This window comes from Hibiscus syriacus, unplaced genomic scaffold, assembly GCF_006381635.1.
Source record: "Hibiscus syriacus cultivar Baekdansim isolate YM2019G1 unplaced genomic scaffold, ASM638163v2 tig00109978_pilon, whole genome shotgun sequence".
NCBI lineage: Eukaryota > Viridiplantae > Streptophyta > Magnoliopsida > Malvales > Malvaceae > Hibiscus > Hibiscus syriacus.
In genome coordinates, this window is record NW_024062545.1 from 571290 (window position 1) to 640948 (window position 69659).

Consider the following 69659-nt stretch of genomic DNA (forward strand, 5'->3'; position numbering starts at 1 on the left):
TATATAGTAATAACATAAAACTTTCAAATTCAATAAGCATAAATAAAATTTTAAAGTGGACATAATTAATAAAATAAAAAAAATAATATAAATAAATTTAAATTTTAGGATGGACATGTGTCTATCTTAATATATATATATGTCATTGCCTCGTACTATTTAAAATAATATATTTAATATTTTAATTATATATTTTCAATCATGATTGTTTTGTACTTTATAATTTCAACATCATTTAATTGAATGAATAGTATTGGTTATACATTAAAATTTTAAATATGATTATTTACAATTTAAAATACTATTAAATACTTAATTATATTAAAAGTAAAAATTAATAAATATCTAATTAATAAGAAAAGTTATATTCCTAATTACACCGTTAAAAAACTAAAAAATACCAACAATTAGTTGATCTAGTGGGATGAGACATTAGATTTTTTTTTATTTGTTACAAGAGAAGCCACTAGGATCTAGTGGACTGGTATATTTTCTGATGCAATATAATCAAAATTAAAAACGCTTAAAACAGCCGGTGGTGGTGCAGAAAAAACGAGAGAACCCAGGTTCCTTTTGTGCCCGAGTCCAGCCAGACTATTAGCAAGCTTATTAGCCTCTTAGTTGATCGTGGTTTTCCTTTGACGTCAGAGAACTCCTCTAATTCTCCTGATGTGCGAAAGCTCGTTAGTTGTGGATCCGAATTAAGGCATGTTGCAGCTTCCTGGTTGTCAAGCTCCATGTTTTGAACACGAACACCCATATTCCAAGCTATTTCAAGACCTTCCATAACAGTCCATAATTCAGCTTGGAAAGTTGTGCAACGGCTTAAGCTTCTGCTAAAATCAGCAACCCAAGCCCCAGTGTGGTCCCGGATAACTCCTCCACACACTACCTCCATAGTCCCAGTGTGCATAGCTTCATCTGTGTTGAGTTTAAAACAACCATGCATCAGTTTTTTCCACTTCGAGAGTCTGCAATTGCTTCGGCTGCAGTTGGTTGATGTATTATGATTCTTCTTGATATTTGTAGCCCAACCTTTTGCCGAATATACTCCAAACCGCCTATATTGAGTCATTGAAGACCACATTGTTTCGATATTTCCATATCCTCCAAATAAGGATTACAAAGAGATGCTTCCACTTGTACTCCATGTTATCCAACCCTGCACTACTAGTTAAATTCAAATGCATCGAATCCAAGAGAGGGTAAGAGAAAAATATCATAGCATGTTGTCATAGAATCAATTGAGACTAAATCATACGAGCATGAGAGCAATCTCTAAGAATATGGATTATTGTTTTTTTCTCCAGCGCTGCAAAGTGGGCATTTATCATCCGCCGTAATTCCATGGCATTTCTGCTCAGCATTAGTCATAAGACGCCTTCGAATGACTGTCCAAATAAAATTTCTTATTCTCTGCGGCCACTCATAGTTCCACGCTAACTGCCATTTGGAATCACTTGGGTCCCAGCTCTCCTTTTGAATAAGGAAGTAGGTCATTTTCACTGAACAAGAACCATAGTTATCCCATCGCCACATAGGTAAGTCTTCTCCCACGTCGTCACGAGAAGGAGGATCTGGTTAAGAAGACAGATATTTTACTGCCTATCATCCATGGTGAAGTCCCGAACCATCGCATTACGTCTAACGATTTGGTTATCATTGATATAATCCGCTAAAGGGTACCATCCGCTAATCCACGAATCAAACCAAAAACTGATGTTATGGCCATTACCCACTGACCAGCACACGTTGTCCTGAATGTAGTGTCATATCCAATTTAAAGACTTCTAAACAAAGGAACCATTATTCGTTTCGATATGCGTAGACACCACCTCTGTTACCTTGTACTCCGCTCTCACGATTTTAACCCAGAGAGCATCAGGTTTCATTAGCAAATTAAAACCCAGTTTAATCAGAAAAGCTTCATTTTGAGCATTGAGAGACCTTAACTCGAGCCCCCATTAGCCATAGGTTGGCAGCGGTCAGTCCACTTAACAATGGCCATTTTAGGTTTATCCTTTGTATCACCCCAAATGAAGCGTCTCACAATTTGTTCCAGTTGATAACAAACTCCTTTAGGGATCGCCACAGTCTACATAAAATAGTTGGAGACCACCAATAAAGTGGATTAAGTAATTCGACATGCGAGAGAGAGATTAGAAGCAGCCCATCCACTTAGCTTATTTTGCACTTTCTCGATGAGGAACTGAAAGTGCTATTCGTTACCTATTTTTGGAAGAGAGGCATTCCGAGATACTTGCCAAGGTTACTCGACAGTTGGAACCCAAGCAAATTGCATAAGTTATCTGCCAAATCCTACTCTACATTGGCCAAGAAGAAAACTCTAGTTTTGTTTGAGTTAACTCTATGTCCTGAGAAGCGACTGAACTGGACCAGAATCGATTTTAAAAGGGCAGCTTGATCCTGATTAACTCTGCAGAATAGGACTAAGTCATCAGCAAAGAAGATATGAGATAGAGAGGGACCACCACAAGAGAGTATCATAGGCTCCCAGAGCCCTATGTCCATGGCGTACTTAATGCTCTGGCCTAGTCATTCCATACAAAGGATGAAAAGGTACGGGACAAAGGGTACCCTTGGCGAATGCCTCTGGAAGGTCTAAATTCTTCCGTAAGGGAGCCATTCCAGAGGATTTGCATTGAGGACGACCTGACCGCTTCCGTTATGATACAACGAGTATTGCCAGGCATCCCATATCTTCAAGCGAGTCTGGAAAGAAGTCCCAACCAAAACGATCATAGGCCTTCTCAAGGTCAACTTTGATCGCCATCCACTTAGTTTTACCTCTTTTATGTCTCATAGAGTGGATCACTTCTTGAGCCACCATGATATTATTCGTGATATTTCTTCCTGCAATAAAACTCGCTTGATTCGGAGCGATAATCTTAGGAAAGATTATCCTAATCTATTAGCAATAATCTGCACAATCAATTTATAGAGGACAATGCATAAGCTAATTAGTCGAAAATCAGCAAAAGATTCAAGATTATCAATTTTAGGGATAAGCACAAGAATAGTCTGATTAAGCTCAGTGTCTATGGGATTACCATTGAAAATTCCTTTAACCCACTCGCAAACAGAACGAACTACAGTGTCCACTGGCTCTGAAAGAACATGGCATGGAAGACATCTTACCTTTAGCTTTGAGAGGGCTCATATCGAAAAGAGCTTGCTTAATTTCTAAATCTGTAACAGTGGCATCCAACTTCTGGATATCAACAATTGAGAGCTTGGGAAAGGAGTTCTAGATGGGAAATTTACCCGACAGCTGGCCTTCATCCTTGTAAGTTTAGCAAAAATGACATCGCTCATCAAAGCACCAATCTCCATTCATGAGCTTAAGAGCCTGAATACGGTTGTACTTCCTTCAAATAAGAGCCCGACTCTAACAAGCAAATTAAGCAAACTGTGTTGGGAAGATTGCTCCGGTAATGAGCTTTTACAAAATTTAATCTAGATTAGTGATTAATAAATTTAATACTGATGATTATTAAACTTATTAAATTTTAATTTTTACCATTAAAAAAAATTAAATACATTATTATATAAAAAATTTATATATCACATTATAAGTAAATACTAAAATAAGTAAAAATATATATTTACTTTTTTCCTTGAAATATTTCTCATAGAAAAAAAGAAACTTTCAGTTTGCTTGTTTGGTTTGATTGCTGAGCTGGACCGTGGACGTTCAGAATGGAGCCAGAGGCATCCAATCATTGATGATTTGCCCCATAGTTGAATCAAACAGTCACAAGTCTAAGTTTGAGATCAAAATCAATAATAACCCAATTTAATTATTTATTTAATGAACGGATTCAGTCAAACAACATCAAAAAATTACATGTTTATATCAAATCAAATTATCGTTTTAAAATTGAAATTAATCAATTTTAAATTTAAGTCTTGAATTCAACTCAAACTAAGGGTATGTTTGTTTGGGTATAATTGATTTTTTAGAATTTGAATTAATGGAATTTGAATTCTGGAAAATGATTATTCATAAAATGAATTATATTTTTCTGAAAAACATTTGGAAAACGTTTTACGATGTTTGAAGATGTTGTTTAAACATTTTTTCCACTAGTTGATGAGTTTTTTAAAAATTATTTATTACAAATATTAAATACAATAAATAATATTATTTATCATAAAACTTAATATTATTTTTTTTAAAAATATTAAAATAATTTATTTATTATTAAATATTATTTTTATAATTTTATTAATTAAAAATTAATATTGGTATATTTTTGAAATAAATATATTATAAATTATATTAATTATTTATTAAAGTAATAGTGTTATATTATATTTTAAAAATATTAATTAGTATAATTTAAATATATTATTAAAATATTATTATATTAATATTAAATATATAAATAATATTATTCATTATTAAATATATAAATAATTTATTATATATTATTAAAATAAAAATATAATATCTTATATTATATTATTATAATATAATTGATTATTTTATTATAATATTAAAAATATAATATCATATTATTAGATATATTAATAAATATATTTTAAATATTTTAATAATTAATATGATTAAAATGATATTAAAATGTTTTATTAATATGAAATTCATAAAATAAAATTATTTTGAGGATTTATTCTTTGAAGTGAAAAATTCGGAAAATGATTTACAGAAAATTAGACCGTAAGTCATTTTTCAGAAAACACAAAATGAAATTATGTTGACCAGGAAAATGTTTTATGTTAACTAACCAGTTTTCCTCCAACCAAACACTGAAAAACATTTTTCGAAAAACAAATTACGTGAAACAAACACATGAAAATATTTTCCAAAAAACAAATTATATGAAACAAACATAGAATTTTGAGGAAAATCAATTCTGTAATTCATTTTACGGCAAACAAACATACCCTAATGTTTTATTCAGAAGTCAGATAAGTGATTATACCTCTACACGTGATTATATAGGTGGACAAACATATATTTCAAGTATTTTAAACAACTGTATTGGCTAGTAAGTCTAAGTTAAGTGTACATATAGAGACGAGCATTCGATTTGAATTCGTTACAGTTTAATCTGATTAGACTTTATAATTAGAGATAAACATTCGATTAAGTCGAGTCGAGTCAAAACAATTTGAGTTATTTGAGTTGATGAGTCATATTTTTTCACTCGAACTTAACTTTAAATTTTTTTAAGTTGAGTCGAGTTTAAGAAATTCGAGTCGAGTTATTCGAGTTTCTATACAAATTATATTATAAAATATATTTATAATATTATATTTTAAAGAATATATTTTGAGGGTAAAATATTAATGGAAGTAAAAAAGAGTCAAAAAATTGATGGGAAGAAATAATTTGTAAACAATTGCAGTAAAAAGACCCAATTGAGTGAGATACAAGATTAATTGACTAAGCAAAAAGAGAATATATTTTTAGTAAAAAATAAGAATTGAAGTTACATATGTATTCTATAATGTTATAGGATCATGTGGTTCAAATATGATAAAAATGAACTTAAAATAAATTTTATATATATTTATGTCGAATTGAATGCGGTTTGAATTTTTTTCCCAAAATCGAATTAAAATTTAAATCTACTAAAATCTCCTTAAATCTTTATCAAATCTAATCCGATTGGACCAAAAATATAATCCGACCAGACCGATGATCACATCCTATCATCGATGATCTGCCCGAGAGTTGCATCACATCAGATGGTCCGGGTGTAGCCACCAGAATGTGTAATTTTGTAGGTTGCGTATCAAAATCAAGCCTTCCTACAATAGATAAGTAACATTTTGGCCGCTAAAAAAATCTGAGATTATTACAATTAATATCAAATCTGAAAAATAAATCCCTAAAACTTTTATTCGATACCAGTTGTTGTCGGATAGTCATCAACATTACAACAAATAATCCTGTAACCTTTAAATTTGTTTCAAAATTAAGTATCATTAATTGGCATTCCCCGTTACTAATGTTTCAGCTTGTAATCAACGACAACCCCACCAGTTAATTAAGTATATGTTTTGGTAATAATTTTTTATAGTACAATTTTCGACATGATTAAGAGAAGACAAAATGTTGTCATGGAGTAGAGCTAACGAGTGGTTAATTTTATCATTTAATTCAAGAACGAACCAAGATTAAACTTATGCGTCATATATATATATATATATATATTTGGGATGAATATAAGATAATACTCTTATTTAAATAATCTTAATTCTTTAAGAATGAAGGTTCATACACTTGCACACATGATACTTGAACTCGTGATCTCAAGAAATAACAATAAATCACTTAACCAATAAGGTCGCTTGATTCGTGTGGTCAAATATAATCTTGAAAGCAGGGTCGACTCAATACATGTGCCAGATGGGCGACGGCCCAGGGCAGCATGTAAGGTCGGGGCATCAGTTTTACTGTTTGGACCATTTCAAACAGGTTGGAGATGTACGATTATCATTTCTTTTGTATCATCTACCCTTCCCAATGCTCAATTTCTAACAACTGAGAATATGATTTGTTGACATTGATTTATAACACATAACATGTAAGGAGTTAATTGCTATGTGATTTCATTTTTTCAGGGTTGTTCGCATTGCACCCTTTTCTAACAGGTTGGCATATTCAGTTCCTTCAACCCTACAAAGGCTTAGATGCTTATCCAATTTTGAGGCACTGAGGTTTTCTGAACCTATTCGGTGCTTGCTGATAAAATGGTTCAGAGGATGCTCAAGAATAGCTCCCATAGTGGAGGAAATTATGTTTCAGTGCATCTTCGGTTTGAAATGGTCCAATGAATTTTAATGCCCTAGGCGAGATAATAATTTTAAGAAAATTCAGAATGGAAGATTGCAATGATTTGCTGCCACCTACAAGCTTTGATCATAAGTTGCTGCCACGTTTCAATTCTTTAATAATTGAGTTTGACTTCTAACACTCTCCCTCAAACTCGACTTTCCATTCCAAGCTTTTCTTAAATTTGTTAAAGTAATTATTTATTACTAAAATATTGAATTACTATAGTAATATTATAAATCCCGTTACATTTGCTTCCGCGGAAAAAAAGTTTTTTAAAATTGAAGCTCTGAAATCCTATCTTCGAAGCACGATGACTCATGATAGATTGAACGGATTATCAATTCTAAGCATCGAAAGTCAATTTTTACAAAGTGTTGATTATCGTAAAATAATAGAGGTTTTTGCTTAAAAAAATGCACGAAGACATTGTTTTAGGTGATATTTGAAGCCTTGTATGTTTTGATTTGTATTAGTATGATATTGTTTGACTATAATTTCTATTACATTTTTGTTTTAAAAAAATTATTTATGTTTTATCTATTATACGATACAAGTATAGGGGCAAAAAATTATTATCTCGCCCAGGACATTAAAACTCATTGGATCGGCCCTGTTTGAAAGTAAAACTAGCTAATAACAAATTAAGTTAGTATCTAATAGGTGGGTTTAGGGCCCCCAAAAGTAAAATTCTAAAATTTGGGGCCTCCCATGGTAAATATAACTCGATTTAATTTTAGATGGGTACAATTCAGATATTTTGACTTCAAGATGTTTCAAGTTAAGCTTGATTTTAATAGATATATGAATCTAAATTGGATTTATCCACACGATTCATTCATCTACTAAAATGTACAACTCTTATTGTTTACTGCGAATGCATCAAATACAAACTTCGAGCTAAATTTTAATATATTTTATTTTGAATTCATCAAATATAAACTCTTGACGTAAGTTTTAAATTAAGATTTTACTATTACATCAATCACAATTAACATAGCGACAATCCTTTCGAACCACCCCTTCATCTTCAGTAAGAGGGTTGTTCTCCGACAACAACAGTATAGCTTGCAAATTGGTCCTGGAAATATCCATTATCGGCAGCCATTTTCTCCACAAAAGGTGAAGTAGTTGGATAGGAAGCCAATTGCTGATCTACGAGGAGCAGTCCCTTATACTTCAACAAGTTCTTATAGTAATTATTGTCCAGAATCATTGGCGTTTGGAGGTCACTTCTTGAGTACAACACTGCCTTCGGATCAGGGTCGGGCGTCGGACACCGTCTTTTAAGGTACTTGGCATGGTCGGGGTCCAACGTCGGATCAACCGTGGTGTAAAGTCTGTGTACAAAGTTCACACAATGAACTCGACCCACCGAGTGAGCTCCTATACAGAAATAAAATGTTCGATCTTCGGTTTAGTTAACAATTTATATGAAGTAGAGATACATAATCTAACTTTCTAGTGTATTTATACCTAATAAAGCAACCGTTCCTTCGATATCGATACCAATGGATTGAAAGCGAGAAAGCACCAATTCCATGACATCATTGGGTTGGGGATTGTATTTTCTACCTCAGTCAAGTAACTTTGCTTGCTATCTTTCCGACCGGTTTTCATTTCATGCGTGGTCCTCCAAGCTGTAAATATCAAAATTATATGATAATTTGTTACATTTCAAGGGATCAATGACCTCTGTAACCCCCCAGTCCATCCATACTTACGATAAACATTTGTTTTATAATAATATTCTATAGGTTAATTTCACTACACTACCATAACAATGCCATCTCTAGCAGAAAGAGCGACTATATCAGCACAAGATACCGTCATGGGACATTCTTTCTCGAGAGCTTCTTTGATAGTATCGACGTACTTAAAATTTCTCATCCCAAAACTCCTATCGGATTGTTGCTCCGATTCGACTCCGTCCCTAGCAAGAGCGATGCATCACACGACTGCATCGACAAAAGCATCTCGGTTATAGAAAGGTATTTCAATAAATAAATAAAAACAATGAATTATATATATATATATATATATATATATATATATATATATCTTAACCGTGCAGTTATGGAAGAGATTTCTAAGCCAAGAGATTGCAGTATTTCCATGTTTGTTGTACAGTTTAATGACTTTTTGTTTGATAATCTCTTCAGAATTAGGGCAACTCTGAGCATAGTAGTTCAATTGGAGTTCACTTTTGACAGAATAAAAGTGCAGGAGTAATGATAAGAGGAGAAAGATGAAGGTTGAGCAACAATGGTGGGGCTTGTTGGGGGGAGTTTTGTCTCAAGAAAGACGGACTAATATATAACTAAGAAACGACGTAACCAAAAATTTAATAAGATAATTAACAAATTCGGTAAAGCGCTACTTGAAATGTTGACAAACTCATAATGTTGTAGGTAGAAAACATGAAAAACTATTAAAAAATTTGGTAACCAGTAAACTTTGGCTTTCGGTAAGTATAGATACATATATATATAAGGATTCATACTTAATTCACTGTGAAAAACATTAATTTAGGGTTATCTTTTGGATGAGTTTTAAGATATTAATTTAGTAATTATAAGTGTCTAATGACTTATTTTTATGTTACGGTATATATTATTAAATTAAAAATAATAAACATAGATATTTCATATTTATTATTATCTTTGGTTAAAATTGTTAAATTTAAATTCTTTTTTTGTGTAAATGAAATTATTAAATTAATGTTGTAGGTGGAAAATATGAAGAACTATTAAAAAAATTTGAAACATAAATTGCATAGCTTATGTATCTATACTTACTCTAAAAATATGGATATTTATAGAAATATTGTCTTGAAAAAGTATTCATACCTATATTGTATGTATCGATACTTATATTTAAAACTTAACCGGTTAAAATAAAATAGGAGCTACCTATTATGTTAAATTATCTACCGGTTTGTTTTAAGGTTACTAATAATGTAAACGGTAAAATAAAATAGGCTACCTATTAGGTTAAAATACCTACAGGTTTATTTAATGGTTACTAATAATGTAAAAGGTAAAATAAAATAAGTGTTATATATTATGTTAAACAGGCGCTACCTATTACGTTAAATAGGCGCTACCTATTATGTTAATTTATCTATCGGTTTGTTTAAAGGTTACTAATAATGTAAACGATAAAAATAAAATAGAATCTACATATTATATTAAAATATCTACCAATTTGTTTAAAGGTTACTAATAATATAAATGATAAAATAAAATAGACGCTACTTATTACGTTAAAATACCTACCGGTTTGTTTAAAGGTTACTAATAATGTAAACGGTAAAATAAAATAGGCGATACTTATTATGTTAAATAGGCGCTACTTATTATGTTAAATAGGCGCTACCTATTACGTTAAATAAGTTCTACCTATTATGTTAAACTACCTACCGGTTTGTTTGAAGGTTACTAATAATGTAAACGGTAAAATAAAATAGGCGCTACCTATTACGTTAAAATACATACTGGTTTGTTTAAAGGTTACTAATAATGTATACGGTAAAATAAAATAGGCACTACCTATTATGTTAAATAGGCGCTACCTTTTACATTAAATAAACGCTATATATTATGTTAAACTACCTACCGGTTTGTTTGAATGTTATTAATAATGTAAACGGTAAAATAAAGTTGATAATACTTATTACGTTAAAATACCTACCGGTTTGTTTAAAGGTTACTAATAATGTAAACGATAAAATAAAATAGGCGCTACCTATTTTGTTAAATAGGCGCTACATATTACGATAAATAAGTGCTACCTATTATGTTAAATTGCCTACCGATTTTTTTTAAGGTTATTAATAATGTAAACGGTAAAATAAAATAGGCGCTACCTATTACGTTAAAATATCTACCGGTTTGTTTAAAGGTTACTAATAATGAAAACGACAAAATAAAATTGACGTTACCTATTAACCGTTTGAAATATTTTTTTTAAATTCGAAAGTATGAATACTTATTCTAAAAGTATGAATATTCTAAAGGTTAATAATAATGTATCTATACTTACTCTAAAAGTATATACACTGTTTCGACATTAATGTAAATGGTAAAATATATACAACTTAACCGTTTGAAATAATTTTTTAAAATTTGAAAGTATGAATACTTACTCTAAAAGTATATATACTCTAAAGGTTAATAATAATGTATCCATAATAATAATGTATTCTTATTTAAATGTATTGATATTTGTTAAAATATCGATCATCAGATCATAGTAGTATCGATATTTATTTTACAAATAATTATCATCCAAAGATACATAATATATTAAATTCTACTAATATAATTAAACACAACTTTAATATTTCATATTGCAACCTACTTCATTATTCAAACTAATATTATTGGGTGCAACATAATATGTTATTATTTATTTATAGCAAAATAAAAAATTAACCTATTTTGTTGTCGTGAGATTTCGAAGGCTTCATCAGCTTAAATTTTGGTAATATTTTAAGTGCTACCTAATATGTTGATAATATTAATAACAAAATAAAAATTAACATATTTTGTTTTCATCGGATTTTTAAGTCCCATCAGCTTAAACTTTGATAATATTTTAGGCGTTACCTAATTTGTTGATAATATTGATAACAAATTAAGTAATTAACCTATTTTGTTATCGTCGGATTTCTAAGGCCTATCAGCTTTAAAAAGGCGCTACTTATTACATTAAATAAGCGCTACTTGTTATGTTATTATGGTTGATAATGTTTACAGTAATTAACCTATTTTGTTATCGTTGAATTTCTAAGGCTCCATCAGCTTAAACTTTGATAACATTTTAGGCGCTACCTAATATGTTGATAATATTGATAACAAATTAAGTAATTAACCTATTTTGTTATCGTTAGATTTCTAAGGTCCATCAGCTTTAAAATGTGCTACCTATTACGTTACATAAGCGCTACTTGTTATGTTATTATGGTTGATAATATTTTCAGTAATTAATCGGTTATATTAAATTCAATATTTTTGTGCTCATTTTACATACGACTATAATATTCCCAGTTATTACCATTATTATTACCAACACAAATAACATTTCCAGTAACGCTTTTATCCGGTCACCTATTTAACCAGTCACGTCATTTTTTAGTTGTATATTAGTACGCCTCAGAGCAAAACCTCCCTTGTTGGGATTTATGGTTTCAATTAATATATTATTTGCTCGAATTTAAGATTTAGAGTTTAAGGTTTACATAGATCGAAACTCAAAGACTGTCCAACGCCTTGTATAAGGTTCGAGGAGAGAGCACTAGTTCCAGTACGCCACTTTCATTGACCTTCCCTCCATTCCGGTATAATTTCATTATTGTGTCATATTTCAATTCAAACACATAATAATTAAGCATGATCAAATCAGTTTTTGCAATTTGTTTTCTTTTTTCTAATCTTTATCCATGTATCTATTTATCTATATAATAAAATTCGTCTCTATCTTTAATCTATATAGATAATATATATAATATTTTTTTATATGTCTATTAATCAACTAATTTGAAATGAATATTACAGATGTCTCCTAATATTACTTGAAGGATTTATTTATTATTATTTTACGAAAACTTTTTATGTGATGAAATACTTTTTATCATTCTAGATAAATTCAATTTGATATTTGTTTTAAAAAATCCATATGCTATTAACTTGTTAAAGAAAACATATCTCTATTTTGTCATTAGCATTCCTAAAGTCTAGGATTAGAGTTAAAAGGGTGAAAAATATTCTTAAGATATAATACAAAATAAATCAATATATATAAATAATGTATGATTATCAAAACTAAATCCATCATTTATTTTTAAAATATAAAATAGAATCCTCAAAATTTACCAACAATCAATTAGTTAGTGAAATAGGGCACTAGTGCTTCTGAATAATATTAGTGGTTTGAATCTTGATATTGTCAATAGAGCAAGTTGGATTCTCCCAGCCTTTATAATGAATCTCTACAATACTTGATTCGAATTAATCGGTCATCATATCAGATACCGATAATTAAATTTAAAAATATTCAACTGAAAACTTAGAGAATAATGGATTAGTGAGTGTAAAGCCCCGATCATGATCGGAAGTAGGTGACATATAGAACAATGTTAGCAGTGGTACTTCATTTATGTTCATAATTAATCATGTTGAAAATGAAATGTGAGTATCCATTGATAGTCATTTGGGAGTGTATTAACCTCACAATATGGAAGGCAATGTCACCCCTCGTTCACCTAATCTTAGTGGAAATTGTATTATTATTGGATGGAATGTAAAATCCCACTATTTATTCTTTTCTTTGGGAGATCAAAACCCACCCATTCTTCTCTCAAAAAGGGTAAACTACGTTATTGGTCATCAAACTATTAAATTTGTTATTTTGGTCATTAGACTATTTTTCTGCAAATTTAGACACTAACATTACATTTTTTCCAATTTTCATCATTAGTCATTAAAAAGTTTCATAAATGATGATGATGATGTCATGTATAATAACGATTTTAACCCCTAAAACTTATATGTTCCATCAATTTGATCCTAATTTAAAAATAATCAATAAATTTAACCTTCAATATTTACAAGTCTTATCAGTATGGTCCTTATTATAATTATAAAAAATTTAATAAATTTAACGCTCTAATAAGATGATAACACCTGTCGTCGTCTATCAGTGAAAAGTCAGGAAAACATGAAATGAGTTTAAAGAGATTTAGACTTTGGAACTTAGTAAAAAAGTTTTGCTTAACTGTTTGTTATATAGTTTGCAATAGTATTATTTAGTTAAATAACACTTAATCATCGCACCAAGCTCGTTATGTATTACATTGTTGACAAAAATAATATTTGATAAAAATTGCAATCGAAGCTAATTACATATTAAAAGAATTATATATTTTTTTATTTAATCACGAGTTTATCTTGAAATTATTTAAATATGTTTTTATAAGTACAAAATATATTGTATAAAGTCACAAAATTTTCAGATATCCAAAATTTCATATTGAATATCTAAGTGTCTATATCCGAATATAACTTTAATTTGACATCAAATTTATTATTTTGTGACTTTATACAATATATTTTGTATTTATAAAAACATATTTAAACAATTTCAAGATAAATTCTTGATAAATGGGATAATATATATTTATCAAAATATAATTGATCAAATATGGGAAATTAAAAAAATGTTAGAGGAAAGGAAAATTAAATTGCATATATTAAATTTTAAAATAAGTCTTGGAAATATAAATTTAAAACTTATCTTAGAAATATATTATAAATTACATCCTATGTGAATAAAACTTATCTTAGAAATATATTATAAAATACATGTTATGTAACAACCCGAAAAAATTTAGAGTAATATTAAATTGAAATTGGAGGTTAATTGTGAAAATTGGTAAATTTTGGGGACTAAATTGAAAGATTTTAAAACTTGGAGCTTGTTTTAGAGTTAAAAGAAATTCATGGACCAAACCCTAAATTTATCCTAAAAGTGTCGGCAGCTTTGGTGATTTAAGCGTGTTTCTGGTTTCAAATCAGAAACCATAAATGTTAAATTGCTTAAGTTTTTCTCCTCCCGTACCCTTACTTCCAAGTCCGATTCTGAAGTCGTTCGACCTCCAATCGTAAAATTGAAACCACTGTCGTGTTCATCTTCGACCCGTGAACAAAACCCAGTAAATCAATTATAGCGAAATGCTGCCAAACGACGTGAATTTCGAGTCAAAGTCTCGACGTTTATTTAGCACTACCGCCGAGAAAATCTTAAATTCATCTCCGATCGTTGATCGGTTTTCGACACCTCCTGCACCATCGTGTTCCTTGTGCCGTTTCAAGTCCGCCGGTGTCAACTTTGTTCGCCGTCGATGGCGGCGCGTGAGGAGGTGGAGCAGTCAAAGATTCGGCTGAGTTGAAATTCGAGCTCTCCGCCGTTCAAAAATTTGAACCGATCGTTGTAAGTATCTCGAAATCGCTCAAAATAATTTTTAGAAAATTTTCCGGAATTTTTAGGCCACCGGAGGAGTCCTCACGCGCCACACGCGCCGCCGCAAGGAGAGTGAGCTTCTGGAAAACCGGTTTGACCGGTTCCGACCGGTTCGAACCGGTTTGACCGGTCTGAACCAACTCGACCCTACTGACCTGGCCCGACCCGACCGTTGACCCGACCCGACCCGACCGTTGACCGTTAACCGTTGACCGTGGACCGTGGACCGTTGATTTCCTTTGACCAAAACTTAAAATGGCTTTGACCGAGCATTAAACGACCGTAAATCTTTTCCGAGTATACCTATCCTGATAGTGTTCGACGTGCCGAATCCGTTTCCACTGTCTGTTTTGTTAAATTCAAACCCGAAGGCCTCCAAATCAACGGTCAAAGTGATTGACTTTAACTTTGACCAAGAATTTGAATTTTCGAAAAGTCATACTTTATGTTTTTCGACGTCCTGATTCCGATTCCGCAATCCGTTTGGCCAAATTCAGACTCGAAATACCCCAAATTAATAGTCAAACCCAAAAAATGCTTATATACTTAAGAAGTTTAGCTTTGAACAATTAAATAGGATTTGGGACTGATAAATTATTATTGTTTGAAGGTATAAGAGACTCTCCGGATCGTTCGACAGCTCGACCCAGCTCTTCTAGATTAGTTAAACCACGTGTGCCAGTATTCACCCGTAAGACCCGTAAATTTTATGATTTTAGAGATCTATTTATATTACTCATAAGTAATATATTGTTATTGTAAAATAGGTTCGAAAACTGTAGCAGAGTGTGGTGAAACCAGCAATCAGTAGATTTGCTATTTGAACCTATTGTCGAGGTATGTTCCCTACTTATTACTGAACTGTTTTATTAGTTTTAATATGTGGTACACCGAATTCATTGGTTATTGTTTTATGGATGCACCAATTTAATGTGACAATTTATGGAATATAGCTGCTATCTAATTTTTGTTTTGAAATGGTATATGATTACCATGTTTTTGGATTTATGGAATTTATGTCACGGTGCAATTGAATTTTGGAATTGAATTACGATGGAATAGCTCTGATCAAGCTAAATGGGCCTAATGTGACTCTTGAGGGCCCCAAGATGTTTCATTAGGTCGGATTTCCTTTGTTGTGTGCTTAGGGTAAGCTATATGGACTTATTGACTTAGGCTTAAGGATACAAGCTTCATAGCCTATCCTTAAGTCGGCTTTATTTTTGCTATGTGCATAAAGTAAGCTATATGGAAAATAATTTTGGGAACTACTGATGGTGTACCAGAAAAGGGTTTAAACTATGATTTTCAAAAGTTAAACTCTTTTACGAATTTGTGAGATTTACTGGACTATGATTTGTACCTATTGTGATTTTATGGAAATGTTGGGACACACTGAGCCTAGCTCACCTTTCGAAAATATTTTCCCCCTTTCAGATACTATTGGTTAGATACATCGGTTCGAGCACTTGGAGGATCAATATATCTCTTGAAGTATATCTGATTGTAATGTTTTATCTTGCAAGTTGACTTTATTTTGGTGACATGGACCTTATTTTAAAGTATTGGATTTTATAGTGTTTACACTTTTGCGATTTATATTCGGTTTATTGTGGTTTTGATTTTTAAGACATGTTTTCAATTAATTTATTACTTATTGGTATTATATTTATGAGTTGGGTTTTTGATAGTATAATATCATGTCATTTATAATGTGATTTTACATAAATTGAATAACGGTTTCAGTAAATATCTTTAAGAATTATGTATGTGATCCACTAGACTTAGTCGAAACGCATAGGCCGGGTCTAGGGGGTTACATGTTACGTGATTACCTTGCGTTAATTTTATCTGACGTGACATGTTAAATCTGTTAACCCTTTTCTCTCTTCTTTTTCTTCTTCTTTTAACACATCCATCACTCCCAACACACAAATATCTTCTTTAACTCTTCAGTCTTTGGTTTTGGCCTCTCCTTTCTCTCGCTCTTTGCTCAACCAACCACTCTCTCTCTCAGGTATTTCTTTATTTTTCAACTCCTTTTATAATGAGGTTGCTTATGTATTATAATTTCAAGGGTTAATGAACCATTGGTTCCTTGCAACTTGTTTAGCCTCTCGGTTATAGATTTGGTATATTGGCCACCCAATTTTCTTGCACTGTGTTTATGAAGATTGAAGAGAGAACTCATTGTGAAAAATGACTAAAATTAGGCCATCTCAATTCACTAAGTGCTTTCTCTTGTTCAATATGTATTAGTTTATGTGTATCTTTAGATTTTGCTAATGAGTTGTATACTGATATTCTTAAACATGCTTATTAGCGGCTTTCTGGTTATAAGTTTATTATATTTAGATGAGCTTGTCTAATGTATTTTTTAATGTATTATAGGAATACCATCTTGGGTTGCTCATCGAAGCTCAGATTCACTTTTTAATGGCAATCTTTACAGGTGGCTCAGTCACTGTTATCGCCAACGACATGGAGCTCTAGGAAATGTGGACCTATAGCTAGTAATGATGGTGAAACCGAAAATTTAGTTTATTCAAGGAACTGATGAACAGACAATACAACATGTGAGGTTAACCAAGTCCAGAGATGGTACAAATGGTATGGCTATATTCAGATTCAATCAACCCTCCGTAATCGACTCGTCCGGTGAAGTCAGTGACATTACTGAATTTTACATGATTGATAAGGAAGGAGTTCTTCAGTCGGTTCATGTAAATGCCAAATTTGTGAACGGGAAGCCTGTAGGGATTGAAGCAAAGTACATAGTGCGAACCCGAGAATGGGATAGGTTCATGAGATTTATGGAGCCATATTCCAATGAAAATGGTTTGCAGTTCATCAAAAAGGAGGACATTATACTATTCTCTTGCACTACTCCAGTGTCATCAGCTTTCTTCCTTAGTGTTATAGCTTTATGGGTTTAATCTCAAGAAGAAGAAAATGAAGAAGAAGAAGAAGATTAAAAAGAAAAAGAAGAGTTAAAGGAGTTAACGTGCAACGTTAGATAAAACTAACGGAAGTACTGAAAATGAATTAAAAGTTCAGTGATTGTATTGTAAATTTTAAAAGTTGAGTGCCATAAAAGTTTAGGGGCTATTTACATTCTTTATCTAAAATTTAAATGCTCATTTTTTTATCAGATTTCAAATAATCTGAAATTAGAATTTATCCACTCATATATGTTGGTTTTTTGACAAATTTTGAATCCCACATTGGTTTTGTATAAAGAGGAGGGGAAATTCTTTTGTTATAAATAGAGCCCTCCTCTTCCTTAGTTGAGCATCCTACAAATATAAGTCTTCTTCTATATTAAAGGTTATTTGTATTCTTTCTCTTTCTTTGTAATATTTCTTCTATTAGTGAAATATTATTTTAGTAGTGTTCGAGGACGTAGGCATAATTTTGGCCTAACCTCGTTAAATTTTGGTGTTCTCTTTTATGTCTATTTAATAGCTATTATCGGGTATAGTTGTTGTTAATTATTGTCCTATTAAAATTAATTGTGTTGCTAGTTCTGTCTAAAGAGAGTGGGTTTTAAGAGGGACCATTGTGACCCCTCCACTCTTTCTTGGGAATCTACCTTGGGGTTATTTTTAGTACAATCGTTTTCACACTAGTCACCTAGATAATAGTTTTCAAGGTGAATTTGTTATTATTGGTGGAAATTAACCTGAATTCCACAACAATTGGCATCGGAGCTCTTGGTTTATTTTAGTATGCTATGTGATTGCGGCTTAGGCTGATCTTCCACATCAGAAAAAAATTTCCTTGGGCTAATTGGCATTCCGCATTGATAGCTATTAAATGGAATTTGTAGCATAAATGGCAGACGTCAACAGCTTCTTCATCTTCAATTTTGGCAAGAAATGCTATGACAAATGTTATATTTGCAGTGGAGATTTTTTATGGCACCGGTCATTTCGGCATGTGGCAAAGTGAGGTTCTAGATGCCCTATTTCAGCAGGGTCTAGACATTGCTATTGAATGAGAGAAACCATATGATGTTAAGGAGAAAGAATGTAAGAGGATCAATAGATTGGCATGTGGTACTATTCGATCATGTCTTTCTAGAGAGCAGAAGTATGCATTTTCTAAGGAAACTTCTGTAAGTAAATTGTGGAAGGAACTGGAGGAGAAATTTTTGAAGAAAAACGGTCAGAACAAGCTCTAGATGAAAAAGAGATTGTTCCGCTTCAACTATGTATCAGGTACCACTATGAATGATCACATTACTAGCTTTAATCAGCTGGTGACTGATCTGATAAATATGGACAAGAATTTTGAAGATGAAGATTTGGCTCTGATGTTGATGGGATCACTTCTTAATGAGTTTGAGTATCTTGAAACTACTCTAATTCATGGGAAGGTTGATGTGTATCTCAGTGAAGTAACAGCTGCCTCGTATAGTTATGAATTAATAAAGAAAGACAAAAAATAAAACACAAGTGTCGAAGAAGAAGCTCTTGTTGTTAGAGGCCGTTCGAAGAGTCAGAATAAATGAAGGAGAGGGAGATCGAAGTCAAAGTCCAGATTGAGCAAAGATAAATGTGCATTTTGTCGAGAAAAGGGGCACTGGAAGAAAGAATGTCCCAGACTAAAGAATAAAGGCAAACCTAAAAGAGGAAAGGATGTCTCAAAATCAAATGTGGTCGAGTATGATGATGCAGATTCAGATTTCGCATTCGCTGCTACGCCATCAACCAGCTATTCCAGTTCATGGCCGTTAGATTTAACTTGTAGCCACCATATGACCCCTACTAGAGAATGGTTCTTTGATTTTAAAGAACTAAAAGGTGGAATTGTCTACACAACAAATAATTCCCCTCTTGACACACTTGGGATTGGTTCAATTCGCTTGAGGAATCAGGATGGATCAATCAGAACCTTAACAAGTGTCCATTATGTTCCAGATTTAATGAGAAATCTCATCTCTGTGGGAACCTTAGAGTCAAAAGGTTTAGAAATGAGGGCAAAAGATGGGATTATGAGGATTATCTCTGGTGCACTGGTGATAATGAAGGGAATCCGAAAAAGAAACAATGTGTATTACTTTCTGGGTAGTATAATTGTTGAGACAGCAGTAGTGGCAGCTTCTACTGATGAACAGGAGTCAGAGGCAACTAGGTTATGGCATATGCGCTTGGGGCATGTTAGTGAAAAATCCTTAAAATTGCTGATAGATCAAGGATTATTGAATGGTGCTCGTGCTTGCAAATTAGTTTTTTGTGAGCATTGCATCAAAGGGAAGAAGATGAGGGTGAAATTTGGAACATCAATCCATGATACTAAAGGTATTTTAGATTATGTTCATTCAGATGTATGGGGGCCTTCCAAGACAACTTCATTGGGAGGAACACACTATTATGTCACCTTTGTTGATGATTTTTCCCGGAGAGTGGGTGTATACAATGAAGAAAAAGGATGAGGTGCTAGGATTTTTCCTTAAATGGAAAAAGATGGTGGAGACTCAAACAGGCAGAAAAATCAAACGTCTCCGTACAAACAATGGTGGAGAGTACAAAAATGATCAATTTCTGAAAGTCTGTGAAGAAGAAGGTATTGTCAGGCACTTCACTGTCAGATATACACCGCAACAAAATGAGGTGGCAGAGCGTATGAACCGGACATTAGTGGAGAAGGTTCGGTGTATGTTGTCTAATGCTAGGTTAGGCAAAGAATTTTGGGCTGAGGCTTTGGTCTATGCTTGTCACCTTGTCAACCGCTTACCATCGACTGCTATTGGTGGTAAAACACCATTAGAGAAATAGTTTGGAGAACCTGTTACAGATTATTATTCCTTACATGTGTTTGGTTCCACTACATACTACCATGTTAAGGAATCAAAGTTGGATCCAAGAGCAAAGAATACGATCTTTATGGGGATCACCTCTAGTGTGAAAGGCTATCGTCTTTGGTGTCCAGAAACAAAGAAAATAATCTTCAGCATGGATGTTACCTTTGATGAATCTACCATGTTGAGAAAGTTAGCTTTAGAAAAATTGGAGCAGACAGATGGAACTCCCAAACAGGTGGAGTTTGAAGGAAGCAGAATTGTCCCAGCCAGTAAGGAAACTGTTGTTGACTCTCCTATGGTAGAAGAAGAGTCAGATGAAGAAGAGTCATATGAAGAATAAGTTCAGACCCAAGAACCTCTACAGCAACATGAATCAATTGCACTCAGAAAGGGAAATATGACCATTAGACAACCTGCTCGTTATGCTGATATGGTCTCTTTTGCATCACCAATTGCAATTGATGGCGTTCCTACCACTTTTAATGAAGCAATCCAAAGTTCAGAACATAAAAAGTGGAGGATCTCCAAGAATGAAGAAATGCAATCCCTTCAAAAGAATCAGACATGGAAACTAGCTAGTTTTCCGAAGGGAAAGAAGAAAATTGAGTGCAAGTGGGTATATGCAAAGAAAGATGGATTTCCTGACAAGAATAACATCCGCTACAAAGCAAGATTGGTGGCTAAAGGCTACGCTCAAATGGAGGGAGTTGATTATAATGAAGTATTTTCTCCAACTGTAAAACATTCCTCCATCAGAATTTTGTTTGTTTTGGTAGCGCAATTGGATTTGGAACTAGTTTAGATGGATGTAAAAACTGCATTTTTATATGGAGACTTGGATGAGGAAATCTACATGACTCATCCAGATGGATTCAAAGTTGCTGAAAAAGAAGATATGGTGTGCAAATTAGAAAAATCGTTGTACAGATTGAAGCAATCTCCAAGGCAGTGGTACAAGCGATTTGACAAGTTTATGATATGGCAGAAGTACACAAGAAACAAATATGATCATTGTGTTTATTTATGCAAGCTACAAGACGGATCCTATATATATCTTATTCTTTATGTTGATGATATGTTGATAGCTTCTAGGAGTCAGACAGAAATTGTGAAACTAAAGACTCAATTGAACAGGGAGTTTGAGATAAAGGATCTTGGTGAAGCGAAGAAGATTCTAGGCATGGAGATATCAAGGGATAAGAAATTGGGGATGCTTTGTTTGTCTCAGAAAGAATATCTGAGGAAGGTACTAAAACGTCTTGGCATGAATAAGAAGTCAAAACCAGTTAGTACACCTCTCGCTCATCATTTCAAGCTCGGTGCATCCATGTCACCTAAGGATGATGCAGAACGGGAATACATGTCAAAGGTTCCATATGCAAGTGTTGTTGGTAGCTTGATGTATGCAATGGTGTGTACGAGACCCGATATTTCACAGCCAGTTGGGGTTGTGAGCATGTATATGTATGATCCTGGAAAGGAACATTGGCAAGCTGTGAAATAGATTATGCGGTATATTCTGAACACCGTAAATGTTGGTTTGGTCTTTCAGCATGACAAACAAGATGGCCAGTGTGTAGTTGGGTATTGTGATTCAGACTATGCAGGTGATTTGGACAAGCGCGGATCAACTATTGGTTATGTGTTTACATTTGCAAAAGCACCAGTTAGTTGGAATTCCACCTTACAGTCAACAGTGGCTTTGTCTACTACAGAGGCAGAGTATATGGAAACTACAGATGCAGAGTATATGGTAGTTATAGAGGCTGTGAAGGAGGCAATTTGGCTTCAAGGGTTGCTTGGTGAATTGGGAATGGAACAGAAGCACATCAAAGTGCACTGTGACAGTCAGAGTGTTATTCATTTAGCAAAGAACCAGGTTTACCATGCAAGGACGAAGCACATCGATGTTCGATATCACTTTGTACGAGAGATTCTAGAAGAAGGTGGAGTCCATAATCCAGAAGATTTGGACCACTGAGAATTCTGCTGATATGTTGACAAAAGTGGTAACTGCGGTCAAGTTTAAACATTGTTTAGACTTGGTCAATATTGTTACAAATTGAAATATGAATTTGCAGACACTACTAAAGATTGGATTTTTTAGAGATGTGTGAATTTGCCAAGGTGGAGATTTGTTGGTTTTTTGGCAAATTTTGAATCCCACATTGGTTTTGTATAAGGAGGAGGAGAAATTCTTTTGTTATAAATAGAGCCTTCCTCCTCCTTAGTTGAGCATCCCACAAATATAAGCCTTCTTCTATATTAAAGGCTATTTGTACTCTTTCTCTCTCTTTGTAATATTTCTTCTATTAGTGAAATATTATTTTAGTAATGTTCGAGGACGTAGGCATGATTTTGGCCTAACCTCGTTAAATTTTGGTGTTCTCTTTTATGTCTATTTAATAGCTATTGTCGGGTATAGTTGTTGTTAATTATTGTCCTATTAAAATTACTTTTCTTGGTAGTTATGTCTAAGGATAGTGGGTTTTAAGATGGACCATTGTGACCCCTTCACTTTTTCCTGAGAATCTACATTGGGGTGATTTTTAGTACAATCGTTTTCACACTAGTCACCTAGATAATAGTTTTCAAGGTGAATTTGTTATTATTGGTGAAAATTAACCCGAATTCCACAACAATATCTAATCTGAATATCTGATTTTTTATATCCGATCTAAATTATCTAAAAAATTAAAAAACATATAAGATACTCGAATTTTTGAATGAAATCAATTGGAGCGGATTTTTTTACACCCCTACTAACGATGATTCTGCCCCTTAACACCAATTACATTATTAATATCTACACTATTACATCAATTGATTTTCAATTCAATTAATTATTATTTTAGCATTATCTCGATTGAAGCTTAAACTCGAATTTTAAGTGTATGAAAACCTTATATTTTATTTTTTAAAGAAAAAATATAAATATTAGTATTATTAAATAATTTAATTTAATAATTAAAATTAAAAATATTATTTTTTGAGTTACTCAAAAGCTTTTCAAGTCAGATATTAAATATAAAATAGAATCCTCAAAATTTACCAACAATCAATTAGTTAGCAAAATAGGGTACTAGTGCTTATGAATAATATTAGTGGTTTGAATCTTGATATTGTCAATAGAGCAAGTTGGATTCTCCCAGCCTTTATAATGAATCTCTACAATACTTGATTCGAATTAATCGGTCATCATATTAGATACCGATAATTAAATTTAAAAATATCCAACTGAAAACTTAGAGAATAATGGATTAGTGAGTGTAAAGCCTCGATCACGATCGGAAGTAGGTGACATATAGAACAATGTTAGCAGTGGTACTTCATTAATGTTCATAATTAATCATGTTGAAAATGAAATGTGAGTATTTATTGATAGTCATTTGGGAGTGTATTAACCTCACAATATGGAAGGCAATGTCACCCCTCGTTCACCTAATCTTAGTGGAAATTGTATTATTATTGGATGGAATGTAAAATCCCACTATTTATTCTTTTCTTTGGGAGATCAAAACCCACCCATTCTTCTCTTTAAAAGGGTAAACTACGTTATTGGTCATCAAACTATTAAATTTGTTATTTTGGTCATTAGACTATTTTTCTACAAATTTAGACACTAACATTACATTTTTTTCCTATTTTCATCATTAGTCATTAAAAAGTTTCATAAATGATGATGATGATGTCATGTATAATAACGATTTTAACCCCTAAAACTTATATGTTCTATCAATTTGATCATAATTTAAAAATAATCAATCAATTTAACCTTCAATATTTACAAATCTTATCAGTTTGGTCCTTATTATAATTATAAATAATTTAATAAATATAACTCTCTAATAAGGTGATAACACATGTCATCGTTATATCAGTGAAAATTAAGGAAAGCCTGAAATGAGTTTAAAGAGATTTAGACTTGGGAACTTAGTAATAAAGTTTTGCTTAACTGTTTGTTATATAGTTTACAAAAGTAATATTTAGTTAAATAACACCTAATCATCGCACCAAGCTCGTTATGTATTACATTGTTGACAAAAAATATATTTGATAAAAATTGCAATCGAAGCTAATTACATATTAGAAGAATTATAATTTTTTTATTTAATCACAAGTTTATCTTGAAATTGTTTAAATATGTTTTTATAAGTACAAAATATATTGTATAAAGTCACAAAATTTTCAGATATCTTAAATTTTAGATTGAATATCCGAGTATCTGGATCCAAATATAACTTTAATTTGATAAAAAATTAAATTTAATATTTTGTGACTTTATACAATATATTTTGTACTTATAAAACATATTTAAACAATTTCAAGATAAATTCTTGATAAACGGGATAATATATATTTATCAAAATATAATTGATCAAATCTGGGAAATAAAAAAAATGTTAGAGGCGAATAAAATTACATATATTAAATTTTAAAATTAGTCTTGGAAATATATATATTTAAAACTTATCTTAGAAATATATTATAAAATACATGTTATGTGATTAGTACTTAGTAGACATCAATAAAACTTATCTTAAAAATATATTATAAAATATATATTTAAAACTTATCTTAGAAATATATTAAAAAATACATGTTATGTGATTAGTACTTAGTAGACATCCATCACTCCCAACACACAAAATTATTCTTTAACTCTTCAGTCTTTGGCTTTGGCCTCTCCTGTCTCTCGCTCTTTGCTCAACCAACCCGTCTCTCTCTCAGGTATTTCTTTATTTTTCAACTCCTTTTATAATGTGGTTGCTTATGTATTCTAATTTCAAGGGTTAATGAACCATTGGTTCCTTGCAACTTTTTAGCCTCTCGGTTATAGATTTGGTACATTGGCCACCCAATTTTCCCTATAAGCAGTTTAGTGAGAATGCAAAATAAAAGCGGAAAAATAATACCCAAAAAATTGATAACGGAGTTCAGCCAATTGTGCTTACGTCTCCGGACTGCTGCAGATCTTTTACTAAGAGAGAAAATTTACAGGTGTTTACAAAACACTCACTACTCACAAGAAATCTCTCTAGTATTGAAAGCAATAAATGATTTTTGGATGATTTTGAAGCTAAATGAGCTAGGGTATTTATAGTTGAAACTTAAGGGATAATCTTGTAAATACCCTAAAGTTCAATGACTCAATTTTGTAATTATCCCTATTACAAAATAATAATAAAAAACCAGCAGCCGGCTGCTTGACCTTTAGCAGCCCATGTGCTTTTATTATTTTTCAACAATCTCCCACTTGAAGACTGATTTTAATTTGTCTTCACACCTTGATCAATGCAGCAACATTTCTGGTCTTTTATTCTAGCATGCCAACTGAAGCTGAACACAACTTCAGTTTATCAGTAGTCACCGTCTTTGTCAACATGTCTGTCAGATTTTGAGCTCCACTAATCTTTTCAAGTTTCAAAATCCCATCTTCCAGAAGAGACCGGATAAAATGATATCGCAGTTGTATGTGCTTCATCCTGGAATGAAAAGACGGATTCTTTGCTAGATGGATAGCACTTTGATTGTCGCAATACAAGACATTGTTTTCTTGTTTCTTGCCTAACTCTTCCAAGAAACTTTGGAGCCAAACCATCTCATTGTTGGCTTCCGTAACAGCGACATATTCTGCTTCAGTTGTGGAGAGATCAACTATCTTCTGTAGTTGAGAAACCCAACTCACTGCAGTACCTCCTAGAGTATAGACATACCTTGTAGTGCTCCTTCTGATGTCAACATTTTCGGCTAAGTCAGCATCTACATAGCCTGTCAGTATCGTATCTCCACCTTTGAAACAAAGTGCTTTGTTTGTAGTGCCCCAAAGATATTTGAGGATCTATTTGACTGCTTCCTAGTGTATCTTTCTCGGATTATTCATGTACCTGCTAACAGCTCCCACTGCATGAGCAATATCTGGTCTGGTACAAACCATGGCATACATCAGACTTCCAATTGTTGAGGCATACGACACCTTCACCATGTGTGCACGTTCTTCCTCCGTCTTTGGTGATTGGTCTTTGGAGAGTCTGAAATGAACACCAAAAGGTGTACTTACTGGTTTAGCATCTTGCATGTTGAACCTGGAGAGTACTTTGTTGATGTACTCAGCCTGTGATAACATCAAAGTCCCCGACTTTGTGTCTCTCTTGATCCTCATCCCAAGAATCTGCTTTGCAACACCCATATCTTTCATTGCAAACTGCTTCGACAATTTTTGCTTCAAGTTTATGATCTCTTGCATGTTTGAGCCTGCAACGAGCATGTCATCAACGTACAACAATAAAATAATGAAGCTATTGTCGAACCTCTTGATGTAGCAACAATGATCTGCTTGGCATCTGGTAAAACCACTGCTACCCATGAAACTATCAAACTTTTTGTACCACTGTCTAGGAGCTTGTTTTAGACCATACAAGCTCTTCTTCAACCTGCATACCAGGTTTTTCTTGCCTGCCTCTATGAAGCCTTCTGGCTACCTCATATAGATTTCTTCCTGCAAATCACCATGAAGGAAAACTGTATTTACATCTAACTGCTCAAGATGTAAATTCTCTGCAGCTACAATTTTCAACACCAGTCTGATTGTAGACAGTTTTACAACTGGAGAGAAAATTTCATTGTAGTCAATACCTTCTTTTTGCTGAAAGCCTTTGACAACCAATCTTGCTTTGTAGCGTTTGCTCCCATCGTGCTCTTCTTTGATCCTGTAAATCCACTTGTTGTGGAGCACTTTCTTGCCTGGTGGTAATTCAGCTAATTCCCATGTCTGATTTGACATAAGCAAGTCCATCTTATCTTTCATGGAAGACTCCCACTTGACTGAATCCTCCACTTGCATTGCTTTATCATAGCACTCTGGTTCACCATTGTCAGTCAGCAACAAGTAGTGCAAAGAAGGAGAATACCGTTGGGTTGGTTTAGGAATTCTGGAGGAGCGTCTCAGTTCTGATGTGCCCGGTTCTTCTTGAAATGCTTCAGGATTGATATGAACATCATTTCTAGAAATCTCCTCGAACTCAACAAATTCTTTTGTTTCAGCTTCGGTATTAGAGCTACTTGATTCTATGGTTGCCCTGTATTTGTACATCACATTCTCATTGAAAATGATGTCTCTGCTTCTGATGATCTTCCGATTTTCGTAGTCCCAAAATCGGTAACCGAACTCATCACCGCCATAACCAACAAAGGCACATTTGTTGGACTTTGCATCAAGTTTACTTCTTTCAGTAGAGTCTATATGTACATAAGAAATACAACCAAACACTCTTAAGTGTGAAAGGTTTATTTCTTTCTTGCTCCAAGCTTCCTCTGGTATTCCACCATCCAAGGGAACTGAGGGCCCACGATTGATCAGGTAAGAAGAAGTGTTGATAGCTTCGGTCCATAGAAATTTGGACAATCCGACATGTATGCTCATGCTTCTGGTACGTTCATTCAGAGTTATGTTCATGCGCTCTGCTACACCATTTTGTTGTGGTGTCATGGGAACTGTTATCTCTATTTTGATCCTATTGCTTGCACAGAAATCTTTGAATCTGTTATTTTTGTACTCTCTTCCATTATCAGACCTCAACCGCTTGACTTTCAGGCCAATCTCATTTTCCACCATGACCTTCCATTTTCTGAAGGTATCAAAGACATCTGATTTCTTCTTCATAAAATAAACTCACACCTTCCTTGTAGAATCATCGATGAAGGTGACATAATATAGTGAGCCTGCAAGAGATGGAACTGGAGATGGTCCCCATACATCAGTATGAACCAGCTCTAACTTTTCTGCCTTGGGTGTCTTTCCAATCTTTGCAAAGCTGACTTTCTTTTGTTTGCCAAAGATGCAATCCTCGCATAGTCCGACATCTACATTCTTTAGATCCGACAGCTTCCCTTTTGACAAAAGCGTCTTCATCCCTTTCTCGCTCATATGGCCAAGCCTTTGGTGCCATAGGTTTGATTTTCCATCAGCATCTGCTACTACAATGATGTTCTCTAAATTTGAGGTTATATAGAGAGTACCAATTTTCTTACCACGAGCAATGACGAGTGCTCCTTTGGTAATCTTCCATTCACAGCCTGAAAAGGTTGTACTATATCCTTCTCCATCAAGCTATCCAACAGAAATCATATTTCTTTTGAGGCCAGGAATATGTCTCACTCCTTTCAACGTCCAGGTGGTCTGGTTTGGCAACTTTAGTCGGATGTCTCCTTTTCCGACGATCTTCAAGGTTTCATTATCAGCTAGATGAACCTTCCCAAAATCACCACTGACATAATTTTTCATGATTTCTCGGCATGGGGTGGAGTGGAAAGATGTCCTTGAATCCAAGATCCATGATTCAATCGGACTGTTTAAGCTTAGAATAATGGCATCACCTGTCTCCTCTGTCACGTTGGTAGATTCATGTACGCCGATATTTTTCTTCAGTGCTCGACAATCTCTTTTAAAGTGACCCTTCTTGCCACAATTATAACAGGTAAAATCTTTCTTTCCCGTTCTGGATTTTCCCCGTCTGGATTTCGATCTGTCATGATTTGAATTTCTTTCTGAAGTTCTCCCTCTGGACTCCGTGTGCAAGGCTGAGGAGGTCGATGCTTCACCCGATTCTCTCCGTCGAATTTCTTCGCTCAGTACCAAATCCCGAACATCATCGAATTTTAATTTACTATTTCCCGACGAGCTGGTAACTGCTGTAACAGTAGCATTCCAACTGTCTGGTAGAGATGATAAGATAATTAAAGCTCGAACTTCATCATCGAATTCAATTTCCACTGAACTCAACTAGGTTGTAATTGTGTTGAGTTCATTTAGGTGTTGTGCCATCGATGCCCCTTCCGTCATCCGTAAATTGAATAATCACCTCATTAAGTGCACTTTGTTTGAGGCTGATGGCTTCTCATACATACTGGAGAGAGCCGCCATAAGACCCGCCGTGGTCTTTTCCTTTGCTGTGTTGAAAGCAACATTGCGGGATAACGTCAGTCGGATAACTCCGAGGGCTTGTCTGTCGAGAAGAGCCCAATCTTCATTCTTCATGCCCTCTGGTTGCTTTCCCGAGAGAGGTTGATATAGATCTTTCTGGTACAGAAAATCTTCGATCTGCATCTTCCAAAAGCCAAAGTCCGCACCATCGAACTTTTCAATTTTCACCTTCCCTTCGTCTGCAGCCATCGCTCCCACTCGAATCTGGCTTCGTTTGGATCGTTTCTGACAATTCTTGCGAACCACCATGTATTAAAACACCTCCGTCGACAAATTCGTATCGCCGACAAAATTTTACTATTCACGAAATTCACTATTCACGTTAATAGTAACCTCGCAAAAAATTGACAAAATTCACGGCCAAAAACTCTGATTACCAGTTATAGGGAAATTACTTGTTGTACTCGTTTATTTCCTAACAGCTTATGTATTCTAATTTCAAGGGTTAATGAACCATTGGTTCCTTGCAACTTTTTAGCCTCTCGGTTATAGATTTGGTACATTGGCCACCCAATTTTCTTGCACTGGTTTACTCTTCTTTTATGTTTATGAAGATTGAAGAGAGAACTCATTGTGAAAAATGACTAGAATTAGGCCATCTCAATTGACTCAGTGCTTTCTCTTGTCCAATATGTATTAGTTTATGTGTATCTTTAGATTTTGCTAATGAAATGTATACTGATATTCTTAAACATGCTTATTAGCGGCTTTCTGGTAATAAGTTTATTGTATTTAGATGAGCTTGTCTAATGGTTTTTTAATGTATTATAGGAATACCATCTTCGTTTGCTCACCCGGAGCTCGAATTCGCTTTTTAATGGCAATCTTTACGGGTGGCTCAGTCACTGTTATCGCCAACGACATGGAACTCTAGGAAATGTGGACCTACAGTAATGATGGTGAAACCGAAAATTCAGTTCATTCAAGGAACTGATGAACAGACAATACAGGATGTGAGGTTAACCAAGTCCAGAGATGGTACAAATGGTATGGCTATATTCAGATTCAATCAACCCTCCGTATTCCACTCGTCCGGTGAAGTCGGTGACATTACTGAATTCTACACGATTGATGAGGAAGGAGTTCTTCAGTCGCGGTTGATGTAAATGCCAAATTTGTGAACGGGAAGCCTGTAGGGATTGAAGCAAAATTCATAATGCAAACTCCCCGAGAATGGGATAGGTTCATGAGATTTATGGAACTATATTCCAATGAAAATGGGTTGCAGTTCATCAAAAAAGGAGGCAATTATATTCTTCTCTTGCTCTACTCCACTGTCATCAGCATTCTTCCTTAGTGTTATGGGTTTAAGCTCAAGAAGAAGATGATGAAGAAGAAGAGTTAACGAAGTTAACGTGCCACGTTAGATAAAACTAACGGAAGGGAACGTCAGGGACCTTACTGAAAACGAATTAAAAGTTCAATGATTATATTACAAATTTTAAAAATTGGGTGACTAAAATGCAAGCACCATAAAAGTTTAGGGGCTATTTCTATAATTTATCCAAAATTTGCATGCTCATTTTATCAAATTTTTGAATAATCTGAAATTAAAATTTATCCGCTCATATCTAATTTGAATATCCGTTCTGAATTATTTAAAAATTAAAAAACATATAAGATACTCAAATTTTTTAATCAAATTGATTGGATCGGATTTTTTTACACCCCTAATATCGACGAATCTGCCACTTAACACCAAAAACATTAGTAATAACTACACTATTACATCAATTGATTTTCAATCCAATTAATTATTATTTTAGTTGAAATTATCCGTTTTTAACGATATTGGTCTCAATTAACCACATTTTCTCCTTAAACCATGCTTAGAGAAACACATAAAGGGCAAATTTGAGCAAAAGGTAGAGATTAAACAATTTGATTTTGAACATGAAACTAATACACAAGAAATTAAAATATATGACATGGTTATTAGACACAAACAATGACATTGACAAGTTCGGGTCTATGTACCAATTCCATAAATCAAGGAGTAGGGTCGTGAATAAGTCGAGTTAAGCTCGATTATTATTGAGCTTGACTCGACTTGAAAAGTTTAAAGTTAAGTTTGACTCGACTCGTATGCTCTCGAGCTTAAAATTGACTCAAATTTAAAATAAAAAATTGAAGCTCAACTTGAAAGCTCACGAGCTACTTAATATACAACTTGAAAGCCCACGACCTACTTGATACCTGACTTGAAAACTCATGAGCTTAAAATTGTCAAGCTTGAATCAAACTTGAAATTAAAAATTGAAGTTTGATTCGAGTTAAAAAAATCTTGAATTCAAAACATTCTTAGCCTTAGCTCAATTGAAGCTTAAACTCGAACTTTAAGTACATGAAAATATTATATTATATTTTTTAAGGAAAAATATAAATATTAGTATTATTAAATAATTTAATTTAAAAAATAAAAAATAAAATATTATTTTTTGAGTTACTCAATAGTTTTTCAAGTTAGATATTAAGTAACTCACTTCGACTAATTAAAAATTCGAGTTAAATTTAAATTTGAATCAATTCTATTCGATTTAAGTATTAACTGAATTTTAATCAAATTAAAACTAAATAATTCGTAGTCTCTCTTATCTCGAAGCAAGGAGTCGACTAAGAAGACAAAAAAACAAAAACATCCCACGGGATGAATTTATTTGCAGTCAATAGAGCAATCAATTGGTTTCCAAGACTACCATGAACCGGGATGGGACTGCGCTGCCGAAGCAAAAAGTGTAAAATGATATGGAACAAGGGAATGTTTGATTTAACACTGCACAACAAAACAATAATGATGAAAGGAATTATGTAAACAAAAAAAAAGTATACATTTCTTAAAATTCCTCCTTTTAACATTTAATTAATAGCCACTCTAGCCGGTATCTTTTTCTTAAAATACTTTAATTTCTAATATCTTATTTTAGGTCAAAATGACATTTGATTAGATAAAAACCTTTTTAGTTGAGTAATAATCAATATTTATCACTGAAGTGGCAAATCCCATGTGTCCAAAATCTGATATGGCATTGTCATGTGTAAATAAAAGATGATATATCACATGTTACGTGTCCAAAATGATGATATTATATATGACACATGTCCAATCATCACTTTAGACATGTGACATACTATATTATCACTTGTACACGTGGTAATGCTATGTTAATACTTTGGACATGTGACATGTACCACGCCATCATTTTGAAAATGTGACCTGTCAAGTCAGTATTTTGGACATAAGTTATAAACAATGTAATTACTTTAGACACGTGACATGTGCTATATCATCATTTATATACATATAAAAATATCACATCAGCACTTTGAACACATAAAATTTATCACGTCGACAATATGCATTGACGGTTAATCAATTAACAGTTTTAACCAACAAATGAGTAAAAAATTACTATAACATTCTATCATATGTTAAAACATGAGACTTAACTAATGAACATCGGACCTCATAAAAAAAGAACGATCATATGTGCATGGGTATGGAGGGCTAATGATGCCAATGAACAAATGATTGTTGCGACTATCACAAACATCAAATGCAGACAACTTGGGAATAATTTGGATGGAACGCTACAAATGGCTGTTGTTAGAAGCCACCTTTGTTTTTCTCAATTCTATCTCAAAGGACAACATGGTCGGACCGTCCATGTCAGATCATCTTCCTTTTTTGTGTGCCTTATCGTTTCAGCAAACTCGGATGCCTTAATATAACAAAACAAAAAGATGCTTACTTCCATTAACATGTAGTTAAAAAATGGTGACAGAAAGAGCATTTGGTTCATCTTTATGCTTATATTACAGACACTTTTTTTTTTATAGTTGCAGCCATAGGTATAGTACTGGTTTTTTGTTCACTATTATTCCTGCTGAACTACAGATGCAACAGTTCTAGCCCAAAACTTGAGATGTTTCTTCATATCAGCAACCGCAGAGACCCTTGGTACTCTTTGATTCAGCAATGGAGAATCGGGTCTTTTAATCAGCCAAGCCTCTGAAAAATATGGTCTTATAACAACTCTCTTCTTCTCTTCTTGTCCAATATCATCACCGCCGGTAATATTCACTTCAGTACTTTTTCATTCTTTTAGTACTGAGAAATCCAAGCCTGACAGGGACAACACGGATCATTGTCGGGTTCAAGTGTTCTTTCGTGAATATAAATCCACGAATCCTTTCACTTCTAGTTCCAAATCTTTCAAGCTCCTAAAACTCGTGGATTTTCGCAGTTTGCATTGATTATTCATCCTCTTATCACGTTTTTGAGCTGGAGGCGATGATGATGATGAAGAATGTGAACGACTATGATTCCTTTTTCTTGATCTTTTCTTCACTTGTTCTTCCTATAGAATTGATCACCGTGAAAACAATAGCAAAAATGAACAAATTAAAGAAGAAGAAAAATATGTTCAAAGGTTGTTGAGGAGCATCGGTTATTTACCGGTGCTGGTTCTTGTTGGTCTGCAACAGATGATAAAGAGAGGCTAGACAATGATGAGCTTGTAGTAGTGGTAGACTCTGAGTAGGGTTGCTTTGGTTCAAGCTGGTTTTCTGGGAAAAGAATATTCTGTTGGAACCAAAGGCGATCCATGGCTGCAATGAGACATAAAGAGAAGTTATTAGCCATTGAGAGGGGGACAATGGAGAGTGGAGAAAGGGTAATTTAAAAAGGGAAAAAAATCAGAGAATCGATCATCGTGCATGGTGTGAATTAAGTGGCCCTTGGTTCCATCCATGATGTGGATACTATTTGCTGCATTCATGTCAATTTATATGGCATAATAGTGGACCTCTCAAAGGGACAAAACCAATCAAGAACAAGCAAGTGGCATAAACACTCAGAATTCATGACGCCCCTTTGTCCAAATCATACATGAAAGATATATATCTGCTTTTTAGTTGAGGCTATCCAATCTGGGGGAGTAAATGTATTTGTTGCAAGTATTCAGAGAAGTACAAACTATAGATTTACTGTGATTAAGTTAACTATTGCACATCTCAATCGAATCATGGACAGGAGTATGATGAATCAGCAAGTGATATGGGAGGAATATGCCTATGTTACATTAACGTCTCTTTAAACCACTGCAATATGATATCTGCTTTATGTTAGCATGGAGGTTTTATTTATATATATGGGAAAGAGGAAAGTTTGAACTGACTTACGGTGGTGAGATTTTAAATTCCTTTGTATTTTAGGTATTTTCTTTGTATTTTATATAAAATATCTAATTTCTCATCCCTTTAAAATTTTAATATAATATTTTAACTTTGCACTTTAACATAAAATTTTGTGTTCGTCCCCGGTGGTGAGGAGTTGGAGATGAAAAGCAGGTAAACAGCGTAGAAGACTGGGAATGCATATGTAATTTTTAGGTCTGAGATGCAAAGAAGACAGTGGCAAGTGCATCAAATATTAGTCCCTGCCTTGCTCAGATTTGTTGAGATTTCAATTACTGAATCAAAATATATTTTATTAATTTCCAACTACGCGATAGAAAATATTTATTATTTTATTTGTATATTTATGATTTTGAGGGCAACAAGGGCATTTGGTCTAGTGGTATGATTCTCGCTTAGGGTGCGAGAGGTCCCGAGTTCAATTCTCGGAATGCCTCTTCTACTTTGATTTTGGAGTAATCTTCTTCATTTTGGGATTCATTTCTCATTTTGTTTGATATTCCTATTATTCTTCCAATTAAATATTAAAATTTAAAATTTATATCAAACAAATTAAATAAGATATTATAACATTCTTTTTAGTATAATCACCAGTATCCACGTTATTGATCGATAAATTATGTGATTCGAACCTCTGACCTTACTTAAGAAATCTAATGTCTTATCTCACTAGATAGTTAGTTGTTAATATATATTACAATACTTTCAATAAGATGTAAAGTAATATTATATATTGATAATTTTATTATCAAATATAATTTTATATTTCGTGAACCAAACAACTTTAAGGGATTTGGGAAGTTTGATTATATTAGAGTTCAATTTTAGGTTAATCTTTAAGACAAATATGCAACTATACGTGCCAAATTGGAATCGATTTTTCTTTAAGCATGAAAGTGAGAAAAATGAATAATTAGAAGACTAAATGAATATTTAACCCAAATCAGAAAATAAGTTGATCCGTGGTCTGTTGTGCTCCTGTTTTTGAAATCAATTATTCTTTGAATCTGGAATTGTTTCCGTGGACGGCGGGGGGAAACAAACCGAAACGAAGAAAATCAAACTCTCTCTTTCTCTGTTTATTTTCCGCTCAATTTCTTTCCAATACAAACCTCTACATTGCTTGATCTGTGAAGTAAAAGAAAAGATGAGTGTGATCGATATATTGACAAGGGTAGATGTGATCTGCAAGAAGTACGACAGGTACGACGTCGAAAAGCAGCGAGAACAAAATGTCTCCGGCGATGATGCTTTTGCCCGCGCATACGCCTCCATCGAAGCCGCCATTGAGGCCGCTCTTGAGGTAGCTCCGATCTAATCTAATGCTTTATTCTTATATTTGTTGATATTGTTAGGTTTAAGCTTGTTCTACGAGTAGGTTTTAGATTTAAAGAGTCTGTCTTTGTCTGCTTACTTGACCTTTGTTTCGTAAGAATTAGGGTTTTATGCCTTCGATTTGAGTTCTGTTTGTTTGTTTTGATTTAGAAAGCGGAACTCTCTTCCAAGGAGAAAAGCAAGGCATCTGCTGTTGCAGTGAATGCTGAGATTCGTCGAACCAAGGCTCGATTGCTTGAGGAGGTCCCTAAGCTGCAGAGATTGGCTGTTAAGAAGGTTAACTTTTTCTCTTTCAAATTTCCCAAATTGTTTAACAATTTATTGTAAATGTGAGCTCGTTTACCTGTTGATAGATTGGTAATGTTGTTCAAGCAAACAGAATCGACTTTTTTTAATAATGTATTTTGTATTTTGTTTTTCCTTGTTTAGGGGGTATTTGGAATGTACTATTGTGGACTTGCGAGTTGACTAGTTTGGACTTTCATTGTGATAGATTTTGAAATTCATTTACAGGTCAAAGGGATTTCAACTGAAGAGATGGCTGCCCGTAATGATCTGGTCCTTGCATTGCCAGACAGGATTCAAGCTATACCTGATGGAACTGCTGCCCCTAAACAAACTGGAGGCTGGATGTCTTCAGCCCCTTCAGCTTCTCGTACTGCCATTAAGTTTGATTCAGGTGATCTTTAACTCCATTGAAATTGCTTGTTGAGTTTATTGAAAATGTATATAGGTAGGCTCCATGTTTAGCTCTTTACTTACCTGTTCGAACTTGCCAATCTTTTTTTGTACCATTTTGACTGAAACTGAACACTTTATATGCTGTTATATTTTTCTCCTTATGCCTTTTGTTTTTGGGGAGGGTAGGTAGGGTGGAGTGGTTTGGCTTATTTGGTGGTGCCTTCCGTGATGATTGAGGAACATTGTTTTGTCTTTTAATTAGCTGATGCTAACATAAGATGAAAAGTTGGGGAAAATGGATCAAGAACAAGATTTGATTTGAATATAAAAGAGAAGAATTTGGAAGATAAAAATGGTGAAATAGAAATTAAGAGGAGGAACTCAACAGATTTGGAAAGAGGGAATGAGCATTTGATTCGAATATATTTAAAACTATTGTACTTCAATTTTTATATCTATGAGAATAATTAGAGGAGGCTGCTTAGCTTATGCTTGTATCCGTAAAATTACGGCTCATTATTCTTTTTCGCCATCTGACTGTTTCTGGTGAGAAATTCTCAATCTCATAGTTCATAATGCTTGGCTAATCAGTTATTCTAAAAATCTCTTGAACTTTTGTCTGGAACATCATTTTTTTTCGTTTTGCTGTACTTACATATTCATATTGGTCTTAGATGGACAATTTGACGATGAATACTTTCAAGAATCTGAACAGTCAAGTCAATTCAGGCAGGAGTATGAAATGCGGAGAATCAAGCAGGCATGACAAACATGTTTGGTCCCTATTTTTTATGAGCATCTTTTCCTATTTGAAGGAAGCTTGTTTGACTTTTAACTGCATTCACCACATTTCTTAAACTATGGTTTACATTTTGTTCTTTTGACCTCCATACAGGACCAAGGTTTGGATATGATTTCAGAAGGTTTGGATACTTTAAAGAACATGGCTCATGATATGAATGAGGTAAAGTTGACTTGATCTTCATTTATGAGTATGAATATTTGTTATCTTGTACTTTTTGTCAGTTTATTGTAATAGTCATGCTGGATAATAGCATCCTATGGTATCTGCAGGAATTAGATAGGCAAGTTCCTTTGATGGATGAAATTGACACCAAGGTAACATTATGACCATCATCTTGTTGTACATTATAGGAACTGCTTATAAGAATACAAATTTACAATTAAATTCTTTACACATTTATAGGTGGACAAGGCCGCTTCTGACCTTAAGAACACCAATGTTAGACTCAAAGATACTGTCACCCAGGTGATTGATTATAACTTCAATAATTGTAGATTCTCATCCATTTCAGCTTTCTTTTCTCCTTTTCTGTATGTAACATAAGTTATTGGTTTGTTCCAGTTGAGGTCGAGCCGAAATTTCTGTATTGATATCATATTGTTGTGCATAGTTCTGGGAATTGCTGCCTATTTATACAAGTAAGATTCTTTCTCATGCCTTTTATTTTAGAAAGCTCCCATCTAATACTAACTGAAAACTGTATCCTGTATTATAGATATACATACAATTTCATTTTAGTGGAACTTGCTATATAGCAAGTTCAGTTTTTTTTTTATGATGACGTTGGATTTTTTTAATAATGATTTAGGGAGCACTCCATTGATGGATTAACTAATATGATCTCATTTTTCTTTTTCTTTTTTTATCATTGAGATTTACCTTTAATTGTTCTTTATTTGCAGTGTTCTGAAGAAGTGAAGCGATAAAGGATTAATCTGTGTTTCCCGTGTTTGTTGTCGTCTTTCATTTGGTGGGTTTGTTTTCATGCTTGATCTTGTATTTGATTCGATTCATTTGTGGGAGTCATTGTTCACACTGGAAAAACGTGAGTTCATCTATTGACACAAAGTTCAAGAGAACCTAAATGTTTGTATATCATGGAGCTTCCAAAGATTTTATTAACATTTGTTTAAGGAGAGACTTCTGCCTTCATTTCTCTTCTTTAAATACATTGCTAAAAAATCCATCATCACTCCATATGCAGAGAATTTCAGATTGTAATTGATCAAATCTCTTGAAGACAGAAGTTGTGTTGCCTAGACAGATAGACAAATGCCTCTGAAACCAATTTCGGAATGGAGATGGAGGTAAAGTAAAATGAGGAACAAATAGTTGATTGGTATACTTAAAGTGGCAGCACTGTACAGATGAATGGGAAATAACCGTAATCAAGTATTGAAACAAAATTATTTTGGTATTTAGGGTAAAGAGATTTTGTGGAGATGAAAATGAAATCTGCAAATTCTTGTCATCAGAAATGGCTTCCTGGACTGATGTGGAGTATTTATCACTGCTTTGGAAGCTAATGCTTGAGATTGTATCAAAGCAAGGAAGGTCTTGAGATATAAAATGTAGGGTAACATAGGGAAGTCATTGAATATATAGCTTTTGGTTATTTCAACATTCGAAGGCCATTGGGATTTGGGACATAACAGCTATGTGGTTCTTGATTTGTAATGTTTCTTTTCCCAACTGTTCCATTTTATGTTGGTCTTTTGCCTCACTCTACAAGGACCCAATCATCAAACTGTATAAACATAACAAAAATCAGCATCTTTTGTCATCGTTGGAGGCGACTAGTTTAGATGAATTATTACAGAGGTTATTGACCCTTTATTCGGTGCAGGCACATTTTGATCATTTTTGGAATGTGCTTTAGACGCTACATCCGCTGAGACAAAGGCTGTGTTGGTTGCTTTTCAATTTGCCAAGGACAAAGGATTCTGCTCCATTACTATAGAGTCCGATTCTTATCGTATTGTTTCTAAACTTAGCAGGCATCATGTGCATTTATCTTTGCATGGTTCATTTTGGGTAAAAAGTCTTCTATTTTAGAACATTGATTATTTGTTGACTAACAATTTACATCTACATAGGGTCTTTCTACCACAAAATGAAACTTGGGTGATCAGAATGTTTTTCTTAAAATAGGGTAAACTATCCATTTAATACTTATATTATTATTTTTGTTCCATTTTGGTACCTAAAGTTTATTTTTTTATATCATACCTAACGTTTAGTTTATGTTTTATTTTGACATCCCGCTTTTAAAAACTTAACAGAACTACCAACGTGGTATTTTTTTTTATCTTTTTCAATGATAACGTGGTATTATCTTATGGTGACACATCAACATCATTGTTAAATTTTTAAAGACTGATGCTAAAATGAAACCTAAACTAAACACTAGATATGATTTTTTTTTTAAAAAGTAAAATTTGATTACCAAAACGAAACAAAAGTAATAATAAGAATAAGAGTCAAAATGATTATTTAATCATATGTTAAAATCATTTTTTAACATTATCTTTTTTTATCTATCTATTTGACTATCTATGTAACACCCCAACCTATACCCGACCTGGATACGAGTCTGAGATGTCACATTGACTTTTTAAAACAATATTCTTACAAAATAACAAAACGTTTGAACTTATATTAAGAAAATACGATAATATACCGTTGAATTATGTTCGTTATAACAAATTTAAGGAAAAATATGTTTTTATGAACAGTAATATACGGTATGAACAGTGATGAACAATACCATGAACAGCTATAAACAGTACCGTGAACAGTATCGAATGCTAAAATTTTCCAGAATGATACAGGGGTATTGATACCCTGCTACAGTGTACCGATACCCTGCTATAGTAATTTTCTGCAAAACATATAAAACTCACAAAATACTTAAACTTTCATAATTATACAATTACCATTTACATAAATACGTTTAAAACATTCCAAAACTTGATCAAAGCACACATACTTAATTTAACGACTTTGTTTACATGCCAACCTATTTACCATATAATAATACATACTATGAAATCTACTTCTGATCTAATCTTTGAATGGAGATATCTTGTTCCTTTGAACTTAGCTTTGATACTCTCGCTTTTCAGTACCTACGTGTAAATCACTTACACGCTAAGTCATAGACTTAGTGAGGCATATAAATATAATGATGATGCATTCCTTATGAATATAAACATGCAATCTATCCATTCTATCATGTCACATGTAATTCAATGTAAACAATAATAACATGATAACATATAATAATAATAATAATAATAATAATAATAATAATAATAATGCAATTACCTTTGATAACCTTTTATAGGCCCATGTACATTACTGATAACTCAAGATATTTGAGTACATTGAGGTTGTGCACTATTGTTGTCACCACAGCTCGTATGGGGTCTGTTGAGTTAATCGATCGACGAAATCGGCCAAGAGGGGGGTGAATTGGCAATTAAAAATTTCGTGGAAGCTTTTGCAGAAAAATTAAAAGTAATTGCACAGCGATTTACAGTGGTTCGACTTTCTCAAACAAAGTCTACGTCCACTACCTTAGCTATCCACACTAAGGATTTTCCAACAAATTCACTAATTTGTTCTTTCTTTTGAGGCCAAAGAGATAATCTTACAAAATCCCTCAAGAGTATACCCCAACTCTTGAGAACACTCTTTTTCCCAAAGAGAATATTACAAATTTGCAAACTTACAAGAAAACCTCACAAGGTAAGATGTTTGCACAATTCTAGAACAAGAAAAGAACACTCAAAGATAATTACAAATGAGCACAAATGGTGTTCTTGAAAGCAAAATGAATATTGAAAGGAAAATTGGCTTGATTTGCACAAACTTGGTGTTTGATGCTTTCTCTCTTGTTTCTCTATAATTTCTTGTTGATCAAGGGCTTCAGAACTTGTTTAAATACACCTTGAATCTCTTCTGAACGTTGGGGATGATTAGTGAAGATCATATAGCCGTTTTAGTGTGAAAACAATTAATAAAACAATTTGGAGCGTGGGGGGAATCGGTACCCCCTATGGGGAATCGGTTCCCTAAGTGTAAAATTCAAATATTTCGACCGTTGAACAGGGGGAATCGGTACCCCCTATGAGGGAATCGGTTCCCTCCGAGCATTTTGGAAATCTCGGAGCCAAACCCTTCAGGGGGGAATCGGTACCCCCTTGGGGGGGGAATCGGTTCCCTCTGAGTAATCTTGAATTTTTGGCTTTAAAATGGTTCGAAATACTTTGAAAGATTATTTTGAAATTGTTTTAAGATTAAAACTTATTTTTACACTTAAGTAAGGATTAAAAATGATTTTTGAAATATTTTGAGTAATGTTTTGATATTCGAATAATTATATCGAATATACTTAGAAAATCATTTTGGAAAATCTTAAAATTCATTTAACTTAATTTGTTATATCGAAATATCAAAATGTTTTCAACAATCTCCCCCTTTTTGATATAACAAAACATTTTAGTAATTTTAAGATTTTGAAATCAAGTTTTGAAATTACTCCCCCTTACTTTAACACTTCTCCCATTTATCATTTTTAAAAACACACACTTAAAACACACTTCTCCCCCTTTTTGTTAAATAAAAAAAACTCAAATGAACGTGAAAATATTAAGCCAATTGATTAGGTATATGTATGCATAAGCTGCTAAGATCACAATTAAGAGAAACGTTAGCCATTAGTTCCGTAATCAATATTCATAAATAATGTGATATGGAAAAATTGGTTATATTGCTAATAATGCTGTAAATGATGCAATAACAAATAAAACACACCAAACATATAAGTTCACACCATCCATAAATCCAAAATCCAACAATCCACAAAATCAAACATTCCAAAATATTCAAAATGTTAAAACAATAAGTACCGGCTGAAATGTATTCCGCTTCAGTGGTAGATAATGCCACACAATTTTATTTCTTTGAAATGTATTCCGCTTCAGTGATAGATAATGCCACACAGTTTTATTTCTTTGAAAACCAAGAAATCAGCATATTTCCAAGGAATTGGCAAGTACCGGAGGTGTTTTTCCTATCTAATTTGCATCCTCCATAATCCGCATCAGAAAAGGCATGCAAGCTAAAGCTAGAGTCTCTAGGATACCAAAGTCCTAAACTAGGAGTGTCCTTAAGGTATCTAAAGATTCACTTAACAGCTAGTAAATGTGATTCTTTAGGACATGATTGAAACCTAGCACACAAGCAAACACTAAACATAATATCCGGTCTACTTGCGGTTAGATAAAGCAATGAGCCAATCATGGATCTATATAATTTAACATCCACACATTTACCTCCTTCATCTAAGTCAAGCTTTGTTGAAGAGCTCATTGGAGTGTTATGAGGTTTCCCATTTTCCAGTCCAAACTTCTTGAGCATATCTTTGACGTACTTAGCTTGATTAATGAAGATGCCATCTTTTCTTTGCTTGATTTGGAGTCCCAAGAAAAATGAGAGCTCCCCCATCATGCTCATCTCAAACTCACTTTGCATTAGCTTAGAAAATTCTTGGCAAAGAACATCATTAGTAGAACCAAATATTATATCATCAACGTAAATTTGAACTACTAATAAATCTTTACCTTTTCTCTTTAAAAACAATGTAGTGTCAACCTTTCCTTTTAAAAAACCTTTTTCAATTAAAAAATTTGACAATCTTTCATACCAAGCTCAAGGAGCTTGTTTTAAACCATAAAGAGCTTTTGTCAATTTTAAAACATGATCCGGAAAATTTGAATCTTCAAAACCTGGAGGTTGTTCCACGTACACTTCTTCTTTTATAAAACCATTTAAAAATGCACTTTTAACATCCATTTGATATAATTTAAATTCATTGAAACATGCAAATGCTAATAACATTCTAATTGCTTCCATCCTAGCTACGGGAGCGTATGTTTCATCATAGTCTATGCCCTCTTCTTGAGTATAGCCTTGAGCAACAAGTCTAGCCTTGTTCCTCACTATATTACCACTTTCATCAAGTTTATTTCTAAAAACCCATCTAGTACCTACAGTAGATTTATTACTAGGCCTTTCAACTAATGTCCATACTTTACTTCTCTCAAATTGATTTAATTCTTCTTGCATAGCCATAATCCAATGTTCATCTTTTAATGCTTCTTTGATGTTCTTAGGCTCTATGCATGAAATAAATGCAACATAATTACAGATATTTCTAAGAGAAGATCGAGTAGTTACCCCTTTTGATGGATCACCTATAATTTCACCATCCTTGACATAGTTGTACTCTCTTGGAAAAGATACTTCCCTTTCTTCACTGGTTGGATTCTCGAGGGGATCATGAGTTTCCTCATCTTTTGTTTCTTCATTTGATGATGATTCTCCAACGTCATGTCTAACGTCATTTGCTTGTATAATACCTACATCATCATTAACAGAAGAATCCTTCCTCGGAAGGGGATTATCATCGAAAACAACATGTATAGACTCTTCTACAACTAAAGTTCTTTATTAAATACACGATAAGCTTTAGAATTTAAGGAATAACCCAGAAAAATTCCTTCATCACTTTTAGCATCAAATTTGCCAAGGTTTTCTTTACCGTTGTTTAAAACAAAACATTTACATCCAAAAGGATGAAAATAGCTAATGTTAGGCTTTTTATTTTTGAGAATTTCATATGGAGTTTTCTTTAAAATTGGCCTAATCATTACTCGATTTACAACATAACAAGCGGTATTTGTGGCTTCCGCCCAAAAATATTTTGGCAAATTATTTTCACAAAGCATGGTTCTAGCCATTTCTTCTAAAGTTCGATTTTTCCTCTCAATAACTCCATTTTGTTGAGGGGTTCTAGGTGCTGAAAAATTATGGCTAATACCATTAGAATTACAAAACTCAATAAATCCAAGATTTTCAAATTCAGTTCCATGATCACTTCTAACACTAGTGATAGAGTAACCTTTTTCATTTTGGATTATTTTTGAAAATGTGATGAAATTTTCTAATGCTTCATCTTTAGTACTTAAGAATAGAACCCAAGTGTATCTAGAATAGTCATCTACCAAGACAAATGCATATTGTTTTCCTCCCAAGCTAGTAGTTCTAGTTGGCCCAAAAAGATCTAAATGGATCAATTGTAATACTCTACTAGTTGATACATCATTAATAGATTTAAAAGAAACTCATTTTTGTTTTCCTTTAGCACAAGCATCACATATTTTATCATTATCAAATTTAAGCTTAGGCAACCCTCTTACTAAGTCTCCTTGAATTAACCGTTGCAAAACACTCATACTAGCATGACCTAGTCTCCTATGCCATAACCAACTATCATGCTCATCCTTAGCAACTAGGCATAAATTAGTCATATCAATAGAATCTAAATGCACCATGTAAATGTTTCCTATTCTATGACCAACAAGCATAATCCGATTAGATGCAATGTCAATGACTTTACAACCATTAATTTCAAATAAGACATTGAATCCTTTATCGCATAATTGACTAATACTCAATAGATTATGCTTTAATCCATTCACATATAAAACATTCTTAATTTGTATGGAAGAGGTATTACCTATTGTACCAATACCTTCAATGTGACCTTTTGAATTGTCTCCAAAAGTACTTCTCCTCCATTTTTGGCGTTAAGCTCAATGAACCGGCTTTTGTCTCCGGTCATATGTCTTGAGCATCCACTATCAAGGTACCATGAATTTGAATTTGTTTCCCGTGCCTTGTAGCAATGCTCCTTTCCCTACAAACATAGATTAATTTTTGATTTTTGGTACCCAAATTCTTTTGGGTCCATAATCATTAGTTTCCAAAATCCTAGTCCCCTTAGGTATCCATTTGTGTAGGATATTTTTATCTTTAGTAGTAATGAGTTCTTTAGGAACCCACATACTTCTAATGATTTTTCCATTAGAGGTTCTTTGGGGACCTCTATGATTGTAGTTTCTAAAACTTTTTCTAACAAAGTTGGATTTTGAATTTCCACCTTTTTCAAAATGTTTTGTTCCAACTTTATCAAAAGAAGTTTTAAGATCATCAATTTTCTTTTGATGATCATCATTGATCTTTGAAAGTAAATTTTGCAAATCTAAATTTTTCTTTTCAAACTCTTCTAGTTTGATTTGCAAATCTTTGATTTTACTTTCAAGATCGTTGTTGGTTTTGGATATGAGTTTGTTTTCATTTTTCAATTTTGAAACATCATTTTTATATTTTAAAAACAATTTCTCATAATCCGAACCCAACCCATTGTACTCCTCAAATAACTCATCATAAGATAAATCATCAAAATCGGATGAGTTAGAGGTTACCTTAGAATCTTCCCCGAATGCCATCAAGCACAAGTTTGCTACTTCTTGTTCCTCTTCATCGGATCTTTCTTCATCGCTCCATGTGGCCACATGAGCCTTGTGCTTATTCTTTGATTGACCCTTTTTCTTCAATTATGGGCAATCATATTTGACATGCCCCGGCTTTTTGCATTCATAGCAAATGATTGGGTCATTCTCTTTTGGTTCATTTTTTGAGACCTTCATTTCGTTTGAATTTTCTTCCTTGGTAAGGTCTCATCATTTTTCTGAACCGTTTGGCAAACAATGCCATTTCCTCGTCATCATCATCATTATTAGAATCACTCTCATCTTTTGTGGATTTGAGAGCAACTCCAATATTTTTCTTCTTCTCCTTTTCCTTTGGTGTCTCTTCAACTTTATCAAGGTCCACCTCATCTTCAAGCATCATCTCATGAGTGAGGAGTGAACCAAATAAGTTCTTCAAGAGTTAAGGACGATAGGTCCTTAGACTCGATGATTGCCATCTTCTTTGATTGCCATGATTTTGGGAGGGAGTAGACTAACTTCCTCACAAGCTTTTCATTTGAGATGATCTCTCCATATGATTTGAGACCATTGACAATCGTTGAAAATCTATCCGTCATAGCTTTGATGTCTTCATTTGGTTTCATCCTGAAATTTTCATAGCTATGCGTTAGAATACTAATTTTTGATTTCTTTACCTCATCTGTACCTTCATGTGTGACTTGAAGCTTGTCCCATATTTCTTTGGCGGTTGTACACGATGAAACTCTTACGTATTCATTTGGTCTAAGAGCACAAAAAATAATATGGATGGCTTTGGAGTTGAGCTGGAACATTATTGTCTCTCCTTCACTCCACAACCTTGGATGAGTGAGAGGTTTGATGTATCCTTCTTCTACAGCATTCCATGCTCCCATGTCACTTGCTTGAATGAAGTACATCATTCTATTCTTCCAATAGGCATAGTTAGCTCCATTGAAGAAAGGAGGCTTGTTGACGGGCATCGAATCGAGACCGGAGTCGAAGTTTGAAGCGGAGGCCATTGATGACTTTAATAATCGATATAACTCTTCCTGAATCGACTCAAGAGGTGATTAAACCTTCAAATGAGTTAGGCTCTGATACCAATTGTTGAGTTAATCGATCGATGGAATCGGCCAAGAGGGGGTGAATTGGCAATTAAAAATTTCGTGGAAGTTTTTGCAGAAAAATTAAAAGTAATTGCACAGCGATTTACAGTGGTTCGACTTTCTCAAACAAAGTCTACGTCCACTACCTTAGCTATCCACACTAAGGATTTTCCAACAAATTCACTAATTTGTTCTTTTTTTTGAGGCCAAAGAGATAACCTTACAAAATCTCTCAAGAGTATACCCCAACTCTTGAGAACACTCTTTTTCCCAAAGAGAAGATTACAAATTTGCAAACTTACAAGAAAACCTCACAAGGTAAGATGTTTGCACAATTCTAGAACAAGAAAAGAACACTCAAATATAATTACAAATGAGCACAAATGGTGTTCTTGAAAGCAAAATGAATATTGAAAGGAAAATTGGCTTGATTTGCACAAACTTGGTGTTTGATGCTTTCTCTCTTGTTTCTCTATAATTTCTTGTTGATCAAGGGCTTCAGAACTTGTTTAAATACACCTTGAATCTCTTCTGAACGTTGGGGATGATTAGTGAAGATCATATAGCCGTTTTAGTGTGAAAACAATTAATAAAACAGTTTGGAGCGTGGGGGGAATCGGTACCCCCTATGGGGAATCGGTTCCCTAAGTGTAAAATTCAAATATTTCGACCGTTGAACAGGGGGGAATCGGTACCCCCTATGGGGGAATAGGTTCCCTCCGAGCATTCTGGAAATCTCGGAGCCAAACCCTTCAGGGGGAATCGGTACCCCCTTGGGGGGGGGAATCGGTTCCCTTTGAGCAATCTGGAATTTTTGGCTTTGAAATGGTTCGAAATACTTTGAAAGATTATTTTGAAATTGTTTTAAGATTAAAACTTATTTTTACACTTAAGTAAGGATTAAAAATGATTTTTGAAATATTTTGAGTAATGTTTTGATATTCGAATAATTATATCGAATATACTTAGAAAATCATTTTGGAAAATCTTAAAATTCATTTAACTTAATTTGTTATATCGAAATATCAAAATGTTTTCAACAGGGTCCCATTAGGGGCATATGAAATTTGTCCCGAAGGACCTCTGTATTTGTCCCAAAGGACCTATGTACTATATTTGTCCCAAAGGACCACTCCTTAAGAACCATATACATATTACAGTGGATCAAATCTGTGTCTCAAAAGACCCTGTAAATGTTCCAAAGGATACATATATGTCCCGAAGGACCACATAGAACCCTCGACTCTTGGCATGCCAACTATACCTATAGCTCTCATATCATATACCATGGGCATTATTCTTATGTTTCATATATTCATGTACTCATGTCATTTCTCTTGTTATCACATAGCTCATATCGCTTATCTCATGTCATATTTTCATGTCACATATTATATCACATGTGCATTTGAATCTATTCACATATATCATTTATCAAATCATATGAACATATATATATATATCTTATGCATGTATCATAATAATTATCATGTATGCATGTTCATAACTATTGTACTATGAAAATCAACATAGGAATTAGACTTATCACAAGTCTTATTCCATTGTACTATACTTATAGTATGCACTCACCTTAGCCTTGCTTTGATTCGATCCTATTTCTTTGATTGTTCCGGAAATTATTTAGGCTCAATATCTACATAAACATAATTTCCGAGACGATTATTAGAAGCCTAAACCTTATAACTTGATGTTAATAACTTAAGCTAATTTAATAAACCAAAAAATCCATTTTTCCTTTATGGGGGTATCGATACCCTCCCTAAGGTATCGATACTCTTATTACATTCTGGAATTTTTCGTTCAAGAGGGTATCGGTACACATACATAGGGTACCGATACACTCTACTCAAAACAGACTTTTTCACCCGAAAATTCATCGGCTCTTTACTGAATTTCCTCATACAAAGCTCCTTTCATATCACCAAGCTCAACTACAACCATTTTAACTAACTTCTATCATTCCCACACCTTATTATTCTCATACTTCATTCAAATTCTTAAAGCTAAGAATCATATCAAATTTTCCATGTAATCCAAACTCAATTCTAACACTTATAACTTCTTGTTTACACCTATGACAAGTCAAATTCAATTTCAAAGTTCATTTATTAACTCTTTTTCAAAAATTCACTTTGAAACCCATTCTCTTTAATCTTTCATAACTTCTCCATCTTTTGATTTTAAGATAACTTAAGCTTTCTTTAAGCTTAGTTATCATCTAATGATCAAAACACACTCTTAAAATCATCAAATAATCAACTAAACAGAAAACTCACATTTGCTTTGAGTGTTTCATGGTGGAGAAGAAAGCATGAAGAAGAAGAAGAGAGTTTCCAGATAACTCTATCCCCCCCCACGTGATTCATTCTTATTAAGGGGGAAATATCTTTCTTGTCAAATGATCATTTTGCCCTTTAATTTATTTGATAATTACTAATAACTTTCAGGAAATATTTCCAAATAAATCATTGAACTATTCAACTATTCTACTTTTATCACCAAATTCTGAAATTTTACAATTTGGTCACTAACCCGATATTGAGGATGTTACAGTCTATCTATAAAACCGAGTATTTGAATATATATATATATATATATTCAAAACCGAATATTTGAAAATCTATATATTCAAAACCGAATATTTAAATATCTATACGACTGTCTATCTATAACATTATTTAATCAAATATACCAAACGTTTATTTGATTGTGTTTGGAGAAATCCTTGTTTTCTTTTTGTTTTATACTATTTTTTTCTCTTATAAAGTTTCAAAACTATCAGTTTTAGGAACTTAGTTGCAAGACAACCCCCCTCCCCCAACCAAAAGAAATGTCCGCTGATGAGTTTCGTATAGGTAGGTTTGTTCGACCAAAATCATGCATACCGCAACCCTAAATCTAATCTCGTTCAGAAGAAGAGAAATTTTCCTGAAGAGGAGGAAAAGGAGAAGAGGAGAAAACAAAAAGTACGAAAGGGGGGAGAGTATGAGTCGAATGAAAGGGTAGGGAGAGGAGAGAAAAATTAACTCAGTGATCAACCAGAAATAGACGTCAACGTTGATCATGCAAGAAAAATAAAATCAAGAGTGGTCAATATAAAATAATTAGACGATTCATCTATTTAGATGTACATTCTTAATAGAAAATATCGTCAGATTCATTTTTATCATTATTCCTACTTTTAATTTGTTTTAAAAACAACATTGGTCCTGAAATTTTATATTGTCAAACACAAAATTCTTATAAGAAATCAATATCTTCATTCCCCATTATCACCCCATGATAAAAATAATATCAATAACGTAAGGTACCAAAATCAAATTTTTTTAATCGGTAGGACAACAAAAACATAAGGAATCATTCGTATAATTTGCTTATAAAATAATAAACATTAAATTAAAATTCATTTATAAACTTAAAAATTAAATAAAAATTTAGATTAATGTAATATCCTTATTAGACAAATCTCAAGGGTTGTTAATAACAACTCAACTGTGTTTGGTAATAAAAGATGTTGAATCTACAACTTTAGACCCATTCATGTGTTGACCAATGGATGCCAAGTTGGAATACCACTCACTGCCATTACTTTTCTTATTTATTAATTTCCAATTCTTTAAGCTAACGTTGTAATCTAAATCTACAAGAGTTAAACTTCTATATTAACTCTTTAAAATTCAGTAATCCCAAATTTAAAACTTTTTCTTTTTATAAAAATATATATTATATTTTAAATTCTAATAATTATTATTTATAAATGAATATATCTCAAAATTTTGAGATTGAATTTTCAAAGGTTTATAATTTCTTTTCAATAAAAAAAAGGGGCATGAAGATATTCTTTCAAAGAAGCTTTTGCTTATACTTTAAAAATTAACTGACTCTATTTTCATATGTAATATGTAATGGGGGTGAGGGGAGATAGGATAGTAGGCTTCCGTAAAAGACTTACTATAGTTAGAATTATGAATTACCCACCGTGAGACTCGATCTCACTACCACAAAATTAAAAGACTTATATTTTACCAACTAAACTGGATGAGCATTTTACTTATATGTTCCCTTTCTTAATAAATAAAACATTAATTAATGAATATTATTATTTTATATAATAAGTAGAGATTTACATAAAGCCTTGAAAGCCCAAGCTTGATAATTTGGAGCTGAAAATCTCATCTGAATTAAAAAAGAAAGCTTGAATTTTTTGTTCCCCAATTTCTTCATCAATCAATCCCTCAGTTTATAACTACAAAGCCACACAAATTCACTCTCTTGAATCCTCCACCTTCGCCTCCGTTGACTTCCCTTAAACTCTCCGAAAAGTCTTAACATCTTCTCCTTCTTTGATCCTCATTAGCCCAAGGACAGTTTTTTTTAATTATTGTTTTTTTCTTTGGATTCAAGGAAGGAGAAAGAGTCGAAATCGAGAGTAAGAAGTGGAACAAAACCCGGGGTGGGATGATCAGATGTTATCCGGTGTAAGATAAGCAACGCCATGATCAACACCGCCAACGGTACTATTTCCACGCCATCTTCATCGGCGAACGCTCAATCGCCCGGTTTGAAGACTTATTTTAAGACCCCGGAAGGTCGGTATAAGCTTCATTATGAAAAGACTCACCCTTCCGGTCTCCTACACCATGCTCATGGCAAAACTGTTACTCAGGTAACTTCAAATTTCTAGGGTTTCTTTTCTTTTTTTATGTTATTACTATTTGACAGTGAGAACATTTCCAATTTATTAGTAAAATGACGGTTTTTTTATATATACCCATCTCTTAGAAGCACTTCAGGAACATATTTTACTAATCTTTTTGTGTCATCCTTGTTCAGGCATTGTTGTTTAAAAGATTGAACTTGAAATAGTTTCAACGGATGCCCCGACTCCTAAAGTCAAATTTGGATAGTTTTGCTCATGCTCATGTTGTATTCATTTGTTGATATTGTATTTGATAAGTTTGGTTGTCAGGTTACCCTAGCGCATTTGAAGGAGAAGCCAGCTCCGTCAACTCCGACATCTTCATCGTCCGGCTACAGTGCTAGCAGTGGGGTCAGATCAGCAGCAGCAAGGTGGCTAGGTGCTGGTAATGGGAGCCGTACACCTGGATTTGCTGGAGGGAATGGTGGGAGTAAAAGTATTAGCAGCACTAGTAGGATTGGGTCATTGGGTTCTTTGAGTTCAAGTAATTCAATGACTAATATGAATTTTGATGGGAAGGGAACTTATTTAATCTTTAATGTTGGTGATGCTATCTTTATTAGTGATTTGAATTCTCAGGATAAGGTAATTTAGCATTTTCTAGCTTAGGTTTTTGATAAATTAGAAGGTGTCGATGGTAGCATTTTAAGAACCTTGGTGTTTAATGTAGGATCCAATAAAGTCTATCAGTTTCAGCAATTCAAACCCTATCTGCCACGCGTTCGATCAGGAAGCCAAAGATGGCCATGATTTGATTATTGGGTTGAATTCTGGTGATGGTAATTCTTCTTTGCTTATTTTAATTTGTTATTATAGCTCCTCAGTTTAAACTCTGCCAATTTATCCGTTCTGTGTGTATTACTGTAGTTTACTCTGTGTCACTGAGACAGCAGTTACAGGATGTTGGAAAGAAGCTTGTTGGGGTGCAGCATTACAACAAAGATGGTTGTATCAATAACAGGCAAGATTTACATTACTACATCCAGTAGTTTTTCCGACTTTTCAGAAGCTTGGCTTTTGAACCTTTCTTCCATATGTGTGTTCCTTTTAAAATTGTGAGTTCAGAATGCTTTGTTTTAGGTATACTTGCATGTCTTTTTTTTTTAGATTTTTTCTCAAGAGTCTAGACTGGTCTATGGTGGTGTAAAGATATATTGTAATACCTAATGGCTTGGAGCAGGATAATTTCTATGACATCTTAGATAGATCAGTTTCTCTTTAAAATGGTGTATGAAGTTTGTCGCACTTTATTATTATGAAAATATATTTTTCCTGGAATCTGTTTTTGTTATTTTAATAGGGCAACATTTCCTTTCAGAAACCCATAATTTTGATTTCTCTCCACCTAGAGACGTAGCTGTAGAGTGGCTTCATTTGTTTTCTCTTTGACCATCAAAATTTGAGCTGTACTTCTAAGGTATCAATTCTATCATTATTAGGTCAGTATGACAGAGATTGTCTTGGTCTTTTACTGAGTGATTGTAAGCCTTCTAGCAATATTTGACTTTTCTGGTACTGCAATTTCTAGAATTTTCCTTCTTCTTTGGCTTCCCCTCAGGGTAATGAAAGGGCACTGACTTCTGTTTCTAGTAGGTCTTTATCCTGAATCGATGCTTTTAATTCCATTGACTCTGTTGCCTTTCTTATTAATTCTTGTAATTTCCAGCAGTCGCTGTACTAGTATTGAATGGGTTCCCGGAGGTGATGGTGCTTTTCTGGTAGCTCATGCTGATGGAAACATATACGTGTATGAAAAGGCAAGTATTTAGTAATGAAATAAGGATACTTTCTACTCCTGGAAGTGTAACTTACAAATTTCACTATGTTCAAAGCATCAAATTGTTCTCTAAGATTTTTCTCTTTCTTTTTCCGCCCTCTAGAACAAGGAAGTTGCTGCCGATTCTTCATTCCCTGTTATAAAAGACCAAACTCAATTTTCTGTTGCGCATGCACGTTACAGTAAGGTACTGGTCAGTGCTTATATTTTTTGGGGAAAAAACTATTTTAGAATTTCTTATTTGTGCATGTTTCCTAAAAATTGGTAGTCTTTACCTTCTATTTATCATCTAAAACAGGAGGCCAGTAATGATTCATGTGTATATTTATTGTAGGTGCTGCACAGCTTTTCACTATATGTACTTCTAGTTTCTATCCAAACAACATCCTGTTTAAATTAGATGATGCATGTATAGCTGCAAGGATTTCTCAAAACCTTTACTCAACACATTTAGCTGGCTATGTAGTCTTGTACTGGCCTTCTGGTTTATACGCATATTTTCATTTCTGTTACAGTTAATGCCATGATAATCTTGATATCTGGCAAGATAGGACATGCCTTGGCACCATACATTGGTATTAGTCCGACTGATCTTTGACATCATTGAGGAATCTATACAAGTTTTCCTCCTATCTTTGTACATACTGTGTTGGTTTATTGACTTGCCATTATTTCCTTGCAGAGCAACCCAATCGCGAGATGGCATGCTTGTCAAGGTTCAATTAATAGCATTGCTTTCTCCCATGATGGGGCCTTCTTAGCAACTGTTGGAAGAGATGGTATCAGTCAACTTTACATCATTTTCGTTTTATGGCTGTTTTCTTTTCTTGTTAGTTTGAAGTTTAAGTTTTTATGTTTCTACTTATTGACCACAGGTTATCTGCGGGTTTTTGACTATTCAAAAGAACAACTCATATGTGGTGGAGAAAGTTATTATGGTGCTCTATTGTGTTGCGCTTGGAGGTGCTCTATTATTTATTCAGATTTTTTTTTTTGAACTCGTGCATGCTGTTTTTCTTGGGTACACTGTGTTTCCAGTTTGTCAGCTTCTTTACTGAAATCAACTTCCACTGAACAGTATGGATGGGAAATATATTTTGACTGGAGGTGAAGATGACTTGGTTCAAGTTTGGAGTATGGAAGATCGCAAGGTTGTGGCTTGGGGTGAGGGGCACAACTCATGGGTATGATTCTAACCTTATGGTGAAGGCTTCTGTTTATCTATTGATGGTTCCATACTCATTTCTTTCTAAATGGTGCTGGCAGGTTAGTGGAGTGGCTTTTGATTCTTATTTGTCATCCCCTAATTCTGATGGCACGGGGGAGACGGTGATGTACCGGTTTGGCTCTGTTGGTCAGGTATATAGATGATGTTAGTCTGGTAAAAGTAATTACCATCGCTGTCCTAATTATCATCACTTCTATCCAATCATGTGTTCTTGCCTCTTGTATTTTGATTGTGTTTATGCTGATTCAACTGCTATGTTCCACAAATTTTATCCTTTCATTAATATATTGGAATTGAATTTAGGCTTGGAGAATTACCTTGGTGAACTTATTTTTTACAGTAGTTCCTTTAAAGGAAAACATGCTTCCTTGCAGCACCTGTATTATCATTCACATCTCATTATTACCGTCTTCTGTATAGGACACACAGTTATTAATGTGGGACCTGGAAATGGATGAAATTGTAGTGCCATTGCGTCGATGCCCTCCTGGTGGATCTCCCACTTACAGCACTGGGAGCCAATCATCCCACTGGGACAATGTTTCCCCATTAGGTACCCTGCAACCTGCCCCAAGCATTCGAGATGTTCCAAAAGTTTCACCTCTGGTTGCACATCGGGTCCACACCGAACCACTCTCGGGCTTGATTTTTACCCAGGAATCTGTACTTACTGTTTGTCGAGAGGGACACATAAAGATCTGGATGAGACCCGGAGTAGCAGAAAGCAACTCAAGCAACACCGAAACCGTGTTAAGTAACTGTTTCAAGGATAAGCCATTAGCATCCAACAAGATTGGCAGTTCTAGCTACAAACAATGACCAAACAATCATCAAAAGAGGCAAGACAAAACAAAGCTCTATTTTTTTGTTTTCCTTTTTTTTTCACTGTAATGTTTCTCTATGCTGGAGTTGCATTCCTATTTGCTAGTGTGGCCGTTCATCTCTTTATCGAGTTGGGTTTTCTCAAAGTACAACAATTGTTTGATCGAAACCGAATTGGAATGAGATAAACAATCTGAATCCATTGTATATTGAAAGAACAAAAATGCCATTTGACAGCACGAAGAGGTCCGGAGGAAATTAGGAACCTCCATTGTAAGTACAAAAGACTATTTCCAGAATATATATGAACACTGACAGGAATAAACTGAAATTGCTCCTTTAAGATTTGTATTTGAAACTTTCTAAATATTATTACAGTGGCCGTAAAATTTCTTCTTTAACGTCTAAAAAATGTAAATAAAGTGGAACTCAAACATATTTTTGAAGTCCCATAAAACTAGATGGTATCTATTTGACTGAATATATTTGTGTGAAATTCCAGCATTTCGTTCATAACATATAATGCAAGTGATTATAAGTTCCTGTTTTGATTATTAGAAAGGTTGGACATAAAGATAACAACAAAATACTATACAGGAAGATAGTTAAGAAACATGTTCTCGTCTCATTCATCGGGGCCATTGTTGACCCTAATCTCCAGAAGCCTCTCAACTGGTTGCCTACAGATCGGGCATCGATTCGTCTGGCATCTCAATGCCTTTGCACATGAGCTGCACATGCACTGCATTATGTACAAACAAAAATTACATCAACCACCAGCTATAGTCTCAATTCCACTAAACTGAAAATTAGTTATAACACCCATTACCCTGAGTGGAAAGGAGTAGCTATTACTTAAAAAGCTATGATGATTATCACTACCTATCAAATTACTACAGGCCAACAGTTGAGTGTTTCCCTTTGCTTTCTTGTCTATTCAATCAATAGTGCAAAAGACCAAACAAGGGAAAAAGGAATGAAGATGAACTAATGAAGACAAAAAAAACAAGTGGCTGTGTTTACCATGTGTCTGCAGGGAAGGACGGTCGTGTCCCGAGGCTCTGAAAGGCAAATAACGCATTCTTTTCCACTGTCATTTGCATCAACATCGTTGTCAACTGAATTTCCGATCCCATATATTTCTTGTAGTTCATACCTCATCCCATTCACCCACAGGATCTGTTTCACTACTCTCGTCTGGTACTCACCCTTCTCCTTCTTGAACACTGCCTGTGTTGTCTGAGAGTTCATGGCTCCTAACTCTTGGTTTCCATCTGACACATTCTGGTTGAGAGGCAATGCCTCTGCCTTTACGGCGAGATGATAGATGTCCACTTCATCTACTTTCAATAATTCCGATTCCTCAAACATAGAGAAATCGATCCCTGTTCCAGAAGGCAGTCTAAACTTCTGTCCTAGACCTTGTTCGAAAGGTACAATTACTGGGGGTAGAATACTTTCCTTCATTGCTGTCAGATTGCAGTCTTCACCTTCTTTTGCAAAGAAAATAACAGTCATCCTGTATGAAGAACAAGCCAAATACTAAATATTGTTAAGAAATAATATCTGAGACCAAACATGATTCACATGAAAATTGGCAAATCCGAACTACGAGAAACGATACAACATAACCTTAATGCAGAAAACTGATTCTAAGAAGATAAAGGAAAACACTTGTGCTTTCAAGGGCTACATGAATATGCTCCATTAAGTATTACTTTCTCACGATCCTAGAGAAATGAAAATAAATCAAATAATATATTTACTTTCAAGGGCTACATTCTTGCAACATAAGTTGAGTTAAGCATCATTCAGTGTTTCTTTTCCTATATATCTAACAATAATCATCGAAATCGGCATAGTCGACACTCAAGCTCTTAAACCATATCTAACAATAATTATATGAATGATATCCAAGGAGCAAAATTGTAATCAAAAGCGACTCGAATTCATAGCTAGAACCATTCTATTCTCAAAGATGATGAAACTGTAAACTTTCTAAACAAAGAGACTGAATTTTTATACCTTCCAGCAACAGTAGCATCAAACGTGAAAGAAACCAAGAACTTCCCAGGATTCAACTCATCAGCTTCGAATTTCAAAGTCTCTTTCTTCAAATTGACGTCGTTCTTTATCGTAACCGCCTTCTGATGCTCTATATACGGCACCGGCGGCGGTGGCGTCACCGGCCCATAAGCATATCGGCCCCAATTGGCGGGGTCCATGTGAGGCCCGCCCCCGTGGTGCCGATGATGATGATCGTAGGGCGCCGGAATTGGCAACGGCACAGGCGGCTGGTGAGGGTAATACCCTGGGTACTGGTAGTACTGGGGCGGGTTGGTGTTCGGGTATTGGGGCGGATAAGGAGTCGCGGCGGCAAAGACATAACGGTTGGCGGCAACTTCAGGCTGCGGCTGAGCTGGAGGAGGCGGAGGAGGGGGGTTCCGCCGGCTTCCATGCCTTCTCCGGCCATTAACTCCGGTACTTCCAATGTTCCCCATGAATTTTTCCCGGGTTTTGGAATATAAAGTAAAATAAACCAGAAATTTTTGCAAAATATTTATAAAGGGATGATTTTTATAACCAAGTTCGATCCAGGTTTCATGTGAAAAATTCAGGGTTTCCCATCCCTAAAAACCCTCCAGAAATTAAAAATATATATAAAATTATTTGGGAGAACAAAAGAAAAACTATGCTTGCTACCTGTGTTTCACTTTCATTTTTCTATCGAAAGAATTAATAAATGGAGAATCTTAGGTTGGATGAATATTGGGCTTGCGTGAAGTTCCACCAAAACCACCATTGATGAAAGATAGGAATTGTGCTAGAGCGAACATAATTATGCGATGCGAAAATCTAATTTAAGATTAAAAACGGTGAAAATATACGCAATCAGGAAAATAAATTGATTGTTAATCAAAAATATTAGGAATAAATTAATATTTTTGGTTCAATCAAAAATTTTAATAATTTTATGTTACGTCTAACTTAAATATTATATTTTTTATCACGTTTTCGATTTCACCTATTTTCGTCATTTTTTAACTTTAAATTACATTGTCGTCCCTCAGATTTTTCCGTTTTCTATGATAAAACTATTTTATAATTGTGTCTATATTTTGAAAGAATATATTTGAATAAGTTATATAAACGATCACCTACAAGTAATTTTTTGTTTTAGCATTGAAGTTTCAAAAAGTAACAATTTAATAGCCGGTGTTATTATTGTAATAACAAATGATAGTTTCATTTGCGCTACTTTATAGTAGTGGCCTCTTGAAAAACATGAGTATGGAACATGCAACTGGGGAAGAACTTCTCTTCTTAATATGGTAAGATGCTTGTCCTTAAATATCTGGGATAAGATTAATATTATATCTGAAAATTTTAATGGTTGCTTCACTTTTACAAGAATATAGCCAACCCCATGTTAAATGCTATCAAAGGTATGCGACTATTTGATACAGAAGGTTTAAAAAGGGGTCAAAACTTATTCGTAAATATTTTTCTAAGCCTAGTAAAATATTAAAAATTTTGAGTTCTTCGAGTTCTATTTTATAACTCAACTCATAATTTGAATTTATTTAAGTCAAGTCGAGTTAAGTCAAGTTTTTAACATCGAGTCGCATCAAAAAAATTAATTTTTCAAATCTGGTCTAGGTTTGCTCTCCCCTACCAATGAGCTTTTCAAATCGCTCATTGATTGGATATGTGGATTTTTTTACACGGACGAAGTGATCTCAATGATTAAAGAATTATTATTATTTCTTAGAGTCTCAAATTCGAATATCATGTATTTTAGGGTGTATGAACGTTCGATGTAAAATGAGATACATAACCGTCAAAGTCATGTTTGTGCAATTACGTATTTTCGACATGCATGACACATATTTCTTCTTCTTTGGAATAAAATTCATATAATATTTTTATACTTTTGACCCCTCTTTTTTCTTCTTTTATTTTAGTCCAACCTATTGTCTTTACGTAGACGAAAGACGTTTCCTACAAAAAATAAAATAAAATAAGAAGAGTTTTTTGATTTTTTTTAATAAAAGACATCTTTGTCTACATGATAAAAAGTATTAATCCGAAAAATGATCGAAAATAGAGATTAATATAAATAAATAATTGACATATGATTCCCACCTGAAAAAGGCAACTTATTTTTCCTACCTTTTTTGTCTCTCAACTTGGTGAAGGTAGTAGGGTGTTTCAGGAGGACTAATTCATTAGTATAGGTACAGAAACGCAAAACAAACAATTGACATGAATAAAATTTTATTTCTCTCGTCTGCATGCATAAAATTAATAGGCACGCCATTTGTCCTACATATTCTCAAACTGGTTTACCTGATAAAAATGGTCTAATCTGTTCACCAGAGTTTAGATTAAAGGACAACGAAGCGAATATTACATCACGCAGGGAAACGACAGCAACAGGTCGTGAATGTTTGCCACCTCAAGAGGACTAATTCTTTACGGTTGTTACATGCTTGAGAAGCATTTGGACGACATCATCTGATATTCTTGCAGCCTCGGTTTTCAGGTGTTGAATCTTTGCATCGGTTTCTTTCTCAAGTCGCTTCACGTTAGCACCTGAATCTCCGCTGCTCTGTTTGAAGACCACAAGACAGGCATCAAAAGACAAAAGGTTAACAAATCAATGATGCTACTATTATGCACGGCGAGAAGAGAAGCTTCCAGTTATCATTAACAATCTTGAGTGACAGAAAGACACTTTACAAGCTACAAGAAGAAGAATCAGAAGCTCAGCCTAGTTAACCATCAAGAATTATTTACCTCCGCAAGTTTCCTCTGAAACTCCTTCTCCACTTGAGCTCGGTATTCAGCAATCTCCTTTTCAGCCTCTTCCTTGGCTTGTTTCAGCCTAGCCATCTTGGCTACGAGATTGAAGAAGTAAAGAACCAAGACAAATTACTTTAGAGCTAAACAGACAGTTATAATAATGAACCAAAAAAGAAACCCCACGGACTACTTTGAGAAGACCAAAAATAATGCACGCAGAAGCAATTCCATACATGTCGGGAAACAAACATGTACATAAAATAAGTCATGCCAATGACTGAGTGCATACACACACAAAAATACGGATACAACGACAGAAAAAGACACAGCCAACTTCTGCATTGGTGTCAAGAAAATATAAAATTTTCCTTTCTCCACAAAATCAGGGATATGAGAAGGTAGCCTTCTATACTTTCACCAGCTCTTGCAGATATAGTATATACACATGAGCAAACATATAAATCAATCCATAAGGAATAATCCGGACAAATAACTGGGAATGGTCCAATCTGTGAATCTGTTGAACACAACAAGTAGAGTAGTTACCATTTCTGGCAGAATTTACAATATGCTGAGCTTCTTGTTCTGCAGCAAGCAACTGTTGAATTCCACCTTGTCCCCTATTGGATTCCATGTTTTCCTACAAGATCAAAACTAGTACTCAAGAACAAGATAATCTATAAGTGTATAACAGTGTAATTGCGAATCTGGCAGAAAGTCAAGCTCACTTCTACCTACAGAATTATGTTTAAGTCTAATAATTTAAAAGTTGAAAAAGATGGCATGAATAATTCCAGACAGATTAAACTTAATGCAAAGCCCAAAGTTCATGAGAGAAGCCTTGATCATATGGATATAAAGTTCATGAGACTAGCCTTGATCTAATATAATTTACGTATTTACTACGTAATTTTTATTGGTAATCTGTTTTTTTGCCCCCCAACATAAAATCTTATTACCGTCCCTAATTAAAGGTTATAGCTCTAAACAGATTCTGCTAGAAAACTTCATTTGAATGGAAGAACTATAGCTACTTTCACAAAGTCTCTTAAACAACATAGAAATCAAGATTAGGTTCAATTAAAGATCTGTCCTCAAATCCCATCAACATCGTACAATTCTATTATAGTACTAGCAAATAGGGTTTCCAAACAAAATCTGGGTAATTTAATGAGCAAAAGGTGTGAAAGTGAAATCTAAAGATAACTGGCCAACCAAAACCATTAGAATTAAAACTGCAAAGACTAAAACGAAAAGGTTCCTTCTTTTTTGGGTTTTCCTGCTTGATCCTTCACATAAGGCAAAGTCTTGATCTTTTGGCAGAAAACGAACAACCCATACGAAGAATTATAGTGAAAAATACTATAAACATCAACTGAAAGTAAGAAATTTTGGGTTACCTTGAAAGAAGTCTAGACTAGTCTGTTTCTTCTTCTTCTGGTCTCAAAGATTTCAGTTGAAAACTCGAGGATGCTTATCTGACTAATTTGATAGGGAAGTAAATAAATAAACAATATATGTTATTACTATCACACACGGAGCTTCAGCAAACGGTGCCGTTTTCAGATTCTCTATCAGAACCTACATATGAATTCATTAATTTCTCAAGTGTCAAAAGATACAAATTTATTGTCATTGTTTTCGTTATTACACGTGTCCATATATAAAAAAATCACAATTTTTCTGTGATATCATCTAAATTTTACAAAAAAAATTATGTTTAATATATTATTAATATAATTAGTATATTAAATACTATATGAAGACACCAAATTTCATCCGCCGCATATTATATTATATTATATAATATTAAAAAATATATTATATAATACATATAGGTATTTACAGTTTATTTTTGTGTACAGCCCCCTTTTGCAAATAAAAAACACATTTGCTGGCCCAACAAATGTGTACAATGGCCCAATAGTGACCCAAGTACAACACGAACAGGTGACCCAGCAAACCCTAGACGCATGCCTCGCTCCAGCCTTCCTCACCAGCGCCGCATTAGGTCAACACTCGCGTCCGAATTTCACGCAACAAGCCCCTCGAAGACCTCTTGTGCTTCACGCCTCCCACGGCCGCACAACTCTTGTCTCAAACGGTCCCAAAATATCTGGCAACAAACAAGAGCAATAGAGTTTGATTAGGACTTAAAGATGTCATTTTTTGTGTATAAATAAACTTGTAATCGAACACAATAGGGATCACAGAAGATAGTACACGAAAGTCCTAAGAAAATTACTAGAGAAATATAGAAGTACTCGAAGCTATTGTAATTGATTTGAAAGGAAATAAAGAGTTAGTGTTTGCTTACCTTGTTTGTTTGTTATTATTTACCTTGCATGCGTATCTCCTTCATTGTTGTGGCTCGAATAAAACCCATAAGAAGCCTTTCTAGCCGATGAACAGGGGTGTTTTCAAGATATACTTTCGTAGATCTAGCCCCCGAGGCTTATGTTTTTAAAAAAATACTCGAATTTTTAAAACAATGAGGAGGTGGGGCTTTCGAAAAAAAAAGATTTTTTTTGCGCCGGCGAGGCGGCCGATGGCCGATTTCTGGAAACCGTGGCCCTTTTTCTTCAGATTGAAGAACAATTGAGAGAAACAAAAGGGGGAAAGTTTTGGTTGTGAGAATGAGAGAAATGAAATTTTTTTAAATTTTTTTGACTTAAATAGCGAGCCCATGGAGCGACCCACGACCCTGTCCATAACTCGTCAGACCCACGTGTATATTATTATTTACTTATTTATTTGCATTATTTTCTTATTTTTATTTAGTTGTTTACTATGTATATTATTATTATTATTATTATTATTATTATCTTTCTTCATTTTATTTATTTTTACCTTTACTTTTTTTTATTTTTTATTATTTTATTCATTTGTTTTCTTTATTTTATATTATTTTCTTTATTTTATTCATTTTGCATTTTCTTTATTATTTATTTTCATTTTCTTTTCTAACGCATTTTTTTGACTTTTAAAGGGCATGTTTTCAGAGGTAGCAATTTGGGTCGTTATTTTACCTTTTACGTTAAACTTTCAATTTTCTTAATTAAAGACAACTGGAAACTACATAGTACCGAAAGGGCAGTTCAAGGGTGTTAACCCTTCCTTGATTGTAACCGACTCCCGAATCTGAAATATCACTGGTAAGATGCAGATCAGGTAAGAAATAAGATATCCGATCAACCCATTTGCTTCAAAATAAATGATCGGTGGCGACTCCTAAAGCATTTAATCCAAGTCGAAGCCCAATTATGGGTCCAACCGAAAGACGATTCCGACAGCTTGGTGACTCCGTTGGGGACATGTAAGTTAGTCAGACTAAGGTAATTTCTAGTTGTCTTTTTAACGAAAATGGTAAGTTTAAATTTTAAGGTAACATTTTGATTCTTTTTACTTACTTTTGATTATATTTTCGAGTAAATAGTTGTACTAATCGTTTTCTAATGATTTTATCCTTCAAAGCTTGTTTTTCACTCAAGGCTCTATACCCGAGCTTCGAACCCTATTTAAATAAGGGTGAAAGCGACGCCTTCGTGTGAATTTATTCATTGTGCGGGCCTAGTAAGTAATCTTTGAGATTCATATACCTTATGTCTTCGTGTGAATTTATTCACCGTGCGGACATAAGGGAATGTGTCCTATCGAGTTTAACTTAGTCCACACAAGCCTGTGATGGGTTTAGGACTAAGGGTCTGGTAAGCCCAAGGGCGCACCGGCAAGGAGAACTCGCGTACCGTTTTTAGAACCTAAACCGGGAGACTATGGAGAATTAGAGCCTACCCAGAAACCATATTTCAACCTCTAGGATATTTTTACCCTAACAATGTTGTTTTTTTTTTGTTTTTTTTTGTTTTGTCATTTTATTTTTATTTTTATTTTACTAACTTTTTTGCCTTTGTGTTTGTTTTTTAGCATTTGCGTCATAACAAGAGGTTGTTGATCCCTAAAAAGAGTTTGTTATACCCAAATAATCTGAATTAATAGACAAAGGTGTTGTAATATAAGAGATTAAAAACACCGAGGTATGACTATGGTCCGAGAAGACTCAGAAAGAGAGGGGAGACAGTCTTCAGGGGAACTATGTGTCAGAGTTAGTTAGCTACACCTCTGTCAGCTTAAAGCAAAAAGATGTCCAAGAGCTACGAAGCATTTGAGACAGTTGGAATGGTGATCGAAAAAAGAAGTTCAACCAACGATATTGTGATATCGCACTTTTGCTTTATGTCAAGATTGATGAGTCCCTGATCCGATCATTAATTCAATTCTGGAACCCGAGATAAAGTTGGTTCACCTTTAACCGGGAAGACATGGTTCCCACTATCGAGGAGTATACTACTCTGCTACACTATGAAAATATTAGACTAGAGAGGGTATATATCAAACACATAAAGAGTCAGCCTTTCAAGAATGGACTGGCCAAGATTGCAGGGGTTGATGAAAAATGGGTGACTGACCGACTCCGACATAAAGGTATCGGGGAAGGAATTGAGTGGATCCATATAAAGCAACTGATGAAGAACCACCCAGATGAATGGAAGACTATATACCTTTTTTCACTGGGTCTGTACGGTTTGGTTATCTTTCTAAAGACTTTGGGGTGCATCGACACAGTCGTGGTGGAACTATTCGAACAACTTCTGAGGCGAGTCAACCCAGCACCGACCATCTTAGCCGAAACCTTTCGATCTCTCAACCATTGTAGAAGAATTGGTGGAGGAAGGTTCATTGGGTGTGTTTAGCTCCTTTAAGTCTGGATTCACAGCCACTTTTGGAAGACTAAAGGGTTTCCTACCGCCGATTCAGCACCACTTATTCATCTTTGGGAGAGTTCATCACTATGAAATGGCATGAAGGTGCTTCGAAGAAAAAATTGATAAAGGTCTTCACACATCTTTAGGATGGGGACATTACCTGGAGAGCCCCCTGGTTGTTTTACAGTGACATTCTTTTCCGATGTGGGGATTTCGACACTATGACTCTACTTGGACTATGGGGTGGAGTTGGGTATTCTCTGATGTTGGCATTTCGACAGTATGGGGCACGTCAGTTTGTCCCAGCCACATACGGATTATCTGGATCAGAGTTCATGTACCATGGAGACAACTACAAAAAGATGATCAAGGAAGCAACCGATTCATGGAAGAAAGTGTTTCGAATGGATGTCGAAGATGCCAAAGACATGCTTACTCTGGATTATTTGGAGTGGCAAATATTGAGGAAAAACGACAACATCCTGTGCCAGACTGTGAGAACACCCTGACCATGGAGGAACATCTCATGCATGTCCCCTCCGAATTTTAGATAGCCAAGGTAGAGTTTAAAGCTGTGAATAATGAGCTGAATCAGAGGGTAAGAGAACTTGAAGCTGAACGCTATTAGTGGAAGCTAGATGCCGACACTCAGAAAGATCGAGCAAACAAACTGGAGAAAGAACATAAGAAAATCTGTTTCGATCTCGAAGACTTTATAAAGGGGTATCAAGATAAAGTCAAAGATAACTCTAAGTTGAAAGTGACCTCTGAATACTGGAAAGGCGAAGCTCACAGCCTGAAAAGAAAGTTCGAGGAGCCTGATGAAAGAGCTTGAAAGGAATAGCTGAAGACTTCTTAGAGGCGCTTAGCAGACAGTCAACATCAGAACCAACACTTGAGAATCCGGGTGGCTGATCTAGAAAAACAACATGAGAGAGATGGCAAGACAATAGCTGAGTTAGAAGCTATCGTAGATAGGTTCAAGAATCAAGCAAGTGAGCTTCAGATAATTCCCTTTGACGAAGGTTTATAGTGGTGTTTCCATTGGAAGCAAGCACGAAAAAGGGTGAAGGTCAGAGACGCAATCATCCGAGATTTCCTGGATCAAGTACAGAAGGCAGCCCGATATCTGCATGACCTGGCAAGGGAAGCTGGAGTGGTTCGACAAGGTATTCAACCAGTGACAGATGAAGGCAGAAGACTTATCAACCTATTAGAAAATGTTCGAGGTCTAGAGGATTTAGTCTGGATGTACCTTTGACTGTTTTTATGTCTCTTAAAAGATAAAACATTTTTGTCTAAATAAGTATTATTTATAATAATAGACACTTTTCTGGATCAATTCCTCTAATTTACATATATTATGCATTGCATTTTTTCATTTTATATTTCATGTTTATTTTTATATTTTCCATGTTTTTACATTCACATTAACTAATAGAACATGTCTCAGAAAGAGAAAGAGCAAACACCGAGTTTACCGCCACGAGCTCAAGACACACATCACCCTCACAACACTCGAACAAAGAAGAGATAAATGGAGGCCAGAATCAAAAAGATAGAAGAGAACATGGCAAAATTGTAAAATGAGTTGGAAGATAAAATGACTTAGAACAGTAAAAGTACCTTTGATTCCATCACGAGAAGCCAGGAGTCCTTTGTCGACCAAATCGTGGCTAAGTTGTCTGGTTGACAGCAACAAGCAAGTGTACCAGAAGTAGGTGCGTCTGAGGGGGTAACTATACCACCGACCCACAGGTGGTTATTTCACCCAGACTGCAAGGGGATTTATATGCTACTAAAGGGAAAATTGTATTGGTTGCAAATAAACAAACTTCTGCAACCAACCCTGACAATAATCCAGACGATTGCCCTAACCCGGATTTTAACGATGAGGATAAGGTGAAGAAGATGGAAGAAAAGATCAGAATGTTGGAATATCAGATGAAGTTGGTCAAAGGGGACCACGACTACTATGGGGTGGATGCAATATAACTGAGCTTGGTTCCTGATTTGGTGCTTCCACCAAAATTCAAAGTCCCGGAGTTCGAGAAGTTCGAAGGGAACAGGTGCCCTTCAGCCCATATCACTATGTTTTGTCGGAAGATGACAGGATATGGGGAAAATGACCAACTCCTGATCCACTGCTTCCAGGAGAGCCTGTTCGGTTCAGCTATCCGGTGGTACAACAAGCTCAATCGAACTCATATCAAGACTTGGAAAGACTTAGCCAAGTCTTTCTTAGAGAAGCATATTAATGATATGAGACCAGATCGAGTTTTGCTGCAAAGCCTGGAGCAGAAGAATAACGAGAGTTTCTGACAGTACGCACAGAGATAGGGATCTGTCTATACAAGTTTATTCATCTTTGGATGAAAAGGAAACCATGAAGTTGTTTGTGTAAACCCTGAAGGTACCTTACTTCGGGCACCTAGTGGTAATCACATCGGAAAGTTTTTTTGGATCTAGTTATGGCTGGTGAGATTATCGAGCTAGCTATAAAATAAGGAAAAATTAAGGGAGGAGACTCCAGTAAGAAGCCTTCTATGAAGAACAAAGAGCGAGAGATAAATAATGTCAACACCTACAACGCCAACAAAGGTGTTACGATCTTAAGTTCAAAAACAACTGCGGCTGTTTTTGACGAGAACCAAGGAATGAAAGGGAGAGGGAGCAGTTCGATCCCATTCTCATGATATACAAAGAGTTGTACCAATAGCTCTTCGACACTCACTCGGTGTCACCCTATCCTATGAATTCGATAAAGCCCCCTATCTGAGATGGTTTGACGAGAACGCCCACTACGAATATCATGGCGGTGTGCAGGGGGCATTTAATCGAAAATTGTCTCACATTCAAGAAACTTGTACAACTAATGCGGAACAAAAATTGGATCCATTTCAACTCTAGAACACCGAACGTCGCCCAGAATCCCTTGCCTAATCATCCGGATAATGGAATCAATGCATTCACCACCGAGAACGGATGGAGAGTTAAAACTTGTGTTTCAGAAGTTAAAGCTCCTTTGGCTTGGGTTTGGAGCCAAATGGTAAAAGCGGAGCTTCTTGCACCCCAGTCATGTGCAGCAAGTAATGAAAATGGTAATCATTGATGTTACCACAATGAAGAAGGGAATGAAGTGCAAGAGTTCCCAGAATTCATATCGTTAGTCCAGCTCATGATGGACCGAAAAGAACTGTATTTTTATGAAGAAGTTTAAGGTTCCCGGAAGTAGATGTTTACGCTACTGGAGAATCATCAGACAAAAGAATCAGTAGGGGTAGTCCTTTGATAATTACCCCTAAAGCAAAGATGACAACAACAATACCAGCCAATGTAGTGATCACATCATCTCGACCTTTTCGATACAAGGACAATTGACAAGTGCCATGGAAGTACGAATTCCAGGCGAGTGCTTCCAAAGAACGTGATAGCAAAGTGGGGGAGAGACCACTTGAGCCTTTCAAAGAAGATGTGATGGCTATCAACGAACCTATAAAGGAGGAAGAAGATAAAAACATTCATCAAATTCTTTAAGCATAGCGAGTATAGTGTTGTAGAATAGCTCTACAGTTTGCCAACACGTACTTCAATGTTGGCATTATTATTAAACTCAGAGGCACACTGAGAAGCACTGTTAAAAGTCCTGAATCAAACATTCATGCCACAGACCATACCAGTCAGCAAGATGGATCGACTGGTAAACAATATTCAAGCTGATAATCTCATCTCATTTTCAGATGATGAGATTCCATCCAGAGGAAGAGGACGAACTAAGACATTACACATCACTACCTATTATAATGGGCATGCCTTACCAAGTGTATTGATTGATAATGGCTCAGCCTTGAACGTGACACCTTTGGTTACACTGAAAAGGCTGCCAATAGATACCTCACATATGAGAGCCTACCAAAATGTGGTACGAGCATTTGATGAGACCAAAAGAGAGGTAATTGGCAAGATCGAGGTGCCGCTAATAATCAGACCTGCTACCTATGATGTTGAGTTCCTAGTGATGGATATCATGTCGTCCTATAACTGTCTTTTGGAAAAGCCATGGATTCATCAAGCAGGTGCAGTACCATCCTTACTGCACCAAAAAGTTAAATTTGTTATTGACGGGGCCTTGGTAATCATCAATGCTAAGGAAGATATCGTGGCAAGTGTGACCACGGAGGCCCCATACGTCGAAGTATATGAGAAAGCGGTGGAATGCTCATTCCACTCCCTAGAGTTTGTGAATGCCACATTTGTGGCAAAAGGAAGAAGGATCCCTAAACCCTGACTTTCTAAGTGTACCAAAATAGAAATTATGTAGACTTTGGGAAGAGGTACCAAAACCCAAAAGAGGGTTTAGGAAACATTTACAAGGAATGATTAATCCAGTCATTTTTGTCTCGACACTAGATCAGTTTGG

General features: G+C 34.5%; 5 protein-coding genes, 1 non-coding gene and 3 pseudogenes across 9 annotated transcripts; 5 read left to right on the plus strand and 4 right to left on the minus strand.

The window, feature by feature from the left end:
• Nucleotides 1-7807: 7807 nt before the first annotated feature.
• Nucleotides 7808-8790, minus strand: LOC120211608 (annotated as a pseudogene).
• A 7993-nt stretch (nucleotides 8791-16783) lies between these two features.
• Nucleotides 16784-17784, plus strand: LOC120211622 (annotated as a pseudogene).
• Nucleotides 17785-22380: 4596 nt separating this feature from the next.
• LOC120211623 lies at nucleotides 22381-30934 on the plus strand (annotated as a pseudogene).
• Nucleotides 30935-33410: 2476 nt separating this feature from the next.
• Nucleotides 33411-34355, minus strand: LOC120211609. The gene is made up of 3 exons (XM_039210106.1): nucleotides 34182-34355; nucleotides 34094-34127; nucleotides 33411-33995 (listed from the first exon to the last, which is right to left on the minus strand). The coding sequence occupies exons 1-3, from the start codon at nucleotides 34277-34279 to the stop codon at nucleotides 33792-33794; spliced, it is 336 nt and encodes a 111-aa protein (XP_039066037.1). The 5' UTR covers nucleotides 34280-34355; the 3' UTR covers nucleotides 33411-33791.
• An 843-nt stretch (nucleotides 34356-35198) lies between these two features.
• On the plus strand, nucleotides 35199-35270 carry TRNAP-AGG. The gene has a single exon. It is a non-coding gene; the product is annotated as a tRNA-Pro (tRNA).
• A 536-nt stretch (nucleotides 35271-35806) lies between these two features.
• Nucleotides 35807-38669, plus strand: LOC120211651 (syntaxin-71-like). Its single transcript, XM_039210149.1, has 9 exons — nucleotides 35807-36136; nucleotides 36319-36444; nucleotides 36682-36847; nucleotides 37524-37609; nucleotides 37745-37813; nucleotides 37924-37968; nucleotides 38057-38119; nucleotides 38216-38292; nucleotides 38557-38669. The coding sequence occupies exons 1-9, from the start codon at nucleotides 35981-35983 to the stop codon at nucleotides 38570-38572; spliced, it is 804 nt and encodes a 267-aa protein (XP_039066080.1). The 5' UTR covers nucleotides 35807-35980; the 3' UTR covers nucleotides 38573-38669.
• Nucleotides 38670-51301: 12632 nt separating this feature from the next.
• Nucleotides 51302-56010, plus strand: LOC120211652 (dystrophia myotonica WD repeat-containing protein-like). Of its 4 annotated transcripts, none has more exons than XM_039210150.1 (11): nucleotides 51302-51810; nucleotides 52114-52428; nucleotides 52514-52622; nucleotides 52711-52804; nucleotides 53510-53600; nucleotides 53724-53813; nucleotides 54303-54399; nucleotides 54496-54583; nucleotides 54699-54804; nucleotides 54887-54979; nucleotides 55269-56010. In XM_039210150.1, exons 1-11 carry the CDS (start codon nucleotides 51640-51642, stop codon nucleotides 55665-55667), a joined length of 1653 nt encoding a protein of 550 aa, XP_039066081.1. In that variant the 5' UTR covers nucleotides 51302-51639; the 3' UTR covers nucleotides 55668-56010. The 4 variants fall into 4 exon arrangements, with proteins under 4 accessions (XP_039066081.1, XP_039066082.1, XP_039066083.1 ...); XM_039210151.1 differs by having other exon boundaries at nucleotides 53513-53600; XM_039210152.1 differs by having other exon boundaries at nucleotides 51303-51810; nucleotides 53724-53807.
• A 96-nt stretch (nucleotides 56011-56106) lies between these two features.
• On the minus strand, nucleotides 56107-58345 carry LOC120211653 (probable E3 ubiquitin-protein ligase LOG2). Its single transcript, XM_039210154.1, has 3 exons — nucleotides 57696-58345; nucleotides 56694-57189; nucleotides 56107-56412 (listed from the first exon to the last, which is right to left on the minus strand). Exons 1-3 carry the CDS (start codon nucleotides 58169-58171, stop codon nucleotides 56296-56298), a joined length of 1089 nt encoding a protein of 362 aa, XP_039066085.1. The 5' UTR covers nucleotides 58172-58345; the 3' UTR covers nucleotides 56107-56295.
• A 1586-nt stretch (nucleotides 58346-59931) lies between these two features.
• On the minus strand, nucleotides 59932-62575 carry LOC120211654 (V-type proton ATPase subunit G1-like). Its single transcript, XM_039210155.1, has 5 exons — nucleotides 62564-62575; nucleotides 61877-61949; nucleotides 61023-61116; nucleotides 60471-60571; nucleotides 59932-60282 (listed from the first exon to the last, which is right to left on the minus strand). Exons 3-5 carry the CDS (start codon nucleotides 61108-61110, stop codon nucleotides 60139-60141), a joined length of 333 nt encoding a protein of 110 aa, XP_039066086.1. The 5' UTR covers nucleotides 61111-61116; nucleotides 61877-61949; nucleotides 62564-62575; the 3' UTR covers nucleotides 59932-60138.
• Between the last annotated feature and the right edge of the window lie 7084 nt (nucleotides 62576-69659).

Bases quoted from the DNA above. Each gene is read 5' to 3' on its own strand.
- LOC120211653 (XM_039210154.1), bottom strand. From the start codon at position 58,171: ATGGGGAACATTGGAAGTACCGGAGTTAATGGCCGGAGAAGGCATGGA. The intron at 57,190-57,695 runs GTATAAAAATTC...TTCTTCATACAG, and splicing joins GATGCTACTGTTGCTGGAAG to GATGACTGTTATTTTCTTTG. The intron at 56,413-56,693 runs GTAAACACAGCC...TACATAATGCAG, and splicing joins TCCTTCCCTGCAGACACATG to TGCATGTGCAGCTCATGTGC.
- LOC120211651 (XM_039210149.1), top strand. From the start codon at position 35,981: ATGAGTGTGATCGATATATTGACAAGGGTAGATGTGATCTGCAAGAAG. The intron at 36,445-36,681 runs GTTAACTTTTTC...ATTCATTTACAG, and splicing joins AGAGATTGGCTGTTAAGAAG to GTCAAAGGGATTTCAACTGA. The intron at 37,814-37,923 runs GTAAAGTTGACT...TGGTATCTGCAG, and splicing joins TGGCTCATGATATGAATGAG to GAATTAGATAGGCAAGTTCC.
- LOC120211654 (XM_039210155.1), bottom strand. From the start codon at position 61,110: ATGGAATCCAATAGGGGACAAGGTGGAATTCAACAGTTGCTTGCTGCA. The intron at 60,572-61,022 runs GTAACTACTCTA...TCAATCTCGTAG, and splicing joins TGTAAATTCTGCCAGAAATG to CCAAGATGGCTAGGCTGAAA. The intron at 60,283-60,470 runs GTAAATAATTCT...GTCTTCAAACAG, and splicing joins TTCAGAGGAAACTTGCGGAG to AGCAGCGGAGATTCAGGTGC.
- LOC120211652 (XM_039210150.1), top strand. From the start codon at position 51,640: ATGATCAACACCGCCAACGGTACTATTTCCACGCCATCTTCATCGGCG. The intron at 52,429-52,513 runs GTAATTTAGCAT...TGTTTAATGTAG, and splicing joins ATTTGAATTCTCAGGATAAG to GATCCAATAAAGTCTATCAG. The intron at 53,601-53,723 runs GCAAGTATTTAG...TCCGCCCTCTAG, and splicing joins ACATATACGTGTATGAAAAG to AACAAGGAAGTTGCTGCCGA.
- LOC120211609 (XM_039210106.1), bottom strand. From the start codon at position 34,279: ATGGCTAATAACTTCTCTTTATGTCTCATTGCAGCCATGGATCGCCTT. The intron at 34,128-34,181 runs ACCCTACTCAGA...TAGCCTCTCTTT, and splicing joins AACCAGCTTGAACCAAAGCA to ATCATCTGTTGCAGACCAAC. The intron at 33,996-34,093 runs GTAAATAACCGA...TCAATTCTATAG, and splicing joins ACCAACAAGAACCAGCACCG to GAAGAACAAGTGAAGAAAAG.